The 71,153-nt window shown below is 44.0% G+C and overlaps 3 protein-coding genes across 8 annotated transcripts in view; 2 read left to right on the forward strand and 1 right to left on the reverse strand.

Annotated features, from left to right (window-relative positions):
- Positions 1–7,027: 7,027 nt before the first annotated feature.
- FOXD3 (forkhead box D3) lies at positions 7,028–8,865 on the forward strand. Its single transcript, XM_055815859.1, has one exon. It carries the CDS (start codon positions 7,163–7,165, stop codon positions 8,372–8,374), a length of 1,212 nt encoding a protein of 403 aa, XP_055671834.1. The 5' UTR covers positions 7,028–7,162; the 3' UTR covers positions 8,375–8,865.
- An 8,199-nt stretch (positions 8,866–17,064) lies between these two features.
- ALG6 (ALG6 alpha-1,3-glucosyltransferase) lies at positions 17,065–40,742 on the forward strand. Of its 4 annotated transcripts, XM_055815731.1 has the most exons (15): positions 17,065–17,127; positions 20,170–20,281; positions 23,892–23,976; positions 27,428–27,517; positions 28,437–28,525; positions 30,745–30,827; positions 31,535–31,620; positions 33,947–34,117; positions 34,627–34,762; positions 36,785–36,870; positions 37,459–37,543; positions 38,652–38,722; positions 39,628–39,696; positions 39,786–39,984; positions 40,257–40,742. In XM_055815731.1, exons 2-15 carry the CDS (start codon positions 20,200–20,202, stop codon positions 40,452–40,454), a joined length of 1,530 nt encoding a protein of 509 aa, XP_055671706.1. In that variant the 5' UTR covers positions 17,065–17,127; positions 20,170–20,199; the 3' UTR covers positions 40,455–40,742. The 4 variants fall into 4 exon arrangements, with proteins under 4 accessions (XP_055671706.1, XP_055671703.1, XP_055671704.1 ...); XM_055815728.1 differs by lacking the exons at positions 31,535–31,620; positions 33,947–34,117; positions 34,627–34,762; XM_055815729.1 differs by lacking the exons at positions 17,065–17,127; positions 31,535–31,620; positions 33,947–34,117; positions 34,627–34,762 and adding an exon at positions 17,173–17,213.
- A 4,146-nt stretch (positions 40,743–44,888) lies between these two features.
- The window catches only part of ITGB3BP (integrin subunit beta 3 binding protein), a 34,936-nt gene continuing 8,671 nt past the window's right edge, over positions 44,889–71,153 (reverse strand). Inside the window, exons 3-9 of one of the 3 annotated variants that reach the window (XM_055815734.1) lie at positions 69,999–70,137; positions 62,696–62,768; positions 59,184–59,262; positions 57,949–58,042; positions 55,900–55,959; positions 47,155–47,208; positions 44,889–45,198 (exon numbers count right to left, since the gene is read on the reverse strand). In XM_055815734.1, the coding sequence (XP_055671709.1) occupies positions 47,156–47,208; positions 55,900–55,959; positions 57,949–58,042; positions 59,184–59,262; positions 62,696–62,768; positions 69,999–70,137 (498 nt within the window). In that variant the 3' untranslated portion in view covers positions 44,889–45,198; position 47,155. The other 2 variants (XM_055815732.1, XM_055815733.1) reach the window with 2 other exon arrangements.

The following is a 71,153-nucleotide window of genomic DNA, read 5'->3' on the forward strand; positions in this document are numbered from 1 at the left end:
CTTTCCGTGCTTAATAAAGGGAATCAAGGGTGTTATACACAAGCCAAAGGAATGGCTTGCAAAACTATCCTGGAAAAAACAAACAAATGAAGCCCTGGGAAGCATGAGAGCACGTGGAGAGGGAGCTGGCTCCCGCCGACGTCCTGGCTGTGCTGATTAATAAAAATAAATCCTGAATCAGCTCGTAGTGTTCCTTGGCCACTCATGACATGCGAAATCTCATGGGAGTGTCTCTGTGTTAAGTATGCATTAGCTTCATGCTGGGCAGAGGACTGGGCCACCCCATGAAGGGCACCCAGCAATGCTGCTTTTGGCAAAGGGATTTCCTCACATCCCAGGAAATCCTCTTAGCTTCTTCTCAGCCATTTGCATCTCACTGGCAAGGGGAATAACTGAGAAAAAAACTGCTGTGCCTTCCTCACACCTTCTGCCTATCTGCAAAGTCAGTATAAAAACACACAGAGGCCGCAGTTTGAAACGAGCTTCCACCGCTGCTTTCTTGCAGACCCTCGTTTTGAGTTGTGTCCCTTCTTTTTGGGTTGCATCCCTGCTTTTTGAGACATGTCCTTGTGTTTGCTACCAAACTGGCATCACTTGCACCACCCCTTTGGGCCATGTGTGAGGGAAAAATATTTTTCCATGAAGGGAAAATATTGTGTCATGGAGATTTATGCCCCTTCCTCAGACAAATAAAGGCATTTTCATATAAAATGCATCTTCCCTCCCAAGCCCTATCAGCCTCCCCTCTCCCCTCCATCCATGGAGAAATCCCCAGGTTTTGAAGGAGCAACGATGGCCTGAGCACATCCCTTCCCTGACCAGCCATTCCCCAGAGAGCGAGCCAGAGGGTGACAACATCGAACCCTGGCATCGCTGCTGCCCACAGAGCCCAGCCGGGGGCTGCCACGTGCCCCACCACCCCAGGAGCTGGGCCAGGGTCACCCCTCCTCACCCATCCCTTCCCTCAATAAAGTCAAATAAAGCAAATCCAAAGGATTTTTTGAGACTTGCTTCTGCTTTTTCTTCCTGTGTATTTATTATGCTTCACAGTACAGGAGGCTCCTCCAGGGACAGGGACTTGACAGGGTGTTTAGAGGATGAGTTTTAGCCATTTTGTTGGAGATGGACAGGGACATGAGCAGGGCCTTCCAGGAACCAACACTGCTGGACGCCCGGGGCTGCGTGGGACTGCGGAGTGGGCACGGGGTGCTCGCAGGCACAAACTGGGGACATATAACCATTTCTTTAGGGCGGGGATTTGCAAAATGAAAATCTGAAGAATAAACAAATTTTTGACTGAACAACTGCCAGCTGTTTTGTGGTGGGGTTTTATTTCCTCAAATCAGACCTCAGCTAACTTCTCAGCTGTCTTACACAAAAGGCAGCAGAGTTTCTCTGCTTATACAGCCCAATTTGCCCAATAATAATTTTGTATTTTAACTTACTTGATTAATTTTGCTCTCACCTTGCTTTGTAAAGCACCCGAATATCTAAGCTGTACTGGGCTCCATTCATGATGATTTTGGTTTTATTTTGAGTCCCAAGAGGATACAGTATGGGGACACCTGAGCGCTGCTGCCTGCTTTTGCCGGGTCCCTGGGAAGTTCCTGCCTGTGCCCAATACCGGGATTTCCCCCTGCAAGCCCAGCAGAGCCAGTACCTGCAGGTCCCTTCCACCAGCACCCATCCACCACACAGCTCAGCACCCACCCACCACACAGCTCAGCTCCCAGGAGATGGGAAGGCAAGGAGGAGGGAAATGGCCAGCACAAATACACACCTACAAAAAAATGAACACTGAATTCAAGACGATGCATGTTTTTAGATAAACCCCGCATTTGGCTGGTGTTTAGATCCTGCCAGCAAGGAAGGAGCAGAGAGAAGCTCGGTGTGACACCCGTGGGAGGACAGGCACAGTGCGGGGCTGCACGGCTCCCCTGCCCCGATGGCGGGGGGCTGCCCGGGGGCAGCATGTACATGCACATATATACATGCATAAAGAAACCCCATCCCTCTGGGGGGATGTGAGCGGTGTGTGCCTCCATCCGCCCGCCCGCGGTACCCCAGGGCCGGGACCGTGGGGCAGCCCCGGCGCCCCTTCCCGGTTAAGGAGCGGGGGGAAGGGAGCGGGGGTGTCTCCCCAAGGGAAAAAGGCTGCAGAACATGGAAAATCTGCGCCTCGGTGAAACCGGACTTGCACAGGACTCAGCGGGAAAGGCAGCGCCTAAAGCGCGCAGACAGCGCGGGGTGCCGCGGCCCGCTCCGCCCCTGCGTGCTGCTCCGCCGGGGAGGGCGCAGGCTCCGCGGGGCGCAGCCTCGCCCCTGCGGCTGCCCCGATGGCGGGGGGGGGGGGGGGTCCCAAAGTTGTCTTCCCCTGCGCGGCCGCGCACCCCGCACGGGGGAAAGTCCCGCCGGCGCGGAGCGCAGGCCGCCCCCAGCTTGGGTTTCCCTAAAGGCGAACTGGGGCTAAGTAATGAATCGATCTAAAATTAACCGGAGGAATGGAAATGCTCTAAAAATAAGCCAGCAGCTGCCGTGGTCGCAGCCCCCCGCTCCCGTGGGGAAGGGGGAGCGGGGCCGGCCGGAGGAGGGGGCTCGCCACGGCGCGGGCAGAGCCGGGCGGGCTGCGCGGGGCTGCGCGGAGCGGCCGACTGCGGGAGGTCGGGGTGCGGCGCCCTGAGGGCGGCCGTGAGTTACGGGGCTGCGCGGCGGCTGGCGGGGCGCTCGCCGCGGCTCTCCGCAGGTGCGGTGACGGAGAGCGGGGCTGCCGGCGGGGCGGGGACGGCTCCGCACCTCAGCGCGGACGGAGCCCCCCAAAACTTCTCGGCCTGCCTGCTGCCTCCTGCTCCCAAACCGGCATATTTTTTAATTATTATTATTTTGAATTTATATTTTAATTTCTTTTCTTTTCTTTTTGCACGGAAGCACCGCAAGCGTTTCGGGAAGCGGCGGCTCGCCTCCCCCGGCATCCCCGGCCCGGCGCGGGAGCGGGGGGCGGCTCCGGGGGCTGCGGAGCGTGTGCGGGAGCCACCGCCGCGCTCCCGCGGGGCAGCGCCGGGCAAGGAGCCGGCCCCGGCCCGCTGCGAGCCCCCACCGCGCACACACACACTCGCACACACCTCCTCCTCTTTTCTCCTTTTTGATCCATGCAGCGATCCTATATTCTCCCGGCTTGTCTCTTTTATTCTTTTGTACTCAGGCGTGTTGTCCTGGCCAGCAGTGTGAACGGGGGCTTTGTAAAACGGGACAGATAAAAATGAGCAACATCATATTGTTTGACAGAATGATCCAAAATGATAAAGTGCCTTCTCTGGAGGGGGTGAAAATGGTGAATTCCTAAAAAACAAGAGCGTCGCTTCCCTCCTCTGCCTCCCTGCGCTGCTCGCAGTAGCCTAAAGGGATCTGCCGCTTGCACCAGCCCGGATCACGTCCAGCCACTCTTTTCAATGGGAAGTCCTCTTTTTTAAAAGCCTTCATTTATTTATTTTTAAATAAATAAAGAAGGGGGGGGAGCAGCTTCGGCTCGGGACCCCCCGTTCTCCTCGCGGCGAATGAAAAGCACAATTTTCGAGAGAAAGGCTCGTTTTGATTAAATCTGACATGCTGCTGATAACTCCATGCTAATGTGAAATAATTAACATAATAGCCATAATTAAAAGCACGCTAACAATGCCATAAATTTATCACACAATTTTACTAGCTTTCTGCCCCTAACTGCTCTCTCATCGTTAATTAAACGTGTTGCCTTTTACAGAATGGATGTTTATACATTTCCAATACAAATAAATCCGAAACCGTTTTGGAAACATGACCAATTTCGTTTTACACTGAAGTCTGCCGGTTTACAGGCTATTTATTACAATTGAAAAAATATATAAAGAAAAAGAAAAGAAAAAAAGAAACCAAACACGCGCAAATAGAGGCCAGAAAAGAAAAGAAAAGAAAAGAAAAGAAAAGAAAAGAAAAGAAAAGAAAAGAAAAGAAAAGAAAAGAAAAGAAAAGAAAAGAAAAGAAAAGAGCCAGATATATTTGAAAATCTGCATCTTTAGAGACAAGCCCGGCCTGGGCGGGTCCAGGCCCGGGACCGGCGGTGCGGTGTGACAGCTCAGCTCTCGCTCCCGGTGGCAGCCACAGTCCCGGTCCAGCCCCGGCCGGGGGAATGCTTGTGTCGTGTGTGTGTGTGTGTGTGTGTGTGTGTGTCCCCACCTTAGATGTGTTTATTTTACCGGGATTTCTCACCCGCAGCCCCTCTCCTGCGAACCCCTTTACCCCCGCACGTTTATAACGAACCACAATGCTGGTTTAATCCAGGTCAGGTCAACGATTTATATAACTCATTAGTGAAAGTAATAGGCTTAAGGAGATGAAAGGGGACACCTTTGGTTTCTCCTTCCTTTAAAACGATTACAGAAGCAGAAATTGCCCCAGCGCTGCCTTTCCTCCTCGATCCCCCACCCCCCACCCCCGAGGCTCAGCCTCCGGATTTATTTTTAACTCGCTTCGCAGCCACGATCTTGCTTTGCCATATTAGAATCAAATTGAGTTGTAATTAATTTCTCCCTCTCTATCATAACTTATTCCATCCTCCCTTTCCCCGGTGCTTGCCGTGTCTCTATTTGACTCCGTATCGATCCGGACGATACAGTTTGTTTTTCTCCTGTTGCTAAATGTATCTGTCTATATGGGCGCCCACTTTCTATTTCTGGTGGTGTCATTATTGTGGGTTTCCACCTCCGCATAGGCTGCATTAATTATTTCATTGCTTTGCAGGGCGCAGCCCCCGCTGTTGCTCCCGCTCAGCCCTTGAACTTCGGTGGGTTCGGGGGCTCCCGGGATATTCCGGGCAAAGTTTCCTAATTTTTAGAAATATCTTTCCTCCCTCCCCAATCCGCCCAGACGGGCTCCTAAATACTTTTTAGCCGGGTGGGCGCTTAAATAGTTCCTTAAACTTCTCTACCTGAAGCCGTGGGAGCCGCAGCAGCGCCCGCGGCCGGCGGAGGGGCGCGGAGGGGCGCGGAGCGGGGCCGGGCCGCTCAGCCGGCAGCCGTGATTGAACACGGGATTAGCACAATAGAGCCCTAATCGAGGGGAAACGTTTCTTTTCACGCTAAGCACCGTAATTAATGGTATGAATCAATTAATTTGACTTTTATTGTGTCGAAGAAAAGCGCAACAAATGAAACGGGGTTGCGGAGTTGGGCTTTTTTTCCTCCCTTTTCCCTGGGAGAGTCTTTGCGGGGGGGGGGCGGGGGGGGCAGCGCGAGTGTGCGTGAGTGTGCATGGAGGTATGCGGGGGGTGTACCTACGTGTGAGCGGGCGGTACGCGGGTGCGGAGGCCAGGGTGACGGCCCGCGGAAATCCGCCGGGAAACGCTTAAAAACGGAGCGGGGCGGAGGGGGGCAGGGGACGGACCCCGCGGTCGCGCAGGGAGGGAAGGAGCCGGCCCCGCGCATCCTCCGCGCAGTCCCTTCCGCGGGGCCGGGCCCGTCCCGCCCAGAGGCTCCGCGGCCGGAGGGGCCCATCGGGGCCGGGTGGAGGGTCTCGGGGAGGCCGGGGCGCCCACATTTCCGGTGGGCCTGGGCGGGGGGGGGCGGCTATTTGCCTTTCCTAAAGCAAGGCCGCTCGTGGGAAATCGTTTTCTCCTGGGGTATTTTTCTAATTTAATTGTATTTACCGAAATCCGACAACACGTGCGAGAAATACAACAGCGAGGGGATCGGCGGGACGAATTCAGCAGCGAAGCTCCGGGAGCCACCCGCGGCCAAGGTCCCGGGCGGGGGGTCCTGCTCCTGGGCACACCGGGGCAAGGGTGGGCGGCCGGGCCCCCTCCCGCCCCGCCGGGCGCCTCTCCCCGGGCCGGGGCTTACCTGGGGCCGCGTCAATACGGTCCTCACATTCACACACACTCCCTCATTTCCTACTTTTTCATATGCTAAAGCCCGCAATGATTAAGTCGTTAACACCTCTAGAAAAAAAAAAAAAAAAAGAAGAAAAAAAGGAAAAAGAAAAAAGAGGAAAAAAAAAAAGGAACCGGCTAAAAGCTTCTTTATTTATAGTTTCCCTTTGTTATTTTACGTCTTTTTTATTTCTCCCTGCATCTAACCTAATAGATTAATCAATAGCCATTCTCTGATCTTCCGTTCCCAGCCGGTGCTGCTGCTGAAAGAAAAAAAAAATAAAAAAAGAGGAAAGCACGGAAAAGTGCTTCCAGAGCCCAAACTTGGTGGGATTAAGCGCTATTACGGCGGCGCATCCGCTGAGCCCCGCGCTGGGCCGGGGCGGCCGCTGCCGAGCGCACCGCGGCGGCCTCCGGGTCCGCCGCACCGGGAGCGGCGGCAACTCGTCGGCGCAGGGCCGCGGGGGATGGCTGCCGGGGGCGGCGGGGCCGGCGGGCGGCGGGGGCCCGGCGGGGCGGGCAGGCGGGCGGCCCGACGGGACGGGCGGGCCGAGCGGAGCCGCCGCTGCTCTTTGTTGACAGTCCATGAAACAACTCGAGTTTTGCATGACTTCACAGCGGGGCGCCTGACGTCACGCGGTCACGTGGCGCCGCCTCCGAGTATATCTTTAACGGGAAAGTAATCTATCAGGCAGTCCGGACCGCCGCGCTTCCAAAGTGGCGAGCGAGGCCCCGCGACGCCCCGGCCTCCTGCCCCCGCCCCGCCCGGCCGCCGGGAGCTCCGTCCCCTCCCTCCGCCAAGGGGGGGAAAAAAAACAATCGGGGAAAGAGGAGGAAAAAAAAAAAAAAAAAAAGCGGCGCCAGGGGCGGCGGAGCGGTGCGCGGCGGGGCCGCGGAGCGGAGCGGTGGAGCGGCGGGCGGCCGCGGAGCCGCGGCGGCCCCATGCCCGGCGCCCGCGGGCGCCCATCGCGGCGGGCGGGAGCCAGCGTCGCCGCCTGACCCCCGATGCCCGGGAGCGGGGCGCGCAGCCGGAGGTGACCGGGCCGCCAGGGCAGCCCCGCGCCGCGGGACGCCGCGGACGGGAGAGGAGCGGGCGCGGCCGCCCCATGCCCCGCGGGGACGGCGCCGCGGGGCGCAGCCGGGCCGCTCGGGTCTAGCCCCAGGGGCTTGTCGGAGGAGCGGCGGGAGGGGGGCGCGGGGGGAGCCCGCCGCGCCGCCGGGTGCGGGCGGGAGGCCCCGCCGCCGCGCCCCGTCCGCCGAGCGGGGATGACCCTGTCGGGCGGCGGCAGCGCCAGCGACATGTCCGGCCCCACCGTCCCGGCGGCCGAGGATGTGGATATCGACGTGGTGGGCGAGGGCGACGACGGGCTGGGCAAGGACAGCGACGGCGAGGCCGGCAGCCCCGCCGCCCTGCCGCGCCTGCCGCTGGACGAGGCGGCGGAGCTGGCGCTGCCCGCGGAGGCGGGCGCCGGCGCGGAGAGCGGCAGCAGCGGCAGCGGCAGCCCGGCCGAGGCGGCCCCCGGCGGCGCGGCCGAGGGCGGCAAGGGGGGCGGCGAGGAGGGGGCCAGCGGCGGCGGCGGCGGTGCGGCGGGGCAGAGCAAGCCCAAGAGCAGCCTGGTGAAGCCGCCCTACTCCTACATCGCCCTGATCACCATGGCCATCCTGCAGAGCCCGCAGAAGAAGCTGACGCTCAGCGGCATCTGCGAGTTCATCAGCAACCGCTTCCCCTACTACCGGGAGAAGTTCCCCGCCTGGCAGAACAGCATCCGCCACAACCTCTCCCTCAACGACTGCTTCGTCAAGATCCCCCGGGAGCCCGGCAACCCGGGCAAGGGCAACTACTGGACGCTGGACCCGCAGTCCGAGGACATGTTCGACAACGGCAGCTTCCTCCGCCGCAGGAAGCGCTTCAAGCGGCACCAGCAGGAGCACCTGCGGGACCAGACGGCACTGATGATGCAGGGCTTCGGCGCCTACGGCCTCGCCGGCCCCTACGGCCGCCCCTACGGGCTGCACCCCGGCGCCTACACCCACCCGGCGGCCGCCGCCGCCGCGCTGCAGTACCCCTACATCCCGCCCGTGGGGCCCATGCTGCCGCCCGCCGTGCCGCTGCTGCCGTCCAGCGAGCTCAGCCGCAAAGCCTTCAACTCCCAGCTCAGCCCCAGCCTCCAGCTGCAGCTCAACAGCCTGGGCGCCGCCGGCTCCATCGTCAAGTCGGAGCCCAGCAGCCGCCCCTCCTTCAGCATCGAGAACATCATCGGCGTCCCGGCCGCCAGCTCGGCTGCCAGCGCCCAGACTTTCCTGCGGCCGCCCGTCACCGTGCAGTCGGCCCTGATGGCCCACCAGCCGCTGGCGCTGGCCAGGACCACCGCCGCCATCGCCCCCATCCTCAGCGTGCCTACCAACATCATCGCGGGGCAGTTCCTGCAGCCCGCCGCCCCCGCCGCCGCCGTGCAGGCCAAGTGGCCGGCGCAGTAGCCCCGGGCACTCGTCCCCGGCCCGTTCCCGCAGAGCCCCGCCGCCGGCGGCCGCCCCCTCGGGGCTCCGCCGCCGGCGCGCCCGGGCTCCGAGCAGCGGGCGGCGGCCCCCGCCGCCGCCGCTTGTACATATTTGTATCAAAAATCACTGACGTTGCTTTCGGGGTTTTTATTTTTCTAAAGAGGCGAAATGACGGTCGCGATTAGGAGCTGCGAACTTTCACTTTTTTTGAAGGTTCCGGCGCTCCGAGCGGTTTTATCCGAAATAAACGAACAAACGAGAGAAAAAAAAATGTATTAAAAAAATAAGCGGGGGAAATTTTAAATATTAAACGAACGAACAAAAACAAAAAAAATTTTGGAGAAAAAAAAGAAAGGAGGAAAACGCTGTCATTCTATTATAGAAGTCTGTTTATATATGAATGAATATATGTATTCTAAATGTTATCCCTTCGTGTTGTACACAACTTTGTAAATAAATTTTTAAAATGCTCTGCCCGTCTTTGTATGAGAGGCGTCTCTCCGAGCGCCCGCCCGCGGTGCGAGCTGCGGGGCCGCCGAGGCTGGAGCACCCAGTGCGGGAGCGGTGTGGCCGCGGAGCGCCGGCCCTCTGCTTCCTGCGGGTGGGGGCTGCGCCGGGCGCGGAGCGGTGCGGTGCGGGTTTCCCACGGCCCCGTGCGTTCGGGATGCGCCGGCCGCGGCCGCGCTGCCAGAGCCAAGAGCCACCGGCCCTGCCGGGTGCCGGATCGCCCGCCGCGGCGGGACCACACCGCAGCGATTCCTGCGAAATTAAACCTTCCCCGGCAGATCCCAGGCTCCTTCAGCCGTGCCGTAATTTTCCCCTAAATATATTAATTTTTTTCTCAGCCTGACTTCGGCTTCGCATCCCGGCGCTGCGGGATCCTGCCCCTTCCCGGCCGGAATAGGTACGCTTTGGGTTGGCTTTCGTGGCTAATAATAAATTAAATGGTTTTTAAATAAAACCCGTTGGGGCGATCTAAGCAAGGTTTACTATTTATTTTGTAAGGGGTGGGGGAATAAAAATTCAAGCCGTGCCCGCGCGGATCTTTCGTTTAGATAAGGAAAATAATCGGTGATAAAGCAGCGGCTCTGCGCTCCCAGGGAAAGGGAACGGCCTTTCCCAGCCCATTTCTAATAACTTGAGTTTTAAGGGCAGCTGCGGAAAAAAATGCACATTTGCGTGCATTTTCGGCGCTAACATAAAGAGACCGCCAAGATAAAAATAATAATAATAATAACGTGTAGCGCGTTACGGTATTTCAGACGCCGCTTTGGGGGGCTTAGCCTGGCAAGGTCTCGGGCACTCGGTCTGTGGGCGCTGACAGCCGTCGGCACTTTATTCTCTCCCTTGCAAAACGTTGAATTTTCGTCGCCTTTGGAAACCTTCGTGGATTTTGCTTTTCCGCCCAAATAATTCGCTTTGTTAGGAAAATCGGTGGCGTAAAATGCAGGCGGGATGCGGCGGGCGCCGGGCTTGGCTGCGGGAGGTACAGGACGAGGCGCTTGTTTCACCTCTCACATCGGCTGGGATTAAAAAAAAAAAAAAAACAACAAAAAAGCAGCAAACAAAAAACCCACCACCAAACAAAAAAATAAAAAATAAATAAATAACGGTGTCCTTGCTTTCCTGGTAAGCAGTAAATATTATTTCTTCCTAAGTAAATATTTATACCTCCGCATTCATAGACTAAAATAAAACAAGCAGCCCGGTGATGAGATAGTTTGAACTTTATAAATAAGGACTCGCTAATCGTCTGACACGAAAAGGGAGAAGAGGCACCTGAAGCGAGCGGGGCTCGGCTGCAGGCAGGGCCCTACATGGGCACCGCGGCGGCTGCGCTGCCGGCCGGACCCGACGGGGCTAAATCCGTGTGTGCGTGGCGGCTATAAAAGTAACAAGTTGTTTCACAGTTGTGTCTGGCTAATCGGTTCTACACAAACAGCAAATGGTAGGTGATGTGCGCAACACGCGCGGAGGTTATTTCTATATTTAGCGGATACCCCTGGGAAAAGGGAAAGGAGCCTCTTCTTGAATTCACTTTTAGGCTCAAGAAGCTGCTGATCCAGGGCTTCCAGAGGACACCGGATAACAGGGGCTCATTCCATTCCCCGGCCTTTGTTACTTATAAAATTACTCGCTCATATTTCCCCACATAGCAGCAATACCTCGAGCTCGGCATCTGCGCCCCGGCGGCGGCGGAACCGGCAACTTTCCTCCCCGCCGCCTCCCCGGGAAGCGCTGCTCCCTCCGTTACCGCCGGCCTGCCCTTCTCCCCGCCGCTTTTCCCCCCGATCGCCGAGGAGAGCGGCCGGCAGGACCCCGCGGCACCGGGGAGGCCTCTCCCGGGGAAGGGGTGGCGGCTCCCGGGGCCGGGCCGCACTGGGAGGGCGCGGGGCTCGGCAAGGACCTCGGCGGCGGCAGCGAGCTCACCCCCCGTTCGGCGCGGGGGGCGGCAGCGGGCGCCCTGCGGGCAGGTGAGGGTTCCCGGTAGCGGCGGCGGCGGCGGGGGCTGCAGTGGCGCTTCGGGGCCTGCAGGGGGCGCGGCAGCTACCGCCGCAACCTCGGGGAACGGGCGCCCCCCCGGCGCCGGCAGCACCCCGCAGCCCCCGGCGTCGGGAACACCCGCAGCCTCCGGAGTCGGGAACATCCTCGCAGCCCCGGGGCCGGCAGCACCCCCGGGGAGGGGGTACCGGGAGCACCTGCGGTACCCGGAGCGGCCCGGGGTGGGACTGGGCCGGGCGCGCTCTTGCAAGGAGCGGCCCGACGGGGCGTCCCGGCGGGTCACGCAACGCTACCGGCAAGGCTCGGGGGCCCCGGGGCGGCGACGGGGCGGGAAGTCGGTCCCTAGGTGGGGGAGCGCTTGCAGCGGGCCGGCGAGCAGCTTCCACGGCGCGGTGCTGCCCAGCGGAGCGGGACACGGAGCTGGGCCGGGAGCAGCAGCAGGCCGGGGACAGCCGGGCACCAGCTCCCGACGACCTTTCCGCGGCCGCCCGCTTCACCCACACCACAGAAAGGCTTTTTCTTGTTCTTTCATGTATTTTCTTCCTTCCACAAACTTGTTCGACGCGTATGGCAAAACTTGACACGGTCGGTGACAGATGCCTATTGGTGCCAGACGTGTCGTGTCGGTCCCTGGGGTGTACTGAAAGTAAGTGGATCCTATGCCCCGGGAAAATGACCATCCTCGCAACCCGGAGAGTTTACCCAGAGCCACCCCACCCCCGGCCCGACACCCCCACCCCCCCGTTATTTATCACAGTTGAGGCCCCGCCGCTCCCTCCCACAATAAATAGGCTGGCGACAGGATCTGGCCCTAATCCTCCAAACCACCACGTTGCTTGGAAAAAAAAATATGATGCGATGGGCTCGTCAGGGCCATTCCCTCAGCTGATGCGGGTTTCCCGGGGAACCCTCTCGCTTGCGTGGCCGCGGAAGGTGCGCGGCCGGGGGGTGTGTGCTGCGTCCCCGCGCTCCAGCTCTCAGCGCCGCCTATTTATAGCATCATTGATTTCCCCCCGGGCACAGAGCTGGGCTGAAAGTTACAGGCTCATGGGTGTTGGAAGGCTGCGGCGAGCATTTGAAAAGGCAGGAAAAGCGGTTTTGTGGGTTTTTAAAAAACAAATATCGCCCGTGGGCGTTGTGCCTCAGGACGGAGCCCCCAGCGTTCGTGCCCCTCCCTCCCCCCCCCCCCCCCCCCTCTCCGCAGCTGGCAGCACCGAGGGCACAACCGGGACCCGGGGGCAGCGGGGGGGGTGGGGGTGGGATTGGAGCCCCCGCTCCCGTGCTGCGGGGCGGCAGAACTGAAGGCGGTTTGCCGGTCACCGCCGAGGGGGCACTGCCGGGAGTGTCCCCGGAGGGGGGTGTCGGGGGCAGGGGGGAGCAGGGGGGAGATGCCCGTCGGAGAGCTTTCCTTCTCGGTCCCACGGGGGGGTGGCCGGAGGGAAGCATCCACTGGAGAAACCAGGAACCCTAGGGACACGGGCAAGTGTTTGCCCGGGTGACCACCCCGCAAATCCCCGGCGGTGCCGCTCCCACGGGGGAGGCCCGGGGCCGCTCCCGCCCGGCCCCGGTGTGCCCCCCCCGCCCTGGGCCAGAAACCAAAGGAAGGAGGGGGAGCGCTGCGGGTGGGGAAGTGCCGTGGGGGCTCTCGGGGGCCTCCCGCTCCGGGAAACATACAACAGAGACTTCCTTGGGGCGGGGGCGGTGGGGGGGGTGAGTGTCCACCCCCCGCTGCGGGGCTGGGGGGCAGTTCCCGAGGGAATTCGATGGGATTTAGCCTCCGGGGCCCACCGGGCAGTTTTCAGAAGCTCCCTGGTGTCTGAGGCGCGCTGCGGGCCCGTCCCCGCCTGCTCCCGTGGGGGCACCGCGGGCCGGGCGGGGGGCACCGGCCGCGCCACCCGGGGATCTGCAGCCAAGCGGTGCGAAAAGGCGGCGGCGGCGGCAACGCCGCGAGGAGCGCGCGGAAGTTGCGCCGCCCGGCCCTGCGGGTCCGCGGCTGCGGCCGGGGCTCGCTCGGGCACGGCGCGTCCCTCCGCGGCGGCGTTCGGTACGCGGCCGCTGAAACCTCCGCGGGGCTTAACCTTCCGCTCGGAGCCGTGAGCAGCCGTGTCACCCCGCAGCCTTCCTCTCCGGGGTGTCACCTCTCACCGCGCCGGGAACCCGCGCAACTGCACTAGCACCCGCGGTACAGTTTTCTTGAGAGACACCACTTCTGTTCCAGGGACTTTTATTGAATTACGTTTTACTAGTCTTAAAACATTAAGCGTTATGTACTTAAAAGATACAGAGCATAGGTATTACATCCACAGAAAGTATTTTAGTCAGTGAATGTTCAATGTAGCAGGTAGAGATGAACTTAGCACGTCTTCCAGACTGAACTGGGAACAGACTCTTCAGCCATAAAATGCACTTAACAGTCTATTTAATAGTGGCGAGGTCCTTGAAAATGCAATATCCATGCTAATCTTGCCTTTTTCTAAATCAGAAATGAAAAATAGGTCAGCAAGGTAGAACCTTCCCCTTCCATTTAAAATGTGACATTTAGTCTATTTAAATAACTAAGTAAACTTTATTAATTCAGGATTTGGTAAGCAAGCTGAGAAAGTAGGCACTTCGCGACTTTATTAAGACAGGAAAATGTGAGAGGTAGCGTCCTTGAACTCCAGGTTCAAGAAAATCCCCGTTTCCTTGAGCTTCAGCAAAATGGGAAAACCCGGGACACGGGAAAACCGCTCAACCTCTCCCTCTCCTGAAACTCTCCCTGCTCCGCGGGGGGCCGGGAGCACCTCCCCGGCGCGGAGGTAGGAGCCTTCCCGGCGGGGAGTCCCCGGGCCGGGCTGGGGGAGTCCCGCAGTCCCCCAGCGGCCACCCCCCCAGCACTGCCTGCCCACAGAATGGCGGGAATTGGAGGAAACAACCCAAACCCTCCAGCCTTTCTAATTATTAAGAAAAAAAAAAAAATCAACATTCCTGCAGGCTCTAGCAGTGGCTTCAACCGCGGTCCCCGCTGCTCGTGCTAGGGAAACGAGGATGCCAAAGAAGCGCGGCCACCGCAGCCCGTCAGCGCAGGGCTCTCACCGCCCGGCTGCCCGCACCCACCGCCTCTCCCAGCCTGACAAACGTGCCCCTACATTCCGGGCGATTTTATAGCGTGGGAAGCCCGTGGAAAGGTCGGACTGGGAATCGGCAACTGCAAACGTCTGCGGAGTTTGTTTCCCCGCTCGCTCTTGCACCACGGCTCCGCTCAGAAACTAAATCCTAGAGGAGTTGGAAAGGAACTTTTTATAGCCGCAGCCCCTTCCAGGGCTCCCGCCTGCCTTAGGAAAGACTTTCTCGTTATTCTGACCGCATTTCACTCCAAATTTACGGAATACCCGGGAGATATTTGCCGTACCCCCGTCAGCCCTGAGAGCCGGGGTGGAGCAGCCGAGGCAGCAGCCCGGCTGAAGCCTCCCGAGGACCAAGGGCTCCGAGAAGCCCTTTAGCTGCTCAATATCGGTTTCTTTTTACTACCGAGAACCAAACCCAAGCCCTGCTAGTCTACTACCCCGCGGCATCAATGTGTCCTTAATGCCTTTTCCAGTCATTGATCTGGTCAAAGTCACCGCAGAAATACTAGTGACAGAGACTCAATGCCGGGCGACGTGACCAATGCAAGTATTTAGAAAGCATTCAATAAAAAAACCTTTCCCGGGAAGTGAATGATTTCACCTTGCAACAAAGAGGGCTCAGCTAATTGAAATAACGCACTTGAATGTGCAGCTGTGTGCTCCTGCTCACCCATACCGGCTCCAGGACCAAATGATCAATAACCTGCAAGGTAAAACCTAAAAACTCTTTTTTTTCTTTTTTCTTGCAGTAGGAGCCCACAGAGGCAACACTCACAGGCTTGGTTCCTTGGCCTCACGGTTTGGGAGAGGGCTTTAGCGAATTCCGGGCATGGAAAATCCTGAAGGGAAGACTAGAAGGAAAGGAGAGAGGGGCTGGGAGAGGAGAAATTGAAATAGGAACCTGCCCTGGTGATTCTCCCCAGGCTTAGGATGGGAATTCACTTTGCATGGCGTTTTCAGTGTCATATACCACGCTAAAGCCACAGTAGGGTTCGGGCAGCGTAACTCTTCCCGTCTTCTAACCTACCTCGTAGCTGGAAGATTTTTAGGACTATGCTTTTTTCACAGATTTGTCATCTCCAGGCAACCCTTAGGATCTTACTAATATCCTAAAATGGAAGCATTTTCCTTAGCAGCAATATGACTGATAGAGTCTAACAAACTTAGGTAAGATATGTAAAATTTGATAAACATAATCCGCCATTTTCAATAGGATTATGGCTCCAAACACCTTGACAGGCCAGCAGACCAGAATGATTTTTCTGTCTACCTGTGTTAGCCCACAAACTTCCAGTCTCTTCATACCATCCTGCCCTAGGTAACACAAGTGGCAGTTGCCCAGAATGCTGAGATTATGGCAGGTTTAAGAGGGACCAGGATGTCTGAGTCATTGCTGTCAAATGAAAAGACGTTGGGATAGTGGAAATGAGTATTTTATATGTGGTTGCACTGGAAGAACTTCCAAGGAAGAAAAGCCATGGCTGGTGGTATGCAGTACTGTGTGTTGCCTAGTGTTTATATACTTTAGGAACAACTCGGCGCATTGTCCTGGTTTCAGCTGGGATGGAGTTAATTTTCTTCTTAGCAGCTGGTGCAGTGCTGTGTTTCGGATTTGGTGTGAGAACAATGTTGATAGCACACTGATGGTTTTAGTTGTTGCTGGGTAAAGTTTATACTAAATTAAGGACTTTTTGGTTTCTTGGGTCCAGCCAGCAAGAAGGCTGGAGTGGCACGGGAAACTGGGAGGGGACACAGCCAGGACAGCTGGCCCAGACTAGCCAAAGGGGTATTCCATACCGTATGACATCACGCTGAGTATATAAACTCTGGGGGAAGGAGGAGGAAGGAGAGGACATTTGGCATTATAGTGTTTGTCTTGTGAGTAACCGTTAGGCGTGATGGAGCCCGGCTTTCCTGGGGATGGCTGAACACCTGCCTGCCCATGGGAAGCGGTGAATGAATTCTTTGCTTTGTTTGCATGTGGGGCTTTTGCTTTACCTATTAAATTATTCTTATCTCAACCTTTGAGTTTTACATTCCTTTCCAATTCTCCTCCCCATCCCCCCATGGGTGAGGGGGAGTGAGTAAGTGGCTGCGTGGTGCTTGGTTGCCAGCCGGGGTTAAACCATGACATGCATCTAAAAAAAAGAAATCTATTAAGAAATTTGTTTTCCTATCATCTTTGGTTACTTTAATGTTTATATTATAAGCAATCAGATACTTTTTGACCGTACTTCATTTTGTAGCAGTTGTGTTTGGACTGCAGTCCAAGGACAGCACTGCTGGCGGCTCATCTGGAAGGTCTGGCCACGAAAACCTCAGTACGTGGTGTCAGTTTTAACAATAATCAGTTTTCTACTCAAATTTGTATCCCCACCTCAGTTACACAACTAGAAGAAAAACGGACCAATCTAAGAAAAAACAGACTGTACTTTTAAATATCGGTAAGGGTTGTGCAACGATGATGTAGGATCGTGTATGTTATGCTATGTACTTTGTCAAGCCCTCCAAGAGGATCAAAGAGGGTAAAACTGAGGGGCTGTGAGAGGCCTGTGGTGTGTACAATCGCCGGTTCCAAGGTGCTGTCTCCCCGCGGCTGAGGAGCTGCCTCCCAGCCCCCCACACGCACAGGCCCTCCAGCTGCTCCCCAAACACACACTTAAGAGCCGTCGCCTGAAGGCAAAGCCAGGCTTCACGGCAGGGCTTTTCACCGGTAATACCGGCTACTACACTCCCCCGCTCCCCCAGTCGCCGCAGCGGCGCGGTGAGCGCTCCCGGTGCCGTGGCGGGACGCGTGAGCAGCGCAGCCAGGGTGCGGGCGCGTCCACTTGTGCCAGGCCCGGCCTCCGCGGCGGGCAGGCGGCCCGGCGCCGGCCAGGCCCGTACGCCTCCGCGACTCCTGAGGTAAAACTGCTGGTGGGGCCGCGATCCCCACCTTCCCGAGTCCCCCGAGGCGACACGCGTCCGGCTCCCAGCCCCGGCCGGCCCCACGGTTTTTGGCGCAGCCGCCAGGCGCGGGCAGCGGCGGCGCAGGCGCGGAACCCCTGACGCACGCGCGCTGCGGCGCCTGCCTTGGCGGGGCGGCGCGGCGGGGGCCGGAAGGCGCGGGGAGGCGGGAGCCCAGTAAGGAGCGGCGGGAAGGGCCGCGGTGGGGAGGGCCGGTCGCTCAGGGCTCGGCGGGTCGCCGCCCTCCCGCCGCGGTGCCCTGGGTGTGGCGGGGGGGTCTCGCCGGTGTCGGTGCGCTGGAGGGGGGAGCGCGGGTGCCCTGCGGCCGTTCGCCGGGCGGCGGCGGGGCTGAGGGGCGGCGGGTGAGGGCACCCGGCCGGGATAGCGCGGGCCCGGCGCGGGGCCTCTGCCCGGTCGCCTCTCCCTGAGGAGGCTGCGCATGGAGGGCGGGTGGATGAGGGAATCTGAGAAACAAATACGCCTCCTGACTGGGAAGAGGGGAACAGGAGGCTTTATGGAACGGGTGTTACTTCAGCAGATGAAATTATTTCGCTTAGCTTTTGTGTTTTTGAGGGAGGAAAGGGTGCTGTTGAGCTGCGTGCTGACATCTCAAAAACCCAACAAGTTATATGCTTCTACGTCTGAGTTCTGAAACTTCCTTTTGGCCAGCAGCGGGTGGTTCGTAATGCTGCTGTTTATCTCAGTCTTCGTAGCAGGCATCGTGGAAGGACAGTGGGTTTTCGGAGCTGTGGTTTTCACCTTACGCTTCTACAGGCAGCATCTCACTTGAGAGACCCTCTGGTGTTGCTCTTCCAGAGGCAGAAAGTAAAAAGTCTGAGACTGACCAAACCAGCTTTATCATCTCCTGAGAAGCCTTTATTTGTATAACGTTGTTACCCGTGGGATAGCAAAAATTAGATCAGCGCTTTAGAATCTAATAAAAGCATGGCTTTTGTTTCAGGAGGTAGGGAATAATTATTAAAGATGAAAAAGAAGTAGGAAAGAACATTTTAAGAACCACTTTTGAGAGGAGAGAAAGAAGAAACTCAATACCCCAGAAAACGCCAGTGACTCCAGATGTAGGGAATGGCAGGAGTAACTGAGAGGCACAGAGATGGAGGAGTGTGTAGGTGAGACTGGCATTACGTAGGAATTATGAAGGTATAACAAATTAATAATTGTTCTAACTGGAGATAGAAAGGAAGGGCAGATGTATTTTATAGAAGAGGAAGGCCAGGCTTGACTTGATTTTTTGGAAGTCATGTAGCCTCTGGTCTTACTTGACCCAAGTTTAGAAAGGATGAGAATTCACTTAAGGTAAAATGATCTACAGAGTTGACCTCAGTATCTCTTATTTAGATAAAAGTGCCTGTCCTGTGCTTTAGACACAGGTGTAGCACTGAAAGCATGCAAATGTCAGTGTTCACGTTTCTACCTATAGATGGTGATCTACTGCTGTCATAGATTTATATTGTTAAAGTAACTTTTTTTATTTCCCCTTGGTGGTGGTGTTGGGTCATACCTTTCTGTGAATAGTGAATAAGTATGGATTTAGTTTGAACAGGATGACCGAAACGTGTCTTAGATGTTGCTTGTCTGTCACTAAAACAGCAGTTCAGTACTGCTGCTGTGTGGGATTTTTTTTTTTTTTTTTTTGCTTTCTTGTTGGCAGTGGCAAGTAGATTAAACTCACTTAAATCAGACGATGCGCCTCCTGCAAGGAAACTCTTGGGTAGTTGTATCCAGGCTCATCCACTTTTCTGTAGCGTATCTGTTGCTGACTGCGAAGGGAATGGTGCTACTGCTGCTAATCTGGCAGAAGTACAGCCTTTGGATTTACTGCTGTCTCTCCCTGTCGACACTGGAGTAGTTTCTTCTTCAGTTGTTTTTTTTTTTTAAACTCGGACTAAAATATTTTTGACTTGGGGTCAAAGTTTGCGTATTTTATAGTTAGTGGGGTGGGTTTTTTTGCATAGAACAACATTATATTAACTTTTCTGTTTCTTGATTTCTGAGTTTGATGCATGTGGCCTTTAATTTGACAGATCTAGCAATGTTTCTTGTTGTTACTGGATCCTTAGTGTGGTCTGGTAAGCTTGGTGGGAGACCAGTCCTCCTTCCTCTTTGGGTAGAAGGATGGAGGAGACTACTAGGTTCCATCTGGTGTCCTCTGGGGAGAAGTTGCTGGTGGATAGTATGCTTGTGCTTAGGAAGGGAGAGGTAGAATTTCAAGCCCCTTTTTGAGTATTGGGGAGATTGAAGTGGGATTCAGAGCAGGGATTTTTGATCATTAATGCCAGATATTTGCATTCCTGTGTTGGTATGCATTTAATTTTTTGATTATGTACTGGCTCATGACTGGATTCCTGTGGAATTAGTTAGAACATAGGATACAGAGTTCATGATGGGCTCAGTGCTTTTATAATGGCTATAGGAAAGCACATGATACCTGGTCCAGAATAACACCTGCCAGGACATAGTTAACTTTTAAATCACTTTTTAATATGTCTAAACCAAGAACAAGCCTATACAAGATCGGCACTTTGCATAATTTGGCCATGGTGTTCTTAATCGAGAAAATAAGTGGCATTAACTTAATACTGGGACACTTACTTTTTAAAATGCTGTGCTTGTTAACAGTTTTTTTTTCCTAGCGAGTTATTAATCTAGGAATTTTTATAGTCTTCTTTGAAGAGGTTTTTCTTGTTCAGTGGCAAATAGAAGTTTGTGACCTACTTAACATACATGGTTGGCATGAGTATTTGGACTACCATTACAGTCTTCTCTGCTGGTCTCTTGTGGGATCTTCTCTTGTCACTTACAGGTCAAACATGCTACATGTTTGCATAACAAGTTGTGTGGAGCTGATTAAGGTGATGCTGAAGTATGTACAGCGTAGTGTTCATCTGGTATTGTAATTCTCTTAGGTGGTTTGAAATCTTTTACCCTTCTTGCTGTTGTTTTGAGGCATTTTGTCAGATGCCTTTTCAGCTTCTAGCTCAGAAGTGGGGAGAAATCGCTTCCGGGCAGCTTTTGGACTCATGGTTAGAAATCCTTCAGTACTGAAAACCCCTCCCGGTTGTGGCGTGCTTCCAGATGCAAGGCAGTAACAGAATGCTTCTGGGTGGGGTGAAAACTGGGACTATCAGTAGTACCACTAAATACCTAAGGAACAAAAAGATGGATGGTATTGCAGCAATGTTTATGGTGTTTTTTCAGGTACCTTTTGGCTTGTTACAGAGACCAGCTATGGAGAAGTGGAGCTTAATGACGATTACTGTTTTACTGGCACTTACTGTACGCTGGACTGTATCGCTTGGTTCTTATTCAGGTAATACGTGTTCACGGTCTGTAAAACCACCACATGAAGGTGAATTATGGAGCTTGTGGTAAATTAGGATAAACTTACATGTAAAATCATAAATAGGAAGCGATGTGTTATTTCAAGTGTTGTCGTATTTTAGTGCCTCTCTATTTCCCTGAGATTCATATAATGTCTTGGTCTTATTTTTCTGAAGTGTGCAATGATTAATATCACAGCTGCTTGGAACAAAATGCTGGGAAAAAGCCCCACCACAACATGTTTAGGGTTTTTTTTTTGTGTGTGTGTGTGAGAGATATGGTCAGTAATATTTTTGGAGGAGCCAAAGAACAGCAGGCTTTTCACCCCTATGCCTTTGTTTCAGTAGCTGCAGAATATTATTGTGGTCCTATTGTACATTTATTTAATCTTGTTAAGTTCTGTAATAGATACAGCATTAATTTGTGTTTAGATAAACCTGTACTAGTAGTAATGAAGACAGTGTAAAGATGGTGTCGAGTGAGTGATTACACTGCCTTGTAGCTATACTTAAGATTGTTTACAGCATGCACTAGAGCTATATTCTTTTAATAGATGTTTTTCTCCTCCCCATCTCATAATGCTTGCAAAGAGCCAGCAAGTTTTTTTCCAGACCTCTCAGTGCCATTCCTGCGCTTAGCATAAGCTTGCACAAAGCTTGCTCTCTGCAAACTTAAAAAAAAGAAGAAAAGAACCATTACTTTCCCCATCAGCTAAAAGAATCACAAGCTCAGTCAAATTCAGCTCTGGTTTTCTGTTAAGGCATTTGGGAGCCTCATCCCCCGAGTAGCTGGAGCTGTTCAGTAGATGTTAATGATTTTTAAACTGGTAACTCCTGGGTTTCATTTACTTGAAGGAATTTGGTTGAAGATAAGTTGCATGTATACCTTCTCGCACAGTTTTATTTTGAGTTTGTTTTCCGAAAATGCTGTTATGAGAGATCTGTTCTGTAGGTAATTGGGGCCTTCTTTTACCCATCTGTAGGCAGAAAAACACCCTGTCTTTTGCCACACAGTACTAAATTTCTGTTGCACTTCAAGTATTTACAATTACATGCTAACTAGATTTTTTTAAAGTTGAATTAATTTGAAACCAAGATTCTGAAAGAGTGTCTTGAAATAATGCCTGAACTAAAATAACTATTTTTTAAAATCTTGTTTCCTGAACAATGATTGTAGTTTAGGAATAGGAAATGCTGAGTCTGATCCAATCCAGCAAATTCTTAAAGCACATGCTTAACTTTGAGATTTGGCTGGCTGAGAAAAAGGCAACCCTGAATGTTTGAAAGAGCTGCCAAATGCATAAGTACACTGGATTATTATTATTTTTTTAAATCTTTGACTTCCTTCAAATGTAACAAACCTCTAGTGACAGGAGCGAGAAAAATAATTGGGCAGGGTAATGTTTAAACTGATGATGTGGTCCTGTTGTTTTGCTTTCACCGCTGCTCAGTGCGATAAAAGTTGAGCAAAGGATTAGAAGTAGTTACCGTTCTCTGAAGGAGGCTCTGGTAGAAATGCTGATTCGGCATACTCTGAAATCACGCGTGGCATGGATGGGCAGAAGCAGGGTGGTTAATTCTGCCCTCATTTACTGTATAGTCTTGGACAGCTGCTGTTGCTTGCCATCTAGCATGCTTTTGGATCTGCCTCTGGAATTAGGGTCACTATGGTGAGAAAGCAGGTAGCTAGCTATACCTGGTTTTAAAAGGTTCCTGTTTGCAATGACCTTAGATTAGCTGGTCTTGGAGAATTATTGAGGAAAAATATGGCTTCATAGATTAATGCATTATTTTTTTACTATATTGCCAAACTCCTGCTAAATGACCAGTAGCGAAACACCTGTGTTGAAAGGTGGCTTCAGACCCTTAAAAACGCTTGTTTCCAGGTAAAAAAAAAAAAACCAAACGAAATAAGACCACTCTAAAATATTTGTGACCCTTTTGAAATATTTTATTTTATGTTTATTAATTCTGAATTCTCTTTGGCTGTATACTTGATGCTTGCTGTAGATGGAAACTAAACATGCGTTTGCGAACTAACCACTGTGCTATCAGTCTCTGTATTTGGCTTTTAGTAATCGAACATTTGGATTAAGATCTCTTTTGATCATTCTGAAGCCAATTAATTTCTCTTCCCTCTGTTTTTTTTTAATTTTTTGAGAGGGAGAGAAGCTGAAATAAAAAATGTGTGTATATACACACAAAAGTGCACACATATACACACACTCTAAAATTTGGGTAACACCTACTTTTGTATTTCGGTAATCCTGTGACAGGTTCTCTGTTCCCCTAGATTTATAGCTACAGAGTGGGCACTGATAAAACTCCTATTCTCCAGTGACCTCACTCGCTTGGGAAACTTCTAGTTGAATGTGTCATGTAGTGGAGGTAATCCACTTGCTCTACTACCCAGGAATAAATTAGCAGATATTCCCAGGTAGCAAAGAGAACATGCTAAATAGTACATATCTGAGCTTGTGTGACTGACTCCCACAAACATAGATCATGTGAAAAAAATCTAGATGGCTTTCCTATATTTTAAAGAATCTCTTAAATCTCTGTCTGGCTAGTGTCAATATTTTACTGGAAGTACTATCAGTCCGGTTTCTGTTCTCAATAAGCAGAGGTTAATAGAAGTAGATAAACTCTCTGATAAAGATGCTTGACGTACTGCCATTACCAGAGTTAGGCTTACATTGAAGGAATTGTTTAAGAGTGAAGTGTTTGCGTTGATACAGCTTTTTTTTCTGTGGAAAAAAAAATAAATCTTTGTTTCCTGCGAGACTTACGTATACGTGTATGAAAAGTGTCCTTTAACATAATTCACTTTGCAGAACTGCTACATAATAATCACTCAGTTGAAAAATGTGCGAGAGAGAATTCCTGTAAACCAAGAGGAGCAGTTATTATTTAGAAGGCTTTGTAGATTATAAGAAAAAATTCTTCTTGACCTATTCTGTGTACTGAGTGGCCTGATTTAGTAAATGGCTCATCTTAACTCTTTATTATGAATCATGGGGAAAGGGACAGATGCAGCATTTTTGCTGGTATTGTGCAGTGGGGACCAGAGGAAAGAGAGAGAAACTGGGGGACTTGCAGCAGATCCTAGTTCCAAGTAAATTTAAAAATAAGGCTGGCTGTTACTTTTAATAGCAAGGTACCATGACATGGCTGAAACACAAGTGAGAACACTGTCAATTATTATATAGGAAGGAAGTAGCATAGTTCACACAAAATCAGTATGAGATGTCCATTATGTACACTTTCTTATTTCAGAGAAAGTGCCACATTTTTCATCTACACTTGGAAATGATACTTTTTTTTTTTTGTCAGACAAGGAAGCAGTTCTTCACAGTGGAGTATCTTGATAAATGCTTATTGCAGAAATATCCAGAAAATGAAAGGAACGCCTGACTTTTTTTTTTTTTCCTTTCGCCTGCCTGTTAGACTGCATAGCAGATGAGGTCTCTATTATTCTCAAATATCATAGAGGAATGGAGAATAAAATTAGTAATGTATTAATATGCAAATACATATCTGGAGGAACAATAATCTGCATAAACCAAATAAATTCCTAAATACTCTGTCATCTCTCTTTAGGTGCAGGAAAACCACCTATGTATGGAGACTATGAAGCTCAGAGACACTGGCAAGAAATTACTTACAATTTACCCATCAGACAGTGGTATGTAGTGCTATTGTAGTCCAGGTTATAAAGGGGTAAATGTAATGAAACCTTGGTGTGTATCTTTAAGTTTAAGATCTCTGCAACATTTTCTGTTCTCTGAACTATTCTAAAACCTCTTTTAGTAGTAATATATTATCACCCTGTTCTTAGACTGAGGTACCATTTTCTTCACAAAAATAATCATATAAAAGCTAAAATTTGGAACTTTGACTTGCTAGCTATGAGCTTCTATAACAAAATATCCTGACTGGTAGGTCTCTCTGTGAAGCTCCAGCTTTGTTTTGATTTGACTGGAAAGATCAAGAAGCACTTTTTTTGCAGGCTTACGTGAGATCATACAGAAGCATGTTCTCCCGGTTTAGAAAAAAAATAAATATCTGTTCAGCTTCCTGAGTTCCAGTTCTCTAATTCACAAGAAGATTCATGATTATCAGCACTGAAAGAAAACAAAACCAGAGCTAAAAGGCAGGGGCATTCCGGTGAATGCAGAGAGTTGAATTCTTGTGCTGGAGGCACTGGTTGTTTTTCACACCTGTGTTCTTAATACAGATTTTAAAATGTGGGTGCCTGGAATCTAGATGTAAGGATAGCGAACTTGATTTCTACGTATTGGTTAAAACAGTAGGAAAATGATTCCACATATTTATTTTTACATTATTCCTAATATTCCATAGAACAGTGAAAATTATTTAGTCCGTATATATGCTGCAACACAAATTGGCATACACTGGAACTCCAGGTCATCTTCCAAGGGGGGATAGTTGTTTGTCTGGTGTAATTTTTTTTTTTTCTCTGCTGTTGGGGAAGAGACCGATATGACAGAATACAATATTAATCCAATAGTAGTTCTGTAAATGCATGTGGGGCCAATTCTGGAAGTATGGCACTCTGTGGAACTTTGCAGGTGACTCTATATTATGACTTCAGATCATCCTGTTGTGTCTATATTATCATTTCTCTTTGATGTTTTTCTGGGATATCCAAACCCCTCATTGTGCTTGAGTTGGAATAGCGGAGAGCTGACATAGTAATAGAGTTGGTAGCTTTGATCCACTCCGCTACGTGGAACTGTATGTACTTAAAATTAAGAGTTCTAGCAGTCGCTATTTCTAGGCATTCTCAGGGGCCTGGTGAAACTATATTGCAGGCTGGGTTTAGCTTATGGGCTGCCAGTTGGGCATCTCAGTCTTGTTGTATTTGCTCTTTGTTTTATTTATATCAGAAGTTTTTTGGTTGGGTCTGCTTTGGGAATTGAATCTCTAATACAGCAAAGTCATATTTGGTCTTGGGTGTTAGGAAAAGATGATCTTGGCTGACATGCGAGGGTTTACGTGCTAGAATACTGAACTGTCTTACCCCTCCTATGTTACAGAAATACACAGGGTGAAAAGGTGTTACATGCTGGTATGTGTAAAAAGCGTTCAGATTTGAAGTTGAAATTTTGATCGCTTCTAGTGCTGTTATTTGTTTAGTATTTAGAAAAGCTGTCTATACAGCAAGCATGTGTTTTTCTGTAGATTAGCCTAGGTAAATACAGAGAGCAGCTCTTTCATGAGGATATAGTCTTACAGGATCTCTTCATCTTTTCACAGACTTAATTATCATGTTTATTGTTAAACAGGTATGTGTAGGTAATATAGCTGCATGTTCCGTGCTTATTTTCTTTGATCCGAACCAAAGATTTATTTTAAAAAAATAAATGCCGCAGTAAAGTACAATATGGTTTGTAGTTAGTTTCCAGAGGCTAGAATTTAAATATTTCTTGTTTATATTTTTCGTTAGAATTTTGATGTTATTTATTAAAAACTACTTTAAGAGCATGTTTTCTTGTACTGCTAACTAGAACTGTGAAGGCTTTTTTTGCTAAATATTACTGGGTATAGGGATTGTTTTTTCTGTTGAAGCTACGAGTTTATGGAAAATAAAAGTTAAAAAAAAAAAAAGAAAACTGGAAAGTTTGCTACTGAGTTGCAGACTGTTACAATCTGCATGAGGAATCTAAAGTACCTTGGCATGAAAATCTTGAATTGTAGGATAAGAAGCAGAGATGCAACTCAAATATGATTTATCATTAGTTCATAAGATACTTCAGGCAGCTCATAAAGAATTCAAGAAATATCATTTACTATAATAAATGTCAAAAATTGGCTGCATTTGAAGAGAGAAACTGGAAAAGCCAAGAGCGTGCCCCTTGGCGGTTAAGTAGGCTGGTCAGTCTGTTTCACTGTACGATACAAAGGGTCTGATGCCTTATTTTTGTAATTCCTCCTTGGGTAAAACCATCTGCTTCTTGTTTGGAAGAGGTGACTTAATTTTAACCGCTGCCAGTCTTCCGTAGCAATATGGACATGCTGTAATTACAAACAGGAAAATCCTTTTCCTTTCTGTCACATGGTCCACCTGAGTTTTGAGGTTGAACTAAGGTAAAGTGGTTGTGGCTGACATGCCCGATTGAGGTTCATGACCTTGCGTTGGTTAGTCAGGTGGTGGTGTTACTCTAACTTGGTGTTGCCTTCTAAGGAATTTTTTAGTCGCGACTCCTACGTTCGTGCTGAAAGAACTGCCTAGGTGCACCTGCTGTGGCTTAGTTTTCTTCCAGACCTATGCTGCTTTTTGTTTGTGTAGTATCTTTATGCCACCCTTTTGCACTTCTGTTCAGTTGCTTTCCAGCAGTATAACTTCAGCAGATGTTTTTTTCAGAGTTTTCATATTAAGGTCTGTTAAGCAGAAGCAGTTCACACATATGTAACATATGCTACGTTATGGTCTAAAAGTAGCAGATAAAGTTTAACTCTTCAGAAGTCCTTGTCACATATTAAATATACTGTCCAAGTCCAGGCAAAAAAAGGAATCTAGGATTGATATAAGGAACAATCGTTAGTGAATTCCATTTATCTTGAAATTTCTGTTTAACTGCATTGGTTTTATTTTCTTTTTGGCAAATTGACTGCTGTCTTCTGGCATAATTGACATACCTGAAAAATGTTTATGTGGTAGGTCCTCACCTCCGTCTACAAACCAAACCTGCAAGTCTAGAGCTGCAGTAGATGTGCGCAGTAATTTTTGTGTAGGCTTTATATTAGTCTCTGGATTTTTGTTAAACTGTTCACATCAAGGATTTTCCTTCTCCAGGTAAGTAGGCTTTAGCAGCTTTTTTAAAATCTGGTTTGCAGACCCAAGTGAGTGTACTCTGAACCACTTTTGCTTTTGTTTTGTTGCTTCGGTTTTTTTGTGTGGAGTAAAGTAAAGCAGATATAGAATCTCTCTCTCTCAATAGATCAGCAAATATAGAGTATATATATATAAAGTAAAATAAAGAAGTTGCTAACTTCTATATTGGAATTGGAATATGTTAAAAAAATATTTGATTTGATATTCAACCTTTTCCTTGGGCTGAAACAAAGCTAGAAAAATGTAGATCCTTCTCTAAATTTTTTTTTTTTTTTAGGTACTTCAATACAAGTGATAATGACCTACTGTACTGGGGCCTTGATTATCCACCTCTTACTGCCTATCACAGCTTCGTGTGTGCTTACGTGTAAGTTCATTATTTTAAACAAATTCTGTGAAGAACACAAAACACCAAATTTACTTCCCCTCTCTTTTTTTCTTTCTTTCTCTCCTGAGGAGAGAAACTAGCTAAAAACTTATCAATCTGGGCAGCTGATGAAATGGAAAGTATTGTTTGCTATTTTAAAGCTAGGGAAATAGATTTTATGTGTATCCCTATGGCTTAAAACTAACACTGCTGTTTTTCTGCCTTGTAATTATTGCAAGGGGGGCTGAAGGGTTACATTCTTCTTTTTGCCAGGTCTGTAAATTTCAGCAGATGCGACTTAGCTATTTCACTTTCCATGTGAGCCACTGTTGGAGCAGTGATGCACAGAGAAAAGTGCTGTAGAAATTGGGTGCATTGCATGGGAAAGCTGTCATGTTTTGAGAGCCCAAGTGACATTTGATGACTGGATATCATGTAAATAGAATTCTGTTATTGGAATACTTTTTCCACGAGGGCTTTACTGCTGTTGGAATGAGACTTATGGAATAAGAATGTAGGTTAAAGTGCAGAGGCACAGTTATGTGGGGCGTCTATGTGAACTGTAAATGGTTTATATTTAATACTTAAGTATGAAAGTTATTTACAATTGTTTTTTTTAAAAGTCAGTGGAACTAGGCTGAAGGTGGTTATCTTGTCCTAATAAATACTGTATTGCGCTTTTAGTTTTTTCCAAGATTATTTTTTTTTAATTGTGAAATAGTAGCTAAAGTCTACAGTGTAAACTGATCTAGTGGTGAGGGAAATCTTTCATTGATCAGTATTGCTCTTTGAAATATTTCCTCCCATTCATCTTAATTCTTGGAATATGCTCCTGTGCATGTCATCTTTATTGCTGAAAGGAGTGTAAAGGGAAATGAGAACTGTCTACATTTTGATGTGTCTGTACTTTGTTTTACAGTGCAAAGTTAATAAATCCTGATTGGATTGCTCTGCACACATCTCGGGGGTATGAGAGTCAGCCACATAAGTTATTTATGCGTACAACAGGTAGGAAAATTATATTTCCTTAGGATGATCGTACAGATTTGTCTCACTAATTTAACATGTTTAATATCATGCAGCTTTTCTGTCTTCACCAGTTTATTCTCAGTTTTTTGACTTGGTTGGCTTTGCAGGTCCATTTATGAACAAAACTTCCATGTTCTTTTCTCTTCTGCCGTCATTTGTGAAGCTGATAAATGTAAAATATACAAACAAGCTTTCAACCCAACTCAAAATGAAAGCTACTTTTTTTTGTGGTATAGACCCATTTTCTTAATTTTGAAAATAGTGTTGTTTTCCCTTCCATTCTGATAAATACACTTTTCATTTTCACCTTAGCTTGGGTTTTGCTGTAAAATTATTTTGCATATAGACTGGCACTCACTGATTTAAGTCTCTTGAGGTCTCAGAGATCTTTATTATGAGCTATATACATTATCTGAAAGGGATATTTGATACTTTTAAAAGATGTCACTTCTCTTTCAAATGACCACCACTTTCTAGAGAGAAGCTTCTGTTAAAAAAAAAAAATTTACCCCTTTCTTTCATCTTGAATTTTTTTCCTTTAGTCACTCTTCTGACCATTTGATTATTTTGAACTGCCTTTCCAAAGAAAATGATAAAACAAATGCAGAAAAATATATGTAGATAACTTAATTCAGTAGCTGTATCAGTAGGACAGCAGTGTGGCGAGTGAGCTCTTGTTCTTTAAGCAATGGCAGATGCCATGTTATCCTGTTACTGTTTTATTTTAAATCTGTCTTTTGCTTTGCGTAAGGCTAGTTCCACAAAATCCTTTCTGATTGCAACAGCAGAATTCGTTGTTCATCAATAGCTTTTCTGTATATCACAAACCTCTCAGTCTGGTCTCTAGTAATTGATTGAATTGAAAAAAAAATAAAAATCACTAGAACTTAATTACCCTTGAAATGGTCTTTATTAATTTTGAAATCAACTCACTTGACAAACCACTGATGGATCTTGGAGAACTGATAAACACTTTTAAACAACGGCCATTAGAAGAATGCATTAGAATAATACAGAACAGTCAATGTCAGCTGTTGGTATTACACCTTTATTTTAAGTGTCAGTGTATTTGTTTTGCTAACACCTTGGGTATATTTGTTTAATTGTGGCTTGAGCTTGCAAACCAATTCATTGCTGCATAACTGAAACCTTTAAACATTTTCTTCCAAATCCAGTGACTAAAAAGAGGCAAAGTATACTTTCCCTCTTGGAATAATTGCACATTTTCTGAAACTGGTTTATAGAAATAATCTGAGGTTTTTCAGGCTCTTAACACCTGAGAAGAACTCACCTTGTGGTTTAAGCATGAGCAGGAGTTGACATAATTCTAGGGAGGTGAACCTGCCGGTTCTGTTTTCTTGTCGGCCCTCTTACATATATTTTCTGTAGGCAGATGATCAAAGCCAAATAACTGTTTTAGTCTGTTTGTCCAGCTCACTAGTAATTCACACAGATATGTTGGAGATTGTTATAATCTAGAGCTTGTTAATTGTGTCTCCAGACTGTTCCATCAAACAACTTGACTGGATCTAGTCCTAGTTGATTTCTTTTGAGAATTAAGAATGCCTTCTCATATTTTGGCATGTGAGGAACTAGAGTGTGCTCCCTTATTGACTGAGGCTGTGCCAGAAGCCAAAACAGCTGAACACATGGAAGCAGCAGCTTTTGGACATCAGAAATGAAAGCGTTAGAAACATTAACAAGATCAAATTCTGTAGTCCTATTTCTTTTTGTCCTTTGAAGTGGAACTACCCAGTTTATTCTAATGAAGGACTTTCTGATATTTTAATGTTTGTTTGCCTGTATTTTTTTCCTTTTCTTTCCCAAAACAATTGAAAAAATTAGCACACAGCGTAAGACAATAGAAAAGCATATTCAGCTGAAACTATAGTCACTTGACTTTTGAACTTCAGTTGAACTGAATGACTAAAGTGAAGTTTCCAGTGGGGGTACAGATGCAAACCCCACATTCAAAAGGTAGGCAACTAGTCTCACTCCAACACGGTGTAGTTATTACTGTCTGAGGTTGGGTTTTTTTTTTTTTCCCCACACCAAATATAACCAAGATGTGCAGCATTAAGAAGTTAAAACTGTAAGCAAAACCAAAGATTCACAATCCAGATGAACATACACAACTTAAATAGCATTTAGATGAGGTATGTGGGAGGATTCTAACATAGTTAATCTTTATTTTTCAGTGTTTGTTGCTGATTTGCTGGTTTATATTCCTGCAGTTATTTTATATTGTTTTTCCTTGAAAGAAACATCTACTAAAAAGAAGGCAAGTATCTGGTGTGTGTGTGTAAATTAAAAGCCAAAGAAAACATACTGTTAAAACAGGGTAGAAATGTAACAGTATGAGAGTTAAGTAATGTATAGAACATTGTGATGGCTTCAATTGATGTAAAACTGATGACAATCAGTGTAACTTATATTAAAGGCTTTTCAGTTGAAAAGATTTTAAAAAGCCATTAATTCATCTCACAGCAATTATTTTAATGCTTTCAATAACAATAACAAGGTGCTCTGAAATTTAGTAGCCATGAACTCCTGAATTATATTTATTTCTGAATTTATTACTTGGGTAGTAAAAGCAAGATTTGTGCTGTGACATGGGGGAAAGTAGAAACTGCTTTGTCTTGCACAGTTCTTGTGGTAGAACCAATACATTTTGGAATAATAAGTCTTCTGATTTTTTGAGTGGTTCCAAGTTTTAAGATGGGTGTGGGTGATCTTTGAGCTGGTTAGCAAAGGGCAGCCTGTCCTCTATTCAGTATTTTCTTATTTATGGAAAATTTTTATCCTTTTTTATTTCTCAAAATATTACTGACAGAAGATCACTTGTAGAGAATAAGATCCCTACATACAGGGTGCACCATGGAGGGGCAAATTTTTGTACTGGAGTAGTAGTATGAGTTCCTTAGTCTAATATCTAACTTGGAAATAAGTATTTTCCCTCTCTCTTTTTTAATTTATCCTTCTTTCTAGGTTTCCAGTGCTCTCTGCATACTGCTTTATCCAGGGCTCATTCTTATTGACCATGGACACTTCCAGTATCCTTGTAATGCAGTGAAGTGAATTTCTGTTTTCAAAGTAACATTGTTCTTCAGCACATGTCTTTAGTGGGGCAGAAGGTTACTTTTGTATACAAAGTCATCTGAGGGCTTCTGCCTACCCCAAAGCGGACATATTAAAGAAAACTGTATGTCTGAAATATATTGTAGATAAATAGTTGATCGTGGGACAAATCAATCCAAACACGAGTAGCATCCTTCCTGTGCCTCAAGCTCATATTTCCGTCAGTCACTTTATTGCAGAAAACGTCAGTGGTTCTATGACAATGAACAGAATGATGGCTTGTGCTCCTGTGATTTGTGTTTGGAGAGAGAATCGCCTTAGATCTTGAGATGGCAGAGAAGTGTGTCAAGTGTAGTTGTGTAAAACGTTCAGTCCTATAAAATGTGCCATTCTGTCTTGCCTTTACAATTACTTGAGACTGGGTGCACTTCACTCGGTGTCTAACCATTGAAAAGCTAGGCATCTCATACGAGTTAGGCTGTAAGAGCTAACTGGTCAATACTGGTGGCAGATGCCTTCACAGGTGGGTCTTTTAAATAAGATTTCTGGTTTTATACTTGTTTTGCACATCCACAAGCAAATACTGTTAGTTGACTACTCCAGGCTGTGCTGCTCAGGGCCGTCAAGCCAGAGGGACACAATCCTGGAGTTGTGATAAATGTAGATGTTTAAATGTTCCAAGGAGATACTGAATCTCAGCATCTACTACTAAATCAAGTTTTGAAAATCAAGTAGTTTACTTATTTGTGGTTTCCTTCTGAGAGAGTGCATAGTCAACTTGGAAGATAATATATTTTAGAAAGCAGATTTTAAAGGGAAAAAAATCATAATGCTATTGAATATTTGAGTTACAGTTCAGGAATTCTGAAATTCTATTTTTGGCCTAACTCTTTGAAGATGTAGATCATCTGGAGATGTTCCTTGCAAGAATGGGGATGGGAATTAACGCAGTTCTTAGGAGAGAGAAGCTGGTGGTCAGCAGACGGCACAAGGTTTCCATTTTCTAATACGTATATGACATACAAAGAGGAAGGCAGTAATCTGTTCCGTTTATCCTGTGTTGGATAGGGCAAGAAGTAACAGCCCTAAGTTACCATAGGGAATATTCAGGTTTTTAAAAATACAAATAATGTAAAATAAATAAAATACAGAAGAATCTTTTGAATCTTAATTACAGTGAAATGCTGGAATAGACTGTCGGTGGATGTTGTGGAATCTGTAGTGTCGAGGTCTTTAGGAAAAGGTTCAGCAAACCTCACGTCACAGGTGACGTATGTGTGGCAGATGCTGTGTTAAAGCAGACGGATGCACTGCAGAGTCTCCTGTGGTCTGTTGCAGCCCCGTGACTCTTAACGTGAGTAACTTCACTATCTGTGACCAGCTCCCAAGAAGTCGATAGATTTACTTAACCTTAACTGCTGCTGCATGGCTCTGCAAGATCAGAGCCTTTTGGTGTAACAATGTGTTGATGTGAAATTGATGAGAACTCAAATATAGTTAAGTTTTATTTTGAGTGGGGAAATTTGACTGAGCTGAAAACAACGTAGACAATCTGAATGTGTTGTTACAGCTATTTATATTGCCAAAGAAAGAACAAAATATTGTGAAATTTCTGACAATACAAGTAGGTCTCTACTGGTTTCTCTCCTTGTGTAAAAATAATGGTAAAAGACAAAGCTAATATTTGTTGCAGTTTAACAGTAAGTGTAGTGTAGTCTCTTCAAAATCTGCTGAGACTGGGAACCTGTTCTCAAAGTCTTAGGGAAGTAACATTGCTTTTAGTAACAATTATTCATTGTTTGTACAGTATTAGCAGCTACGGGAGCTGGTCATGGATGAGGGTGCACTGTGAGTATAATATAATCACAAAAACCTCAGGAGTCCTTGACCTAAATTATATATTATTTAAATACTGATGTATTTGAATATTCAGCACCTATCTTTTGGGAGCTGGGAGGAGAGACTCTTGGCAGCTTTATCCTACCAAGAAAAAAAGTGTTTATCCTGATGCATCTTACAGAGTACTGTCACAATCACCAAAAGCTTGCTTAATATGTGCACACATAGTTTGTCTTTGTATTTTCCTGTGCAAGCTTTGAATCAAGCCTTGGAAATGTAGAAAATACACTTAAAATAGAAGTAAAGTTATTTCTGTCTGTCAATAACATAGTCACAACTGGCAATGTGTTTTTGAAACACACTTGGAAAAATTTATTTTGCATGCTATTTTACACTTGTCCCTCAGGGCATTCATTACCGATTTGCAGTAATAAGATGTGTGTCCTTGTCCTTGACATAAAAAACCATATACAACTCAGTGAGCCTTGGCTTTGCCTTGTGGGGTGTACTTTACTTGTCTTATGACTGGGACCTTTTGGCGTCAGTGGCGTTTTGCTTGGCCTTAAATTATAAGCAAATGGAACTTTACCATTCTCTGCCCTTTTTTTGCTATTTACTTGGAAAGTGCTTCAAGAAGGGACTGAAAGGAAAGGGGTAAGTGACTTCAAACCATTTTATCTTTCTCAATAATACACCCAGGCAGGCTGGCATTGAGAATGTGATTCTCCTTATTCGCATGTGGGGATTTCTGAGTTAATTTCTAGTGGAAGATACTTACCTTGTTGTAATGTATTTCTGTCCTGCAAAATAAATAATTCTTGTTGAGACCTACATTAAGTATTTCCAGTGAACAAAGAGCAAAATCTGTTAAGGTATCCTTTCCTAGCACTTTTCATTCTGTTAGCTAAATTAAACATGGACTGCGCTGGGCAAGCAGGTTAGATGCCCAGCAGTAGCTCTGTGGTTCTTGTGAAGTTATTCTCACTAATTTGGGGATGATGAACTTTGTCTGTGGTACTGGTAGCTCTTTTTGTTTAGATTTTTTTTACCTTCAGTGCTGTATCCCTTCTAAAAAAAGGTTTATGCTGTAAACTAAGAACTGGCTTTTGTTATCAGCAGCTGGATTCGTCTTCTCTCATGTACGCTTTTTCTCTTGATTGCAGGTTAGTTTTGGTAACTAAGATAGCAGGGACAGTGGTGGTGTCCTTTGCTCTCTGCTGGCTCCCGTTCTGTACTGACATGGAACAAATCATGCAAGTACTCAGAAGACTGTTTCCCATTGACCGAGGCTTGTTTGAGGCATGCATGTTTTCTTCTCCCCCACCCCACTGTAAATGTTCTGTATTCTTAGATCCCTTGAGAAACCTTCATTGTGACCTTTAGGGATTTCATGTGGGAGACACACCACAGAACTAGTAATTTGAGATGGCTTCTTCAGCAGTCATTTCTTGCCAGTTATTTAATCCAGTATTTAACCCCAGCTCAGCTGGCATCTTCCAGGATATTATATGAGTAGACAACACTTATCCCATCATCAAACCCATACCTCAATCCATACATTTTTCCATTGAAATAGATTCCATATTAATTGACAGTGTCAGAAGATGTAACCTTAAAAGCTAACAGCTTCAGTCTCTGTCTTTGGGTTCTGCTCAGCTTTTTTCAACAGGAGGCGTTATTTTTTACATAGTTTTTTAAATAATGTTTTGGGTGCAGCCTAGAACTTCCTTTTTGACCTACCTTGTGTTTTCAGTGCAAGTTTCCACAATATTTTCCAAAAGTTTTAGGCCAGTTCTGCTTTTAGTTTTCCTCAGAGTATGCATGTTTGTGTGCTGCAAGGTGTGCAGTACTGCAGCCTAAATCCAGAAGAGCAATTACTCATTTAGCTTTTAAAAGCAGATTCTCACCTTTAACCAATAAAATGAAGCTTTGAATTTCCAGGTTTTGATGTCACAGGGATTTGAGCAAATGCTTATGTCGTTTGATTAATCTTCAGTTTTCTTTTAATCTTCTTTAGATATAAATAACATTACAACTGGCAGTTTCTTCTTCAAAAGTTTTAATGCTGTTGTACCAAAGGCAGCATTTTATTTAGTTAGTGGTATGGGAGTGTTCTCAGTGTATCTCTGCTAGTATATTTAAAAAAAAAAAAAACAACCAAAAAACAAAACCACAAAAAACCCACAACAAAAAAGCAAACCTGAACAACCCTTCCACAAAAGACCCCCTACATGCCCCCCCCTCCAAAAAACCCAGTGACCCTTAGGAATGATCTGGAATTTATAAAAAAATAGTTTTGGTTACCACGCTTTTTATTCAGTACTAAGTTTAAAAATAAAATTTGTAAATGACAATAACCAATGAGTCTGAAAGAGCTTAAGGATTTTAGTCTAATATTAGCCCAAATATTTTCTGAGTTGATCAGGGGAGTGACTTGCTGGATGCTAATCTAGATAAAATGAGAAATTGTCCATGTAAGCAATGCACAGTAAATTTATACTGGGCTGTGTGTAACAGGTTCTTTGAATTGGTTCCCATTTACAGCAACAGTAACAAATGCTGATGGTTGTAAAATTGTATTGGCTCTTCAGTAGGCGTCCTGTGTGTTTGCTGGTGCTGCCAAACCCTCTGTTCACTTGTAATCCTCAGCAGATTTGAAGTGCATATTCTGTATTGCTGGTGAGCATATGAGGAAGATGGCTCAGTGGTTGGTGCTAGTAGCTTTCTTGCTGTTATGTCTACACAGCTGTGATTCAAGCAGCTGTTTAGGGATGAGTTTCATGAGCATGATAGCTGTAGTTACAAATTTAATTTTGAAAGTGATCCTAGCACAACTGCTAATGTCTTTAGACTTCTTGATTTATTAGAGGTTAACTCTGTCATTGCTAGCAAGCAGTAAGCACAGCTAAATACATTCAGGTATGTAATGAAATGTGACAGTATACCGAATGTCTTCACATGCGAAAAAAGATTCATATATGCCAGTGTTCAGTCAGGGACAGACAGTTTCAGAGCTCTATTTTCACAAAATGTATGATCCCATGAGTTCAGAAGTAGTCTCTTGTGCTGAAGAACTATTTCTCAGTTATTTCAGAACATGTCTTGATTGAGTCTCTTGAAACTTTCAATTTTTGAAGATCAGAATAAACTACGTCTAAGAATATGATGTGTATCTGCAAGCGTCTTTTCGCAGTATCACAGTAAAACCCCAACAATCCCCCACCTCCCAAGCCCTGTTGTCATCACAAACAAGTTTAAATGAATATAATTCTCACCGATTACTGGTTGCGTTTTTTTCTTTTTTTTATTTCCCTCCTTCAGGATAAAGTAGCCAATCTTTGGTGCAGTCTGAGTGTCCTTATAAAGATAAAGAATATAGTATCACCTCAAACTCAACTAAAACTCAGGTAAGACATAACTGAAGTGTTTAAGTAGTGTTTTATCCACATTTTTTATAAAATGAGTAAGTTTTGTCAAAATTACTAATTTTAAAATGTTTGTGTTTAAAATCTTGAAAAAATGTTTTTTTCCCTATACTGTACTTTTCTCCCAAGTGACAAGGGTTTCCCCAAGTACTGTGGGCAGTATTTACAACTGAAAAATTTCCTGCTTGTTCATACAATGATTAAGCTACTTTGGTGGATATTGAGTTAAAACTTGCATGCCTTCCTTTTCAAAGAATTACCTCTTTTAGTGCTCTTAGAAGTCGGAGTTCACAGTTCTGTTTTTTGACTAAGTGAAGAATTCTAAGTCTAGGTCCCCAGAGTCTGAAATGTTAATGGAAATGCTTTATTCCTTTTTCAAGAGCGCTTATGTCAGCACCTATGAAGACAGTTTGGTGCTTTTCTCTTGTGATTGAGTCTCCTTGAGTGATTTTGAACTTCTGAAAATTACAGTTGAATTCCCTAACTAACTTAGTTTTCAAAAGTGATTATATGATAACGTGGAAGTAGTTACTTGTGTATTAAAACTCTTTTTCTTACAAAATTCTTTAGTTTTGCTGTAACATTCCTGAGCCTGCTTCCTACTTGTATAAAACTAACCGTCCAGCCTTCTCTCCGAGGATTTAAATTTGCTTTGGTAAGTGTGTTTTTAATTGCTCCTTGGTTTATATCCACTGCTGAGCAGCGGTGTGCAACCAACAGTTCTACTTACAGTTGTTGGGATGTGCAGAAGCATGCGTACCATTAAATGCGTTCTGTTTCTGCTGAAGATACTGGTTCTGCTACCACATGTCTGGGAGGTCTGACCTGTCTTTTATACCCAGACTTTTTTTTCTTTAGCCTCAGTTTTCTTTATTTAATGCTGTATTTTTATTATCTTCCTCTGAAGAGTCTTCAGAGGATTCTGTACACATTAAAGCATCGCATAGAGTTGGCATTTCTCCTCTTTCTGTTTAGCTTCCAAAGTGCTAGTTTTTTCTTACTGCATTGGCTGCAAAATTCAATAAAAAAAGTCCCAAGATGGACATTATAAGCTCGTTAGCAGTTTGAAGAGGAAAGGACAGAATTTTCCCAAGTGCTTTGCCTTTTCTTAGTCGTATTGTATCATTGAATTTGAGCACCTTAACATGACTTACATGTAAAAATCAGTTGACATGGAGCTGGTCCTAAGATTTCAAGAGTTTGCAAGATAACTTATGTTTTTAATTTTGTGAGAGTAACGTTTGAGAGTTTATCACAACATTGCCTAAAACTAATGTTTAGCTTTTCTAATAATTGGTTTGTGTTTTAAAGTGTGGTTTTTATTTGGTGGAGAAAAAAGACAGCTTGTTTATTTTTGGTGTATTGGCTGCTCATGATGATGAGCAAAATTTAGTGTCGAAAAGGTGGGTAGGCCTTGCCATGGCTGAACTTTGCCAGTGCTTATGTATGTGAATCTTTTGTCTCCTTGGTGGGAATGCTCTTGCCAGTAAAGCTAAGCAAGCGTGAGGGCTCTTTACATGAAGTGTTTTCTGAATAATTCTGCATAAACTTTCAAACAATGTATTTTTTAGTATGTATAGGTGGTTACAGAAGCAGCTCTGTGTGTACTTGTAAATTGCACTGGAGTAAATGTAGCAGTTAATTAGAAAAACCAGATCATTTAGCTCATACATTCATGTGAAGTCTGTGCCAGCAGAGAAACTAAAACAGTGCTTTGCATTGCAGTCACATAGACTAATATATCTCTGATTTCCTTTTCTAAGGTTAGTTGTGCATTGTCGTTTTTCCTGTTCTCCTTTCAAGTACATGAAAAATCTATTCTTCTAGTGTCAGTGTAAGTAAATTATTTTTCTGTGGATATATTTTGATATTTTTATTGCGTGCTGCTTTCTCACTTACAAATATATCTGATTTTAAAAATTCTATGCATTTCCTTTTCTGAATAACTTGTAAATGAGAGTGTAGAAGTACAGCTGTACTCTCCTGCTTCACTCATCTCTCTGGGCCAGTGTTGTGCCTGCGTTTCCTGGAGCAGGATGTGGCCCAGCACCCAGCTGTGTGCCCAGGGGTCAGCTGGCTGCGGCATTGGTTCAGGCGATGCTGCCGGACGGGTACTTAGCTGCCCAGCAAGGCTGGAGTGCAGTTGCAAGTTGAACAGGGTGATTTCATGCCTCGCTAACGGCGATGGTAAAGGGCCCTCTCTCCCTTTGTCATTAAGGTGTGTTTTTCCCATCCCCTGCCCCAGAGGAGGTGAGGGCAGCAGGGACGGTCCGCAGCTTTGCTCTTCTGCTGGATGTCCTGCAAGTAATGTTCGAGAAAGGAAGATTTGGAGAGGTGACCTCCTTAACTAGGGAACCCCCCGTTAGCTCTGCAGGCGGTTCCCTAGAAGCTCCAGTGCATGCACGTGCTCCTCAAAGCCAACCAGAAGCCTTGTGCAGAGCGGGCACTAACCTGGTGGTGCGCACTGTAAGGGTGCTGCTGAGTGACTGCTGCAGCCCCTGCAGGGCAGGGTGCCAGCACCCTGGGGTTCGGGGGGGGGGGGGGTGTGTCAGTGGGGCAGGGTGCCCCAGGAGAGGAGGCAGCATTTTGGGCACTGCCTGTTCCTGGATTTTCTAAGCCTGTGCCAGCAGTGCTCTGCCCCGCTCCTGAGGAGTGGGAGTGCAGTGTCCACGCGGGAGGTTGATGATGAAATGCTGTCACTTCATGTTGGAATATCTGCGTCTCCTCTCTTCATTCTAGACCAGTCTGCTTAATCATAAATGAAATCCCGTTTATGGCTACGTGGTTTTTACTTGTATCAACTTTCAGGTGAGTTGGACACTATTTTCTTCCTTTTAAGTTCTTAGAGGTAGAACTCGGAATGCACACTGACTTCTGCGGGTGATTCTGTTTAACAGTATGTTGCCCCTTCTGCTGAAGGACGGCCTGCTGCTGGCCTACGCTGTGACCACGCTGGCTTTCCTGGCAGCCTGCCTGACTTCCTTTTCCATATTGGAGAAAACTTCAGCAGAGGACCTGCAGCTGAAGCCATTTTCCCTTTCCCTGAAGGGATATGTTTTGTGGTTTAAGTCATTTCCCAAGATGGTCAGGAGTCTGGTAAGCAATTTTAATTCCTATAACTCTTACTTGCAGCTTTTCATCGTATTGAAGTACTTGCATAAGCCAGTTTTATGTCTGTAACTGTGCAAAGAGCCCCAGTCAGGGAGAGCCGAGCTATGTCAGTGTAGAGGCGTTTGCTATCATTTTTTTCTGCGATGTCACTGATGTAGAGATTGAGGAACACAGAACATCCGGGTAATGAAAGTAACTGCTCACTTGTTTGAGGTGTTAAATCGCCATGAGCTAATGCCTCATTCCTTACCTTACAGTTTCTTCTTTCCATAACCCTGATGGGTGTCCTGTCTGCAATGAGTGCTGCGGTGCCTCCTCCACATAGGTTACCGGATTTATTTCCTGTATCTGTGTCAGTTATTTCTTGCTTACACTTTTTATTATTTTTGGTATATTTTAACATTGTTATACTCTGGGACTCAAAGAATAGTAGAAGTCAAAAGAAAATCAGTTAATCCACCCATGAAGATCAAGGACCAAACTGTGAAAGGACAGAGTATTTCCAGTGAACGGTGTCTGGCATTGCAGGTAAACCTGTTTGTGATGTAATACAGTTCCTGTAACCTAATGAGAATCGGGACACAATACACATATTGAAACATAGAATAGTCAAAGACTGGTTTGAAGGAGAACTATTTTGAAGAGCACTTGGAAGTGTGATTTGGTGTTTTCTTCAGAAGCGTAATACTTTGTTACCATTTGTAAACTTGAAATGCCTAATAAAGGACCAAATTTTGAATTCATGCTAAAATACCCCAGCCATATTGGCAGAACAGCAAACTGTTTTGTTTGCATTGAGTTTGTGTGTCTCCCAGCATAAAATGCATGAGCAGGTGAAGCAGTGCAGGTTAAGTAGAAACTCTTGACTGGTGGCTCTTAAGTGGTGTTGCTGAAGTGCTTTATGGTGTCAGCAGTCCTGCGTAGTCACCGTCCTCTGTCGTTTTGTGTAATGCACTGCAGTCCACCCAGGCCGCTGCACAAGGCCACACGTTGGTGCTCGGTGCTCCCCGGGTGCTGTGGTCTAAACAGGGCACTTGGTCCTCCAGCTCATGGTGATTGGTGCGGATGATACAGGGCTGGAAGGAGCTGCTGATGTGCCAGGAGGCTGCGCTGCTGTTTGGTGGGGCCTGGGCAGGCTGGAGGGCTGGCGCAGAGGGACCTCATGAAGTTCAACCAAGGCAAGTGTTGGGTCCTGTGCCTGGGGAGGGACAGCCCCACACACCAGCACGGGCTGGGGCTGAGCTGCTGGGGGGCAGCTCTGCGGAGAGGGAGCGGGGAGTGCTGGTGGGCGGCAAGGTGCCCATGGGCCAGCAGTGTGCCCTGGGGGGCATGAGGAGGAGTGTGGCCAGCAGGTCGAGGGAGGGGATCCTCACCCTCTGCTCCGCCCTGGGGAGGCCACACCTGGAGTGCTGGGCTCCCTGGTTCCCGAGGGACAGGGAACTGCCGGAGAGGGCCCAGCGGGGGCTGCAGAGAGGATGAGGGGGCTGGAGCATCTCCCTGGGGAGGAAGGGCTGAGGGAGCTGGGGCTGTTCAGCCTGGAGAGGAGACAGCTGAGGGGGGATCTTACCAGTGCCTACAAACACCTTCAGGGCGAGTGCCAAGAGGGCCAGGCTCTCTTCAGTGGTGCCCAGCGACAGGGCAAGGGGCAGCGGGCACAAACTGCAGCGCAGGGAGTTCCTTCTGCATAGGAGGGAAATTCTGTGCTGTGATGGCGATGAGCGCTGGACGGGCCGCCCAGGGAGGCTGCAGGGTCTCCTCTGCAGGCATCTGCACCCGCCTGGATGTGGCTCTGTGCAGCCCGCTCTAGGGAACGCTGCTTTAGCAGGGGTTGGACTAGGTGGTCTCCAGAGGTGCCTGCCGCCCCTGACCGTTCTGGGATTGTGTGTCTGTCAGGGAGAGCGCTCAGCCTTGTGGCAGCGTCCCTGGCTGGAGACCTGCGCGCTCAGCCACAGGGTGGGCCCCGTTCTGTGGCACATCAGGATGGCAGAGCCGTAGGGGCTTCAGTTCACTCACAGGCTTCTGGTTGTCTTGCGTTACATTCTTTCCCCCAATAGCGATACTTCCAGAATGCTGCAGAGTAGCGCAAGTCACGGCGATGCGCCGAGGTTAGCACTGGGCGTGGAAGTGGAGGCTGTAATGTTTGGGAAGGCTCGTGTGTGTGCAGCGGGTTGCAGATGTCATCCTTCGCTGTGGGTCAGCAGCGACGGGTTGATCTGAACACTGTCACAGTCTTGTGACCCTCAACAACTGCTTCTAACAGGAGTGCAAAGCCAAAAGCCCTTGGTTCTGCTGGAATGGAAGCTGAGGTGCTGCAGTGCAGTACAGAAGCAGGTACTGGGCGCGCTCAGGAAAACAACCCCTGCCCCACAATAAACCCCACCCCCCACTGCAGGGTGGTTTGGAGGTGTAAACTGAACTAAACTGCAGTTTCTCCTGTGCAGAACGGCCTCTGGTGCTGGTAGTTCAGAGAATACAAATTGATTGATTGAATAAATCTATACATAACAAAGCAGGTAGTAAGAAAAATCATAAAGCAATTCTTGGTAGTATAGTTTAATTAGGCGTCTGTCGATCCTTTTTCTTTCTTCTGTCCTGACGCTATATATAAATATATATTTTTAAAAAAGCCAACCCATCCTCGTTTAAAGGCTTCTCCCCTGACCTCGCTGCGCTCTGTCACATACCAAGCTGTCACTGACATTAGCACGTTCTGGGCTGTCTCCACAGCATCGGTTGTGAGTGTGTGAATCAGCTGTTCTGGGAACTTCCAACTGTGTCAGTTATGAATCCCGTCAGTGAAGTGTCTGCAAGTGAAGTGTCTATTTATTCAGCTTTTCCAGCTTTATTTGTTGTGGAAAAAGTAACCCCAGCCAACACTACCCATGGCAGCTAGGACTAAATATAAAAAAGGTGCTTTTGAGCAATAATTGTAGTGCTGTCAGGGCGAGTACAGTTCAGCAATTTACCCTACGCTGTAACAGTTCACTATAAAGCAACAAAACTTAAATATTTTTCCAAGTATTTAGAATTTTTCTGAGGGTGTAACTGTAATGGTGGCATACAAGAGCTCTGCCCACAGCACGGCCTTTCTGCTTGGAAGCGTAGGCCGAGTGGTGTTGATGTGTATCAGGCCACCTAAATAGGAATCTTTGTCTCCAGAGGCTGCAAAAGCTGAACCCCGCAGCGGGAGAGCCCGCGAGCGCTGGGGCTGGCCCGGGAACGGCCGCTTCCAACCAAATGGCCTGTGAAACAGCAGAGGAAGATGGAGGGAAGCAGAACGACTTTAGGTTCTAATTAGCCTGGTCTCGTGCTCATCAGAGATCCTGGCGCCATCCTTCCCCCCCATAGAAAAACATTAGTTTTGAGTGTATCTCTTTTCTTTGTCCTTGAGATGGCCTCGAGGGGTGATAAAGTGAGAGTCATCCGATCCACCTTGTGTGGAACTGGAAATGGTTCTTAGTGGAGCCAGCTGCTTCTGAAAGGCAAAAGCCTGGTACAGCAAGAGGTCAAAGAAACAGTAACTGCTTAAATAGCCAAGGCGTGTAGGAGGGGTATTTGCAGCAGAATCTTAGTGTATAACTTATTTCCCTAAAAAATGACTAAATACCAAATTTAATGATGATTAATAATTGCCATGGTGTAAGTTACTGCTGTAACTCATTATGCATCATCACCTTTACTGTTATTTCCTGTAAAAGATTTATTTTGTTCTTCTAAGACTACACAGAACAGCTTGCTTTAGCACAGTTCGTTTACAGACTCTTTTCAGATCAATAATTATTTAATTTCCAGCTACAGGGGTTACAATCAGGTTATATAAACTATTGCTGGTTCAGGTGAACCTTCCATTATCGTACAAGGCAACTGCCTGGTGAATCTTACACGTACAACAAAAACCAACAGCACAGAAAGCTGAAAGGAAGAAGCTATAGAAATAAGAGAGTAACCAATTCCCTTCAGATAATTACTACCCCTTTGTTCCCCAAGCAGACTGCACAGGCATTGAAGTAGGAAAACATTTTCATTAATTAAAAACTCTGAAAGCTTGAGCGTGTACATGCACATTTATCATTTTGATCCTTAGAATTTTAGTTGTTTGAGTAAATGGTACTTTGCAGTGGTAAAAAGGACACTCACGCATGTGCATTTGCATTGAAATTTTTTTTTAAAAAAAATATGATTTGCCGTACTGCTTTCCTGCACCATGAGAGAGGTGGTACCTATGTCAGCGAGCTGTGGCGCAGGGTGTTCACTAGGTTGGGGTGGTGGTTTTGAGCGTAATCAAAAAAAGAGAAGAAACTGTTTTAGAACAGCTCTCCCCACACAGCATTAAATATCCAAACTAAACTAAAACATTGACCTAACAGGCAGGTGTTTCTGGAGCGGCGTGTTTTTAAGGCTGTGGGCTTAAGAGGCCTTGTGTCTTCAGAGGCAACACCTTTGTAGATTACAAATACATCCCCGGCCGTGGCAGCCACAGCCAGGGAAGCTGGTATTTGTGAGCAACTTAATGCATTCAGTGCTCAGCCTAACTCCCTCCACACCGGAGCTTCCTTGAGGAGCTTTTGAGCCCAATCATCATTAGAAAAAAAGATTAATTTTTTAGGCAGGCTGTTGTAAAACTAGATGCATTAATTCCAGTCCTGTTTTGCTAGCTTTTTTGGGGTGTGTGTGATAAACTGATTAAAGGAGCCTGTGCACACACCTGCAGCGCACCCGAGCAGGAGGCGACCCTTCCCCGCTGGAGGCCCGGGAGCTGCAGCCCATCGTTTAACGTGGCTGCTTCTCACCCAGCTCTTAGAGGGAGGGTCACAATGGTTTGGGTTTTTCTGTTTGTTTGTTTTTAAAAACAAACATGGCAGCATAATTATCTATTTCCAGTAAGAACATACAGAAAATAACAGTTTATTTACCGTGCAGCATCAAACCTAAATCAGCATTTTGTACACAGCGCTTGCATAAAACAACCATGATGTATTATTTACATTGAGATTATCTGGTTATGCACATTGTTAAGTTTAAATAGATGCCAGAAATTTTATCTAGATGTGCACCTGCCTAGTGCAATGAGCAATCCCAAAGTGGTATTTGCTGGGGAGATAGGTTTACACGCATTTCTTCTCTCCTTTTAAGTACAGTCAAGCAGATGTAGAACTTCGGGTTGATGTGGAATGCATTTTTCACATAATGCCTGAATGACTAAAATAAATAGCAATTAGACAACAGCATCAACATTCATGTGATCTGCTCAGAACTGTATGTCTGTCCCATGTCCAGTACCAGCCTCAGTGTGTTAAAAAAACAGACCCACATGCATCCTCCAGGAATGCAGAGCAACAGATGGTCCCCCCTTGAACGGCAGTAATGTTTTCAGACGTTTTAAGGAAATGCATAGTTTTTATCTGTAGAAAAGGTTGAGAAAGCTAAATAATCTTTTAGCAATTCTATCACAACTATTTATTTTTTTAACAGTAAGAAAGGGCTTTACAGCATTGGTCACACCTGGGAAGGGACAGAGAGAACCAGAAAAAATAAATGTCTTATTTTCTGGGTTTTTTTGGACATAAGGTGCAAAACCAATATTCACTGACTAGACACTACTATCCATGGACCTAAACTAATAGTAGGGACATGAGTGCTCTCTGAGCTAACTTTGAATTGGAGCCTTGTAGTTGTCAGCATGAGTTTATATCAAGCTAATAAGCCAGTGTAAGACTTCAAGTGATTATTGTACCATAGAAAGGTCACTGCGTTCTGTAGGACTCAGAAATTACACTGAACGGAATAAACGAGGACGCTAGCTCCGCTCTCCTGCCCTCTTTTCCTTCCCTCAATTGCTCTGCCTTTGGCGGGTTGGAAGGAATAAAGAGTAGCAAGAATCTGGCATAAGTAGCTAGTAAGTATTAGGGTAACATTAGCTTGTGGACAAGTGGGGTTTTAGAGGGTGGTTTTTTTGCTCTTAGGTTACCTGTGATTACAAAATAAAATTTAACCTTCATTGAGAAGCAAAAGCTCAACCCTATGTTAATTCAATTAAGCACCTTGTAAAACCCGCAGATCTACTTTTTCCATATTCCTTGATTACAAGAACTGAATAAGTCTAAGTTGCCAAAGGAGAGATGCCCTCACACTATGCAGGGACTTGACACAATCTGCAGCTATGCTCATCTTTAGAGATGACCATGTCTCACAAGACTTCATGAAACCTGCGAGCAACCAGTTTTCTCATGCACAGGTAACAGACAAGGTCAGTCACTAACTGGGCTTGTCCTTACAACACTGATACAAAGACAAGCAGCCAAAGGAGGAAGAACTACAAAACCCCCTAAAACATGTCTTGATGCGTCTGCTAGTATATTGTTTTACGCTTTCTGTTCTGGTAATGCTAAGGAAGTTGATGTGGGGGATTGATCGGCAGCAGCCCCAGCCTGCCTAGGTGCACATGCAGGCGGAACGGGAGGGCGAGGTGGTCCCGGGGAAGCAGGTGGTTGGAAGCGGGCGGCTGCTGCTGCTGCTTCAACCAGACCATCTGCCCTGCAGCCTCCTGGCCTCTCTCAGAAAAGCAGCGCTGCTGGGAGGCCCTTGGCTGGCTGAGTTGTTCTGGCTGCCAACAGTGAGCCGAGGAGTCGACCTGCGCATGAATAACACCGTGACAAAGGGCACACGCAGCAGCTTTGTGGAAACGCAAAGCCTGAGCCCAGGCAGCGAGGCAGGCGTGCAATCAATAGTGCAGCAGGGCTGCAGGCGGCCTCCTTGGCGATCTCCAGGGCAGTCCTGGCATTTAGGAGGGTATGCTCTGAAGTACACAGCCCTGCCTGCTTTTGTTACACATACTACAGCCAAACTGCCACTCTTGAAAAAACCACTCGGTTAGAAACCGAGAATGTGAACAAGGAGCAATGCTATCAGACATTATAGAGTGGGACAGAGTTTTCTACAGATACAATATGTCATTTTGCTTAACAAACCAGTAACAAGAAATACCACATGCACAGTGACAACTGTTTTCCCACCAAGCTATTATGGTCGTGACTGCAGGCCTACACACTAGGTCACACTGCAAATGTTTTACAATCAAGTGCCTCGGTCCTCATGATTATACTACCTGTATGTGGCAGCTGGAGAAGGCACAGGGCAAACCAAGGGGCTGCTTACCTCAGTCAAGGAGCAACTTCAGGAATGCGGAGCTACTGGCAGTCTGAATGTATTCTGTAGAGGAGTAAAATCAGTTTTGATAAACAGAGCAACGGTGTTATTAAAGAATTCGTGAAAATCCCTGCACAAATGCAAGTTAAGTAAGTTACTAACAGAACCCCTTTTATCTCATTCAGTCACTGTGTCTCAACAGTAATTTAGGAGATTGTCTTAATTGTGCATGTATGCACATATGCTACATCATTACCAATGATGACAAAGCAGAACAAAACGTGTTACAAGTATTAGAAGCTGGTCCTTCTTTTTTGCGATTAACAATTAAAGAATAAATTAAAATCCATAAGGACCATATCAGCAATTCAGCAGAATCCAATCAAGGACGGCATGAGAGGAACAACCACCCCGGAGTCCTCTGAGGGGATGGCAAAAAGAGCAGCAACCACACCTGAGCCCCGTATTCTGGGAGGGCTGGGCCAGGCCAGGGTGAAGGGCTGAGCAGATGGCTCTAAGAAGTAGAGGAAAAGTGTGCGAGGGTAGGAAGGAACTCAGGGCATGAGAGCACACAGGGAAAGGTCTGGAAGCAGGTGCATCCGAGTGCCAAGATTTCCAAATGGCTTTCTGCAGCAGGTGATCAGCTCTGGTCTCAGTACCCTGAGCATCTGCTGATGGTTCATACTGCGTTTTGATTCCACCACCACAAAAGGGTGAAGAGAGAATTCAGAATTATTTGCTTTATATTAAACATACTGAGACCAATAAACAGATATTTACAGTGGCTTATAGCCAAGATTACTCCTATGGAGAGAGGCATCAAAGCCACCACAGACGTGGGTGGTGGTGGGGCAGATTCTCCTCAGTTCTCATTTGGCACGCTGCGATCCCTTGGCTGTCACGCTCCAGGGATGCGATGTGATGTGCAGAAGACCTGCCTGCGGACCTGATGTGAGGTGCCAGTGACACTACCTGGAGCTGACTCAGACCAAGCCAGAAATCCTGTCCTAAACTAGGTCTCATAAGCTTACTCCATGAGAAAGGCATCCATCCAATTCAACTCTGCCTCAGGTACAACTTCTCAGCATTGTACGTAATAAACACCATTTGTTTACACACATCATCATCAAAAATAACAGGAAGAAAAAGGACAGGAATCTGTCCAGTCTGGTATGACAGGTAACAGAAAAAGACGGATTTAATTACAAGTTGCTTTATTTGTGCTAAATGCAACTTCCTAATTCAGTCTTCAGTCACTGATTGCAGCATTTGGACTACGCAGTACTTAAAGAACCCATACATGCCAAAGCAGCCGTGCCATGGTCTGCATTTCACTCCGAGAAGCTGCCTTAAAAAATGTGAGCTGCCCAGATACATATAAGACGTCATGAACTCAGCTTTCTTTCCCAACATATACCACAATAGCACCTTTTGACAAAAGCCGTATTTATAGTAATATTTATACAGATGGCATTAAAATTTAGATATTTAAGGAATCAAATTATATGATTTACTACTCATGTGCTCCAAGAACTTAGAATGCTTGTTGTAGCAGTTTAAGCTTTTTTGTGTGTGTGTATTTTTGAGCTGATGAAGATCATGGAGTCACATCATGGGTTGGGTTGGCAGGGACCTTTTACAGACCACCCAGTCCCACCCCCCACCACGGGCAGGGCCCCCTCCCCCCAGCCCAGGCTGCTCCCAGCCCCGTCCAGCCTGGCCTTGAGCCCTGCCAGGGATGGGGCACCCACAGCTGCTCCGGGCAGCCTGGGCCAGCGCCTCGCCGCCCTCACAGTAAAGAATTTCTTCCTAATATCTCATCTAAATCTACCCCCTTTTAGTTTAAAACCATCACCCTTTGTCCTATCGCTGCAGGCCCTAGTAAAAAGCCCACCCCCATCATGCGAGATATTCTTACAAAAACCCCAGCAAAAGACACCCCTCCCCGCCCCCCGCAACAACCCTTGTCTCTCTCAGCATTTTTATATGCGGCACTCCGAAGTTAGTTAAACTATGCAAAAGCGAAAAGAACGTCAGTGAAACTTCTGTATGACAATCTGTTGTGACCAGAGCAGGTAGGAAAGGAAGGGCTCCGTGGCAGCAACCAGGAGGACCCTGTCTGGGCCGCTGCCGACTGCGGCACAAGTGCTAGCTGGCAGCGGGACCAGCTTGCTCTCTCCTCAGCAGCTCCGTGCTCCAGGGCTGCGCAGGGGAAGGCAGCAGCCGGAGGGTCACCAGCAGCTCCCCCCGGTGCGGGTGGGTTGGCAGAAGCCTTGCTGCCCTTTGCCATGGTGTCTCCTGTCCCCAGCTCACAAAAGCATCAAAAGGGCAGAATCTTCCCAAGTTTTGTTCCCTCTCCTATTTCCACCACTATTCTTTCCCAAGTTTGACTGCTCTAAAACATTTACAGATCTAAAAAGCAGGGAGAAAAAAAATGTTCACCTGTCAGGTGATATAAAACCAATCTTCTACTAAATGTGCCAGAATAATTTTTCTCCACCTCAACCACGGCTAAAACCTTCAGTCTATTCATTACTGTCTTTTTATAGTATTTTTATTTAATAAAACCTATTAAGACTACCATACAAATCTCTTTACTTATGCTTTTATCTTTTAACTGATCAATTTTTATATTGCTGACATCCCTTCTTCACCATTTGCTCATTTAAAAATTCATAGTATATGAGCTATGTCTCTGGAGAAAACGTCTATAAAATTTGTTACAGCTGGCAAATGTGTATGAGTCAGTGATAGCACATGACTAAATGCTTCACAGAAAATAAAATTTGTTTCTGTAGTAAGCAGAACTGTTTAAATGTTATTTATTTTTATGTTTCAAAGAAAATATATTGTGAAGTGCTGCATTGATTTAATACGCAACAATGTCTGTGTACACGCTGTACAAGGAAAATTTATGAAACCTTTGCACAACTCCTTTAATTGAATTTTCCAAATCTCTCACCACACACAAATAATCAATATCTTCTGCAGAGAAAACCAGTCAGAATTATTACAGTCTTTCTTTTCAATTTTGTTGTCATCAGCACATACAGAGTACCTGGATATTTGTAATGTCTGGATAGCAAGTTATTTACACCTCTTAAACATATAATTGCTACTAAGTGAGTCCAAACTAATGTTTCTTTTCTTTTTTATTTAAAATAATTATATTCATGGGAGAAAGCAGTATTTATTCTCATGTAGGAGTTGCTACATGTATTGCTGAAAGAACTACAATTCTTTTAAATTTTTCATTAAGCTTAATACTCTGAAGTCTAGATCCACTAGAATTAAAAATTAATAGCTATTGCATCTGTAAAAAGGTACATTGGAAAACAGAGTATAAACACAAGTGTGAGATTCATGAATAAATGTGGCCAACACCTAAATATAAAATGCAGGTTGACAGTTCTATATGTATATATGTCTGAGGCCTATAGTCATATGTCTCGTGCATTTCTGTATCTGCCACAAAAGTTAATAGCTTAATATTTCATCTACATAGCAGAGGATGTTAAATCATTGGAGAGGTTTGTAATCTGCCCCCTTCCTTCCATCCAAAAAGCTTATCATGCCGGTGACCTCAGACCCAGATACTTCTCAAATCTCAGGCTGTATTTTAAAATACACACTCTTAAGGTGCACATACCATCCAACAGACCCATAACCTGCTGGGACAGAGCACAGCATCTGGGGGTCAAACAGAAACCTGTCCGCCAGCTCCTGTACCTTTCAGTAGACAAGATTACTCACTTGTCCTAGGAAAATCGCGAGCATTGCCAATTTTGGGTACCAAGCTAAATGGTTTTCGTTACCTCTTCTAAACTGTAAAGGATTTGACACGGTTACAAACCAAAAAAAGACTGGCTTGCACAGAATGAGAGGAGATGTACAGTCAAGTCTAGCCCAAGCAACAACAGCTTTTAATCCAGGCAATACAGATGAGAATACAACACACTCCTCTACCTCACAATTAGTTTTGATTGTCCATGCAGGAGGGCAGAACGATTTCTCTGGGTCTCTGCATGGGTGTAATGAACATAACTTACGAGTAAACAAACAAAGTGAGTTGCTCTAAACCATGTGTGCACACGCATGTTCAGCGCTGCAATAGTCTTAATTCAGTTTTGCTTAATGCAGTCCCATTTACAAGTGTTCACACTGAGGTTAACTTTTCCCCATGTCTAATGGTAAAAACGCCTTATGAGCAGAAATACAGGCAGATCTTCCACATGGAAGAGCAAATGAACAAGGCCAGACTCCCTTCAGCATCACATAAGCTTATGATGCCTTGAAGCTGTCTCACCAGTGACACAGACCCCAACACTCACAGGGCACGCTCATTCCCATCGGCTGCTTTCAGCTCCAAGGGATCTGCTGCCAGGTGGGAAGCGCGCAGTGTCTCTGCACAACCTCTCTCGAACCTCTGCCATTCACCCACCCCTTAAGGGCCCCAGTCATGCCAGCCACTGCGACTGCTCCGCTAGAGGAAATCCTGCAAAGTGGTACCAGAACAGCCCCTCCGCTCCACTTTTGGCCAAGAGAAGACTCTTGGCCTAAGGTTCCTCTGTCCTGTGGTAAAGGCAGGTATGTACTCCATGCTGCAGTGCATTACACACCTAGTCTGTGTATGCGTCAGCTCTGGCCTACGCAGCCTTGGGCATACAGGCTTCCCGGCACTAGGCTGACCGGACTTGAATGCCATTGAGTAGCAGGCACTAGAGCCAATTTTTGCACCTTCAAAAAATATCAATTCTTAAGTAAATTTGTCTTAGTTTCATAGCCTTTCTGATCAGGCCAGGAGGGCAACTTGCCTCTTGGTTGAATGAAGGACTTAAGTGAGAGTACTGATGACCACCGTGTCTCTTCCACACACTACACAGGGACATCGACTCAGAGCAGACATTTCCGATGTGTGGCAAACCTGCCCTTTAGTGTTAAGATAAGAACTGAAGGAAGCATATCTTTTGCAAATGCAAGCTCTAAATCTCCATCTAATAATAATCTACTTCGAAAAGAGTCCTTCAGCATCCTCTTTGTTGCTTTTAGAGATGATGTATACCACAAAAAGGCTGCTGGAGAGATCTTGTCAAACTTATGCTGGAAAGAAGCCTAGGATTTAATGGAAAGGACCTGGGTAGAACTAAGAAACTGTTGTTTGTGTCAGCATTAGCAACTTCTTCCGAACAGATTAAACACACAGAACTGAACCTCAGAAAAGCCTCCATCACAAATGCCTAGAAGTAGGGCTTGCACAAACAAGATCATATGGTTCATCCTTACAGAATCATAGAACTGTTCAGGTTGGAAGACCTTTAAGATCGCCGATTCCAACCATTCACCTTGGACTGCCAAGCCCACCACTAACCCGTGTCCCTAAGCACCACATCTATGGATCTTTTAAGTACCTCCAGGGATGGGGACTCCACCCCTTCCCTGGGCAGCCTGTTCCAGGGCTTGACCACCCTTTCTGTGAAGACATATTTCCTAATATCCAATCTAAACCTCCCCTGGTGCAACCTGAGGCTGTTGCTTCTCATCCCATCGCTTGTTACTTGGGAGGAGAGACCAACCCCACCTCGCTACAGCCTCCTTCCAGGCAGCTGTAGAGAGTGAGGAGGTCCCCTCTGAGCCTCCTGTTCTCCAGGCTAAACACCCCCAGCTCCCTCAGCCTCAGCTCATGTACCAGTTCTCAGAAAAGAGGCCTACAGCTCTGTTAGAGAAAAAGGCCTTTCCCAACATCTACATCCAACCCCTGCATCCATCTCATCACTTCCCTGAAAAGCAAGTATTTGCTGTAAGCAAAGACAATCATTATTTGCTCCATTTGCTCTCAAGGAATGGAAATTCTGGAAAGAAAGTCTGTTTTGGAATAAATTTACTTGTGTATTCATTTAGTTCACTTAATGAATTTCTGCTTAGCCAGTTCACAAGACATACTTTTCTCAGAAAAGTTATAATGACATTTTTTCCCTGCAAATGAATACAAAGTTTGGCTGAGAAAACCAATAGTTTTTTAGGTTAGGGTTTTTACAATCAGAAAAATACACAGATAATATTCCTGAAAATACGCATCTGAAGCATGGTGTATTTCCCTTTTCTGCAGAAGATCCCCAAAAAGGAGGAGGAGGAAGGACAGGCAGGAGACAGACACCCAAGTATGTCTAAAGGTCAACAGATTTATTCTATTTTATTTGAGACTGATATAGAAATATATTGTAAACTTGATTTACCCTCACTCACAGCAACCCACTAGCAGTCCAGACCCGAGCTATTTGCTTGTCCCCAAATACCCAATACAAAGTCCAAACCAACACTGATATGAATTGGGATAAACGGTGGAATATTCTGTCCTTACCATTTTATCTGTTTTGAGAAGGAACTCTGCTTATTAAGGAGGCCCCTGTATTTTGCAGTGTTTCTGAAATGGGATTTTATGTTTCACCATATATACACAGTCTTCAAAGAAAACTGGACTGGTGAGAGGGAACTCAGTATTACTTGGTCCCTAATCTCTCCAGTTTTGCTTTCATTAGTAGTTTCAAGTGGTGTTAAATGAAAATCCATCTAGTTAATCCTGATCTAGTGTCTTGGAAAGCCACTGCTGCTGCTGCAGAGTGCAAACTTCAGTCACTTGTATTACAAATGATACGAAAGTTAGGAATGTTTAGTACTGACCTTAGCAGGGGTGATCATATTTGCCCATGGGCTTGGCAGGATGAACACCACCACAGAAAAGAAAGGGTTTTTTACTTCATTACAAGATACAGTCTGAAAATGGTTTTCCTTAACACTGCAAGTATTTGATCCTCTATAACACTCTTGTTCTTTCTTACTTGGACAGCAGATGGAGTCATGGATATGATTTATGTCTGTGTTTCTCTTTTTGGTAAGCAAATTATTAGTATAATTTGTAACAACCAGCTTAAGTAGCTTTCCTGTTTAGAATGTTATCTTCACTCCTTGAAACTCTGAACCTGTTAAATTTTCCTTTACCATATGCGCATGACAACCTACACAATTTATTCTCAACATGCATAAAGCATGTTTCGGACTTCAACATACCAACTAGATTTTGTCTCTTGGCAGCTGCTTTACAGTTTGCTTACATTCTATTCAAAAACATTTTGTTTACTATAAATGCTAGTCATGGACAAACAATGATGCCATTTTTTATGCTGGTCACGCAAAATGATATACTGAATTCTACATAATGCTGCCCATTGAGTAAGGAATGTTTTGTATTAAGTTGTTTTAAGTAGAGGTTGTTTATGTAAAGTAAATAAATTTCATGCCTCACCATGTGATGATAATGTGACATTCCATCTGTATCAAGCCACAGAACAGTCATAAGTTTTAAGTCTGAAGCATAACTAATTAAAAATAATTATGAAAAAACATATCCAAATCTAAAAGGCAAAGTAAAATATCTCCAAATGCTTTTATCACATACTTCTTCACCTCTCCTACTACTGTATTTTCAAGACTGCAAAATGGAATTTATTCTTTATTAAAGCAAAATTGACATTGAAACTTTATCAGAATTGGTCAACTTAAACTCATAATTCTATTTTCCATCCTACTTTCACAAAGTATCTCATTTCTCATCTAACAAGATGGATATATGTTTAGTGTTAGAGGCTAGTCTCTTGAGCAAAGGTTGGAACTACAAATGTGTATCCTGATGACCATTAAAAAGCAGAGCACAAAGGAAGCAATGACTGTTTAAATCTGCAATGGCCCATGGCACTCACCATTATTAGTGCCAGACAGGGCCTGTTATCATTTGAACAGAAGGACAGGGGGAGTTGTAAATCAGAAATAGCAGATTGCACAAATGAGCCAAATTCCTTAAAAAGTTATGTCACTCCTTTTCATTTTGTGGTAATCTGCTGGAGCTGAGGAAACTAAGTTTGATCAATTTTCTTTCCTTTAAGAGAATTCCCCACAGCAGAGAGAATTCAGGCCTGTGGAAAAGCAGACAGAACCAAAATCAAAGGGACATATGAGGCAGTCCTGCAGCAGGCAGAGCAGTAGAGCTGCCACCACCGATTTTGATTCTGGTTTTGTTCTATTTTAAGACATAACATGTGAAGATACAGAGATATCAGAATATGAGTGGTGAATGTTTGTTGATTTTACTGGGTGTGAGAGAAAAAAAATAAATCTTGTATGTATCCCCCCCCCCCTTTCCTGCTAGACAAGGCACTAAAGCAGCTATGTGGGCCACACTCCATTAAATGCCACCAACTTCAAATATTTTCACAGCACTAGTTATGAAGAAACCTAATAGTTAGGATTTCACAGTCCCCTGGAGTGTGCTAAATACCTCACAACACATCTAAGGTGAAAAAGGTTTTGCTGCAAAGACTGTATGCTACTCGGTTTATACTCTGAAAATGCGAGGGGAGGGAGGAGAATGAGGAAGAACAAGGAGAACTGGTATACAGAAAAGGTATGTAAACTCTCTAGGACCTGACTGCACTTATTTCTGGACCATGCCTCAAATGCAAGACCATTAATGATATCTTCTTACACAGTTTCATGGAGAACTACCCAATAAAATGAAAACAGTAGAAAAGATGAAATTTACATTGGAGCAGCACACAAGTTTTTGGAAGAAACACATTGATTATCATCATTTTTACATACTAAAGGTTACCCAACTTATTTCAAGTGGAAAGAATGAAGAAGGAATCAACTAACAGGAATCATCAAAACATCTGTTACACAAGAGTTTAAAAAATTTCTTACCTTGGGCAGGAAGTTTTCCATGGTTTCTTTTCAACAGCTGCAGCTCTTCTGCTTGACTCACTAGTGAAGAAATATATCTGAAATCAATAAATGTCACCCCAGAGATTTCAAAGAAAATAATACTTATGCTGCCTTTTTCACTTTCAAAGCATTTGGATTCTTCTTCAAGTGATGACAAAAACCCCCACTTACCTGTGTAACTGTGCTCAAAAAAATGATGAAAAAATGTCCAAAATTAACATAATTTTGAGAAGTTGTGCTTACAGGTCTCACACCACATTTTGTCCCCATTTTTGTCTTTTACTGCTACATGCTGCTTTGTTCCTCATCCAGAGATGGGGAAAAGATAATTCTTTCCCATTTTGAAGGCAACAAGAAGCTAACAGAAAGAGTGGGCATAACAGGAAGTGTCAACAACAGGTCTGACATCTCATTTGAGCAGTCTTACTGCCCTAACCACAGCGTAGGGTAGTAATCTAAACACAGACTATTTTCAGAAAACTTCATTTTGTATAAGAAAGCATCTGGTTATATGCATTACAGTGGGAACTAATACAGCATATACACATGCAAAATGCAAACTGAAAGAGCATGGGAATACAAGTCAGGAAAGAAACGGTCATTTAAACAACAGTAGCTGCTGGAATTGCGTGGTGCATAAATTCCACTGCTGGGGCACATGCACCTAGAGCACTAGAAGCACAGCACCCTTTGGTAAGAAAAATTCTCTAGCACCTGCAGTGTTACCGTCCACCTTTCCAGCTGCAACCAAAGCAGCAGTCCCAGTAACCTTAGGCTGTGCTCTCCTACAGGTAGTTCCAGTGTTTTTACACTCTGCAGAAAACAGAGCAACCAGATAGGTTATAGACTGGCAAAACATCACATTTGCTGCAGGTTAAGAAACTGTTTTATCAACTTTGCACGCTCGTCCAGAGACGTACATGTATGCATATATTATTCATATTCCCTGGTCAACTGGAAACTAAATTATCAGACATAATTTATGAATTATTATTATAAAAGGTATGAAACGTCTACAACAACAGTTATATTTGCCAACCACTGAGAAGTAGCGGTAGGTAAATGTAGTCTTAGACACACACCTGTACCACAAACATGTCATGTGGGTACGGATAAAAGGTGTTGCTATTGTAAAAACAAATGAAGCAACTGTTCTGAGGCATGAAGATTGGGGTCCCCTGGGTGCCCACAGCTCAGCTACCTTTCACTACTTTTAACTCTTAAAGGAATGCATGACCTGGTAAGGGAGATCTTTATTTCTTCTTCCTGAAGAAGAAGAAATAAAAAAGCCAACAGCTTTTTTTCCCCTGCAATTTGAGCATTTTTTGCATTAGAATATTTCCCCGTCACATGCTCCCCTTATAAGTTGCAGGGCTGGTTGGGAGGAGAAGTATGGATGCACTTTTGCTGCTGAGCATTCACATGTCCCAAGAACCTCTGACTCAGAGTAAGGATAAAGAGCTTCCTAAAAATTAAAATCTTTGCCTTTCTGGGTTTCTTTGGAAAAGCATTACAGATGTGCCATCTGTGAAGTGCCCTTATCCCAACACAATAAGCATCTGGTATGCCCATCATTTAAAGACACATGAATAGCAATTTTTAAAGCCTGGAAACCTATATTCAGCCTAATCCTCCTAACAGGCAAACAAACAAAACAACTTCCTTGCAAAAAGAAAAGAAAGGCAAAGCAAACAAAGTGCAAACGTTTAGCCTAATCACTAGCTAACTACCTACTAAGTATCTAACTATTTACATAAGAAAAGGTGTTGCTCTTGCAGGTTTTTCCTCCCCATCTGTGACTCTGAGTTAGAAGAGTGGGCCGTTGGGGTTGCTTTTCTTTCATGCTCCTGGCTGGATGCACAAGGACATTAAAGGTGCATTCCTCCTGACCAAAAGAACTCACGCATCGAGTCCTGGGGTATAACGCTCCATTACAACACAGAGCAGGGTATGACTCTAAGAAAAGTTTGGAGTGATCATTGTTAAATTAGTATAAAGGAGATAAATATTATTAAAAATCCTCCTTACTTAGCATTTCGGTTTTCTGCACTTCAGCACTCAAGATGCACGACGAGTCTGAGACACCAACAATATTTTCAAGCTCTCTACTGCCCTCTAAAGCCTGGAAAAAACCACCATAATGAAAGGCACTGTTAAATCTCATTCCGACTTTCTACTTAAACGCCTATAAACTACTAAAAATATCTGAAAAAAAGAACTTTTAGAAATTTTTCATAAGCTCTAAATGATGCATATGAGACGCCACATCACGGAAAGTCAAAAGCACTAAAAAGTTTAAGGGTGTAAGAACATACATTACTTTTGAAAATGGCAATCAGGTGCTTTGGAAGTGTTACTTAAAAATCCCCTGTTATTTACGCATCATTCGTAAGTCTTCAGCTGTTTAAACAGATTAACACTTGATCCCCAGAAAAGCAATCCTGGCACATGTACAAGCTTGCTATATGTTAGCAAAATGGAAATCTACAAGCATTTAAGATAACACACTCCTCAGCATTTCATGGTAGACCTAAAAACATACACTATCAATCTCATAAGAAATATAAAGGATTTTTCAATACAGTTTTCTAAATAAACATTTCAATTAAAATATTTTGAATTAGTATCAGTCTTCTTTGTAAATAAAACATTGCCAGACCACATATGCAAGTAAAATAAATCAATACAGTACTTTGAGTACACTGAATTATTTCTCAGATATTGATATACACCAATGAACCTTGTGCTAAATTTATTCAGGAAACAAAATGTGAATAAACCAGAAAAATTATTTGCATTTTAGCATGTACTAAACAGACTATTAAATGATGATACATTAGTGGTAAATTAAATAGTACAATCACTTCAACACAAAGATATTTAATCTTCAAGGACATAAAAATATATGCAGTAATGATTTGTACTTCAAGTTATAAGTAATAGTTGATAACTACTTCATATGCTTTTATTTGTGTACAAAATGATAAGTGATACAAATTCAAATTGGTGTACTTGTAAATGCAAATCCTCTAGTTTAAAAAAAAACCACCAAACCCAGACTACTAAGTTCTGAGTGGATTTTTTTGGGGCTTTGGTTTTTTTCCCCCCATTTTCTGGATTTACAAGTCAAACCTGCCCTATTTCAAGTATTTTATTTATTTCCCTATTCCTTAAAACTCAAATGTTGCATATAAGATTTTCATTTTTTCTTCAAATCCTGTATTAACAAGTAGATTAAAAAAATAAAACAGTGTACACCTGACCTGTAGGCTTGTCAGATTTGCTCTTTTTTCCAGAGCTCTAACCAATGAACTTTTCACTTTGAACTGCAGTTCCTTGAACCTGCATAAGAAGTTAAAATAAAACAGTTTCAATTAGCCACATCATTACTTGCTGAAAATCAGTGTTTCCAATGTTTCCCAGAGTTTCTTCACATTGTAATCAGGATGGATCTAGCTAAGCTGCGAACAGATGGCCTGTGCAACCTGTGTCATGTAACACCAAATATAACTTGCTTTTGGTTAGGATTTATATGCAAACTGCCAAAAATACATATATCCTAATTTTAAGGATAGGAACCCAGGTTCAGCAGTATCAGGGGATTTTCTTATGATCATGCAGGAAGACAATGGTAAAAGCAGGAATTTAACTCATTTGTTCCTAAGAACAGGAATTTAATCAAGAGGATGAGCTCCCCAAACCCACTGACTGTTAAGACCTTACAACGCTGCTTGTAGCCATAGGAACCATGAGAAGTTAAAACTGAGCCCAACAGGGACATCACATGACGTTATTTGTTCAGCTTTGTTGTACTATCTCCCAGTTTAGGCCACAGCTATATTTTACTACCAGTGTAAAGATGGTCAGCTTTCAGAGTTTAATGGGGTTTGCAATAAAAATTCTAATAATATACCTTCAGATTAGATTGAAATGGCAGACTTTAATGCGTGATTAAGGATCTGCACTGAACATGTATTGAAAAACATTCCTGCAATTTGTTTAGACTATTTTTACTTTGAACCACTTAAAAATGGAAATCAAATGGAGACAACCAAGAAATGATCTATTTACTACTTCCTGTCACAGAAGGGAGAATCAGCCTTACAAGAAACTTCAAACTCAGAAACAGAACTACGGTACGAGAAAAAATTATCACTATTGTATTTTGACATGGGAACTGAAGACTGCAGAAAAGGAAATGCTAATGTCAGTGTACTGTACAATATATTTTTCCATGTATAAAAATAAAGTGTATGGAAGTTCACATATTACTGTATAGGCATTAGTTTATAAATTGTATTTTACTGGCACGTCACTAACTGCTAGTCTTCTGCAAATCTTGCAATTTTTAAAGAACATACTGAATTATTGAATGCAAATGCTTGCATGTCAATGAAGACTATGAGTACTCAAATTGTTTGCAATTGTTGCCATCACTAAGAAAGGAGTCTGTAAGTGTTGACCAAGGGATTTACTGAAACACAAACCCTCCACAATTAATCAGTTTACAGCTTTCCACTAGTATAACTGTTAAGATTTTATTTTTTACCATCTAACATGCCACCTAAACAATTCTACTACCTCTCAAGCTCCATCACTTAGAAGATACTTACAGTTCTACAAGGAAGAAATTTCAAGCTAATGATGGGGGAAAGCATTTGTTACGAGAAAAAAACCCCAACAAACACACTGGGAGTTCAAGTGCAATAATCAAGAGGAAGACCTACAACTTCAAACATAAGAAATATGGTATTTAGTTAAATAAATGTCACAAATACTATTTTTTATTCACAAATATTTGTTAGTAAAAAAGAAATGCATTCATAAAATATCTAGCCCCAAGGGAATTTTCATCTGGAAGACCAGGTACAAATGTGATTCAAATATTTACTACACACAGCAAAATACAGAAACAGACTAACAGAATCAACGTATACTTAAGCGTATGATGGAAAAAACCCCACTCAAGTACAACCCCCCAACTCTTGAATGTGGTTAACAAGCCTGAACGAATACTGCACTAGCATGGTGATACTTCCTCCAGTGACACCAGCTCCAGCACAGCACTTGTGCTCTGCCTTCAATATCAACAGGACTTCAGTAAGACTTGTGCCAGAAGCAAGAACACAAGGAAAGCGCAAAGATGGTCAACAAAGGAATAAATAGGCAATGGAGGTTTGCATTACACTGAGAGGTGGGCTCTTAGTAACAAATTGGAGTAATAGGAAATGCACTGCAGATTTTGGAAAGTGTGTTGGACCTACAGGCAGAATTTACGTAACAAATTGAACTGGCTGCACAGGTACGGGGCCTGAATGAAATACAGGAAAGTCACATTACACAGAATGATAAAAAAAATGTATAACGTTGTAGAGAAGAGAAGAGGAGATGTAGTATAGCCATGTCAATGCTGTGGTGTGAATTTAGACTTCACACAGATGTTAAAGATATACGTCAAGATTCCGCTAGTGGACAAGATGAAGCATCAAATAAAGAGGCAGGACAACGCAACAGAGTAAGATTTGAAAAATAAAAACGTAGACAGTGTTGAAAAAGAATGAGAATAAAGAATTGTAAAAAATTTTTTTGCTAACAAGAGATCACAAGAGTGTCTGGTGAATGCAATTTCAGTTGAGTAAGATGAATGGAAATGGATGAGGGACTCTCTACGATAATATTGTATTAGTAGAAAGAAGTATGAACACACTCAGTGAGGAAAGAAACTTTCAGGTTTTTAGCTGGACTAAAGTTTAAACTCAAAAGTAGTTTTACTGAGCATATATAATTTCCACATTAAAAAAACTTGCAGAATTCCCAAATAGGGTACCTTCCCATAAGATGAAAAGCATCTCTGATACAATCCAATTTACAGAGTTCACAGGTTTGCACTTTTTCCACCAAGTTCTATCATACATGAAACAAGTATTTTCTTTGTCTAACTCTTAGGGATGGATGTGTTTATTTTGGGTGAAATACATAACACATTTAGTCTGACATCTCACTGTAGGCACAGAAAATTCCAGTTCACTTTTCAGCTGGATTTGGCAACATTATGAACAATCAAATACATCTCTCCTAACAGGAAAGATCAAGCAATACTAACAATACACGACACTAGAAGCCTTACTTCTAACAGATTTGATCATTTCTCCTTCCTCACGTCTATCAAAAGCAGTTTATCAGATACTTCACCTGAAACATTTTCTTAAGGTGCTTTACTAACTGTGGACTGCCTAAAATCCACTCATGTCAGGAAGCTTAGAGCTTAAAATAAGATTGTGGCAGAAAAGACAAGAATTTTAAAAGATTTTGCAAAGCAAACATGAAGTTTCATGTTTCCATGATCACCTGTGGCTAGTTTTCAGTTAAAAAATGTCCTGCTTTACTGGCCCTGTATCTTTGGCAGTTAACTCTTTCAAAAATAAGGTAAAGGAATGTACACTTTCAGAAGAGGCTGGAAAGGCAAAAGATATCTTCCTTTCAGTGATTTAATTACAATACCTCATTTTATAGTATTATAAGCGTGACTCCTGTTAATTGGCAGTGTGGCATATGCCCCACACTACCAGTGAACTGGCCGGACAGTTGTATTGCAAACCCTGCATTAAATTGTACCTATAACTGTAAGCCTGCCATTCAGTGCCTTTGAACAGCCAATCCTGTGGAATTAGAAGTATGAAAAAATAATCGCTATTAATTTAATTCTGTATGAAATACTAATCCTTCCTAAGTATAAATCCCAGCACTGTACCCACAACGCACTGAACACACTTACGCGGTGTCCTCTGTTTGAGGCTGCCCTCTTCTGGGTAATCTGCTTTCCGAATCATTCTGCTTAATTCCATCTCCTAGGAGGTTCACAAGAAAGAAAAGAAAAATAAAGATGAAAAGAAGATATTGAGTATTTGAAGCACATGAAAAAATGTTAGTATGAACCCTGACTGTTGAATAGTCTTTTACAAAGAGGAAAAAAACCCCAAAACTCACAAAGCAGGGCAGATTCCCTTGTAATGAAACACACTGAGTTCACTATGATTTACTTTTGTAATTTGACCTCCCATCAATTCACATTACATTTATATTTGTGGAAACCTTGGGCTTATAGTATTAATAACTGGAAGTTAGTGTAATTCTGACAGATAATTACTGTGTTCTACTCAGAAGCTTTTTATCCTATTTAACTGCCTAAATACAGCAAATTAGCACAAACCATTATCATGAAAATACTGTAGTGACTGAGCAATGCAACCTCCATCTTCCTTTAATAAAAACTGCCTGACCCCCAAAACTTCATCTTGTAAACAACTACAAAGAGATATTGCAAATTACTTCCAAAGGGTCTGACATACTACATTGACAATATAATTTTCTAGCTTTTCATACAATGGGGCACGATAAATCATACGCCAGCTGCCATTATTCTGCATGGCAAGTCACATTTCTACATTTCAGTGCACTGAGATTTTGAGCGGTCGCATGTTTCTGTGAGGAAACAAGACCAGTTTATTACCAGAGAAGTTCACTCCCATGGATTTGTTTAATAATACCTAAGGTCATGTGTGGTGTTGGGAAACTGGTGAACTGCCTTTCTGTCACTGTAGGTTGGGCATTCCTAAATGACCAGGTTCCAAGACAGCCGTCTAACACAGACTGTTCCCCCAAAGCAGATGGACAGGGGGATGTTTTCAGAGGTGCCGATCAGATTAAGAAAGTTAGTGCTGCACTAAAACAACATCTTTGGCTCACTGGCTGGTACCTACTTGAGACTGTTCAACTGCAATTTACAAAGGTCTCATTATATATATATTTATGCATAACAATACATCTTTGATCACAAAAGACTTTTTGAATTTACATCTGTTTACACAATTTATCACAACCTATGCAATTCAGACAGAAATCTTATTAGAACAAAACCAGATTTTATCTTGTGTATCAATTATTGTTGTTTTTAAAGTCAGTACATTAGCTTGTCCATTCTGCACGCTCTTCAAGTAGCATATCAGAAGGGTGATGTACTAGCAGGAAAGTCCTGCATTCCTCCTAACACTTATAATTAGCATACACTCGGTATATACTGTCACATTTGATAGGATTCCACAGGACAATAGTCTTTGGTGAATCTACTGAAACTAGCGAGGCTATCCGTAACTATTCATGATATTGTGCTCCACACAATCTATATGGTCACCTTTCAATATTTTAGAGTGTTGTATCTGTCTACGTTCAAGCAATAAAGAGGTCACACCTGAATAGCAGAAATTATTCCTGTTTAATTGTGGCTGAAGTTGAAGACATCACATAATGTGGAGTATTTTGTAAGTTCCACCTTAAGAATTTCCCAGTTTTTAATTTAACAGTATCAGTCACATACTCGGTCTCTCATGCAGTTGGATTTGATGATCTTGATGGTCTTTTCCAACCTAAATGATTCTATGATTTACTACTGCAATGTAAAAACTCCCTTTTTTGGACACAGTTCTATTCTCCTGTGCAATGAATTTCTTTTGGATCTGATACATTAAAGACAAAATGGTGGAGGTGTATGCATACATATGAAGGCGGAGAGGCATAATCATGCATTCTTTCTTTTTTTTCTAGTAACTGTTTTCCCCTTAAAAAATGAAATCATCAGTGCATTCAACAATTAGTGACTTATAATCACATACCAGTAATTCAGCTTTAGAGTTCACTGTCCTTGTAGCCATTCAGTTTATACTCATCTTTCCTATACCTAAAAAATATCTTCTTTTCTGGTGCCAAAGAAGTTCACATGGTGTTTCACATTAGTTCTCATGTACTCTCCCTCCAACAGATAGCTACATATTCATACAAATGCTTCACATTGAATAGCTGTTACTGTGAGGTGAAATTCACCTTTAAGTGAAAGATTTGGAAGAAACTACAACAGGTCTTTACTGTGGCCTTAACAAATGCCTTGATCCTAGAACAGACCCTCTGGAATGAGGCGCTTCTCACTTTTCACTGTAATATGTCTCCTTTCTGACATTAGACTAAAAAAGAGAGGGCACACTAAGCATTAAACGCTTTGATTTCTTCTTGCTAGATCTAAATTATTACATACAAGTATCAGCACTCAAGGATAAATTAACTTTTAATTTTAATATTTTGTAAAACATTTAGAAATGCCTCAGAATGACAAAGCGCTATAAAAGTTTAAGCTGTTCCACTACAGTAGCTAAAGGTTAAGACTGCAAAAGATTTGATTTTAAATCTAAGTACTCGTAGAACTTGCACTTAAATCAGTCATCAATTGTCAAACAGATACTATTTTTAGATGAGTACTATGGAATGGTGGAGCTCGGGATTGAGTTGAAGAAAACCAAGACAATTTAAAACAAATCTTAAAAATATGTTAGCCAACAATGATGAGAAACTAGTGAGGATTTAGTATGCTGTTATTTTAGAAAATTTTCATGAATAGGTTGTGAAGCTTTCGGTGTTAGGCAATGTATGAATTATCAGGCAGCCCAACAGGACATACACAGGACAACATCATGAAGACGCACTATCTTTTAATAGGGTTGGTTCATATCTTCTCCTAAAATAAATGTTACTTTCAAACAATATTAGCATTCTGTAGGTATTTAAGTTTTTTGAGGCACTCCTCCACACTGTTATTCAAAACAAAGTTATGTTCATAGTAATTTCCATCTGTCTCATCAGTGAGGCAGATGCATGCTGCTTTGTACTTTGCACAATGCAAAGTATGTTTTCATAGCTAATGGCATTAATTTTGTAATAATCGCCATTCTGTTGTTTTCTTACATATTAGTCACATAAAAATAGAATATAGATTATACTCTAACACCTGACTTACAGATGACACGTGTAATCTATTAGAACACTGCAACACTTAAAACAGAAGTGTCTTTTCAGAAGGAGAAAAGAAATTGTCGGTTTAAAAGGACAACCTGAAACCTGTCATATAAGAGGAAGTATTATATACCACCATCTTGTAGCTAAATGAACACAGGGAAAAAAAAAAAAAGAAAAGATGGCTAGTACTACATTACTGAATAATTATCCATCTAAATGTCAGCTATGATCATGTGATCAATCTTTTTATAGGCAAAAAGAACGTTCCCCTATGTCCATACTTAGTATCATTATGGAAAGTACATGTTCACCTTTCCCATTGATATCCCAATATACAGGCATTTTAATACAAGACATTTTTCCCCCTCTTTTCCTTTACCTAAGAGCTAAAACATGTAATACAAATGCAGAGATATTGAAAAAGTTTTAAAATTTGTGGTCGATTTAAATGTCTGTGTATTATTATGTGTTGTGTCACCAAAAAGGCATCGACTAAAACTAAAGGAAAGAAGTCATTAAAGCAGGTAATTACAAACATGGAGGGATATTTAAGAAAACATATCTAAAGAGCTCTAGCAATTTTCATTTTGTATCTGACTGCTATCATTATACACAATTCTAAAAGCTTTTTGCAAAGGTAAGTGTTAAAGTGCAGATGGATATCCAGCCAGGCTGAGGTATAGTTTCATATCTGTAGACAGCCTCAAATTAAAATCTGCATTTATACATTAAAAAGTAGACTTTTTTCAGAACTGCTTTTGTGACGTGGCAACACTATCAGAAGGCTTACTGCTCCCAGTGCCTGAGACTGGAGTCAATGGGGATGCAGACTGTTCTAATCTGATTCTTCCCTCAGGATACAGGCAATATTCATTCAGTGATCATCAGTGGCTAGGTATAACATGTAGCCACTTTGCTTGCGTTTAAATACTTGTTGCTCCATTCTCTGTAAGAATGCAGGATTGCCACATCACAACAAAACAATTAATTGAAGTATGGTTATGATCTGACCTTTCCATGCCATGCCATGCCAGTACAGGTGTACCAATTGACTGCACTAACAGCCAGATCTCTGATGGAGAACACCTAGTGGCAACTCTTCTCACTGAAAGTTTCTTTGTACAGTATAGAGCTTCATATTTACTATAAGGGAGGGAAAAAACCCAAATAAAAAATAACAACAACAACAAAAAAAGACACATAGGCTGTCTTCACATCATCCAGCAAGTACCATCAAATTCTGAAACTGGTATAGGACTTAATATATGCAAACAAAATTTTCTTACTGATGAAAGCTGAGACTGCCATAGAAACCTGACCTAGGAATACTTTGAAAATACCTTCCTGTAGAAAAATAGAGTACATAAATATACATGCCAAAGACTTAAGTTCCCTAATGAAGTCAGAATGCTGCTCACTGGAAGAGTTACTTCTCACAATAAGAAGCAAGCTGGAAAACACTGGGGTGAGATTGCTATCTGGCTTGGTTTAAAATCCAGGGAGAAAATTCAACACATAACTAGGGATTATGTGTTGATACAATATATCTGTGGGAATACTCATGATATACTCTAAGCAACTTCGTTGCAGAGGAAAATAATGCCAAAGAGAAACTTTATAGTCTTTTAAGAATGCAGGGATAAATACTTTAAAGGGCTGATTAAACATCAACGAAGATTTCTGGATGTGAAGTAAATGGGAGTGTGGAGATACTCACCATACCAAATAATAATCTTTTCAGGAATCAAGAAGCAGCCATTACCTTTGAGAGGAGGAATTGTTCACAAGACAGGGTAGGCACTGGGGCAAAGATCCTTTCCCGAAGACAGAGGCTTACTGCCTCCATCTGAAACCTCAAAGTATGTAAGCCAGACCTTTCATGGCAAATCTCAATGCAGTTCTCAAAAGGACACATTAAACATGCATCAACAGCATGTATCTTAAATTTTGCCAAGGCAAGGGTGTTCTAAAACACAGGTCCTTTCAATATACCAGGTTTGCACAAGTAATTGAGACATGCTATCACTCACTGAAGGAATGCCGAGAAATTAGTGTAATTTTTCCTCCAAAGGTTTCTTGGGATGTCAATGGTTCAGTCATTTTTCTACTAGTTCCAGAAGCAGATGCCTAATTCAAAAGCATAGCACTGGCAGAGAAAAAAAGCTATTCTGGGGACAACTGGAATCAGCAGAGAACTTGGTAGGAAAGCTGTGAATATTCCAGCTGGCAGCGAGTGCTCATGAAAAACCTGACTGTGTTAAAACTGTTAGACAAACAGGTAAGGAGGATACAAAGCCAGGTCACAATGAAGACTGGCACCATGATAAAGAATTAGGATACAGCTGCTTCTGTTTAGCTTCCTAGCATGACTATGAATTAGGACAAAAACCCCACCCAAACCCAAAATCTCTGCATACAGGCCTGTAACTATGCATAGCTACAGTGCCACCAAAATACCAGATACTTCTATGCTTCCTCAAGTACTCTGCTCTTTTTAATAAGGAAAAGGGATTATGCTCACAGACTGTAGTATTTTCACTTTGAAGCCTCACAGTAATTTTCATTTTTTGGTCAGCCAGCTTTGACAGAATCCCAAAATTTCTTGGTCACATTCCTTTAAAAAAAAGCAAAATCTTTTTTTTCCCTGGAGGAAAAATCCATTTTGCAGATCCATCATGAGAGCATATGGTACAATAGCTAGTGCAAAAACCTGCAGACATCCAAATAAATTTCAAACAGTAGTTATTCTACGCTGCTCAGAATATTTCTACTTATCATAATTCATGAATGTTAGTGAGGTCTCAATTACTGCACATAAATTCCAAAATATATGGGGCATAAAAAGCTCTTTAACCCAACAAAAAGGCGTAACAAGAACTGATGGCTGAAAATTAAGGCCAGACAAATTTCAGATTCAGATAGGAGATTTTTTTTTTTCTTAATAGTGAATGTAATTGAACAAAGAACTTGCTAACAAGGGAAGTGATGGATTTTTATTAGTATTATTACTCTTTTTAAAAAAAGTCTTCAAGACTCAACCATCTTTCTAGGAGTTGTACTACAAGGAAATAAAAGCTCTGGGCTCTATATGAGACAGATGACAAGGAAGTCTCTTTGTATCTTTTTTTTTTTAATATAAAAAAGTCACACCAAGTCACTTGACGGTTCCTTAACACCTAAAAAGACAACAACCTATAAAGCCATAAAAGCAGGTTAGTCTACTGAAAATATACTTCTTGAGCAGTCATAGTTTGCATCAAAAACTGTGACTATGTAACTCAGTGGACACACAACCTAAAGTAAACTGGAAATAATATAATTATAAAAAAGCATATTTTCTGAGTGCTAATGTCATTCAGTATTATGTTAGATTAATTAAAAATTGCCTTGAAGTGCCTTACTATGAAAAACAATAATAAAAAATTACATAAAAGAATGCAAAGCAATCAAACTAACTGAACTTTCCTTTTAGCTTTGATTTGATAAAATCTACGTAACTTTCAATATTCATAGAAAAAGATTCAGAGCTGAGAAATGCTGTATGTATGTATGCGGGCATCCATGCAAGCATTTACCACTGGAAAACTGGAAGACATTAACCAGAACGTGCACTGTAAATCTCAACGCAATTCTCAAAAGGCCACAAAATCAAGCATGTACTAACTGCACACATCTTTTCTTTCCAGCTCTCCTGACTATGAGAGAGTCCAGCCCTCAGCTGTGTAATATGAACAATGCACTGCACTGCCTTGCAGTGAACGTACCTGAATAAACCAGGACTTTCTTGCAATAATCTGAAGTAGCACACAGTAACCTCAGAACATCTCCCCGTATAATCCAAAGAACAAAGTAAGAACAAAGTCACTGTCAGTAGCACGTGCCAATGAAAACTGGGACTTGGCAAGAAAGCAAACAAAGGACATTGCTAGCCAGTGGAATTAATGGAATTATTGACAAAAAAAGCCAGTGCAGGGTTTTTTTGCTGAGCCAAAGTCAAACATTTCTAATATTGATCAACAAAAAGCAAAACTTTGTTCATAAAAATTTGTTTCATAAATACCCCCAAGATTTGTACTGAAAAGATGCAAGCTTTAAAAATCAACATCAGCTTTTCCAAAAGAGATTAAAATTCTTTAAGAGGAAAAAGAAATCAAACATACCACATGAGACATAAGTTACTAAATCAAGTCAATAACCAGAAAAACATTGCAGTAAGAAAGACAGAATGTTCAACTAACCATCTGATGGGCGATTTCCAAGGTTTTGTGCATTATGACTTATGGGAGATGAAAATGGACTCAGTTGGCATGTTCCGGTTGTTGGTGAGTAACAGTTCAGATTTTTCTTTTTGGTCTTCAAAGGTGTTGAAATAAATGACTAAAATGTAGCAAAACACAAAGAATCTGGATGAATATTGGCTAAAGATAAAGAAGTACCTATGTCCAGCTAAACCGACAACAGCTGTAAACTTCCCTCCTGCAAACTAAATACATTCTGGCCTCTACTTTTCCTATCAGTAGAATTACATATTGCACCCCAAACCAGACAAAGCCCCTCTGAACATTTACTATCTGGTAATAGATCGTTCTAAGTAATTCCTAACTTTACGTATGCCCGTTTATGGTAAGCCCATGTTAGATGTTGTGGTGGCCTGACCTTTGCTGGCTGCCAGCTGCCCACCAAGCTGCTCTATCACTCCCCCTCCTCATTAACATTAGTTTTACTCAAAAAAATAAAAAGCCCTTCAAACACTACCCTCCCAGTTTTCATGAACAAAAAGTATGTGGTTTCCAGAGATTCAGGTATTCTGGCACGAACACCTGGAAGTTTTTTTATTTGTTTTTTAAAAGCAGTCAAAACCTGGTATTATATTTCCTACAGTATTGAGAATTTAAGGCATCTGAACCGCAAGCAACTATTTTTTATTTTAATTCTGTCAAAAGATAGCTATTTCTAATATTTTCTAAACAAGTGTTAATTAACCCACCCCACCCCCAATTTAGTACCTTAAATCCAACATTTTGTCTTTGGCTCAGGATTTCAAGATGTCTAATCTTGATATAAATAATAATTAAAGATAATCTGATATAAAAGGAGTTATTTAATGATGTTAAAGGAACTGTGCAGAGAAGAACTAGTCTGTAATTCTGAAATATTAATGGGGATTTTATGGGACACAGTTCAATCTCTAGATTAGATGTTGCATTGCAACTCTTGGGAAACCGGGATTTCACTGCACTACTAACATACAGAACAAAAAAACCAAACCAAAATCACACTTTGTTCGCACATAAAAGGCTTCAACTCTAGTAACAACTTGATTTCAACGATGAAGTCTAGCAGCTTTAAATAACACCATCAATAACTGTGAAAAAAGAGACACAGACAGAAGT

This window comes from Falco peregrinus, chromosome 10 (assembly GCF_023634155.1).
Source record: "Falco peregrinus isolate bFalPer1 chromosome 10, bFalPer1.pri, whole genome shotgun sequence".
NCBI lineage: Eukaryota > Metazoa > Chordata > Aves > Falconiformes > Falconidae > Falco > Falco peregrinus.

Excerpts from the sequence above, each read along its gene's own strand:
- FOXD3 (XM_055815859.1), top strand. The coding sequence starts at position 7,163 with ATGACCCTGTCGGGCGGCGGCAGCGCCAGCGACATGTCCGGCCCCACC.
- ALG6 (XM_055815731.1), top strand. The coding sequence starts at position 20,200 with ATGGAGAAGTGGAGCTTAATGACGATTACTGTTTTACTGGCACTTACT. Across the intron at positions 30,828-31,534 it reads AAACATCTACTAAAAAGAAG|GTTTCCAGTGCTCTCTGCAT; the intron begins GCAAGTATCTGG and ends CCTTCTTTCTAG. Across the intron at positions 39,697-39,785 it reads TTACTTGTATCAACTTTCAG|TATGTTGCCCCTTCTGCTGA; the intron begins GTGAGTTGGACA and ends TCTGTTTAACAG.